Here is a 69,538-nt window from a genome sequence, read left to right as displayed (position 1 = left end):
CGAGAGAAGTACTTCTATGATCCGAGTGAACACAAAGTGTTGTCCACTAATTGTCAATCTCTTAGGAAGAAGATACATGAGGATCATAAGTCATGAAGTAAGCTCCGTTTTACCATGAGATCTAATGAAGACGAGAACTGCGAGGGTTCAACAACAAGAGTTTGTTGAACAAGGCGACAGATCAACAAGAGTTTGAGTCGAGATGTCTAGTCAACCGACTCGAGAGTTTGAGACTGCCTCGACGTAGTGAGTGGTTTATGAAACCCACCGGATCGCCTACATGGGTTTGACTGAAGGCCCAAAACGTCATTACGAATGATGGAGTCGAGGATTCGTTGTCTTTAAGAAAGCAGATGAGGATGTTGCAAATATGAATGGGTTTAAAGCCATGAACCAGGAAATGGAGTCTATGTCTTCAATAACATCTGGGAGCTTGTTGATGCCACCTAAGGTTGTAAGACCTATTGGTGTAAGTGGATCCTATAAGCGACAAGAAGAGGTGTTAGATGGAAATGGTGCAAACCTTTAACTAGACCTCGTGGCAAAAGGTTATACCCAGCTTAAGAGGATTAACTATAAGGAAAATTCTTCTCACCTATGTCATGCTAAAGTCTATCAGGGATTCTTCTGTCCATAACCACATTTATGATTATGAAATATGACAAAGGACGTCAAGACTGTCCTTTTGAATGGTTAATCTTGAGGGACCATCTACTATGACTCAACCAGAGGGTTCATAGTTATAAATCAAGAGCAAAGAGGTTTGCAAGGCTTAATAGTCCATTTATGGGCCTAAACAAGCATCTAGATCTTTGGAACATCAGAATTTGACACTACTATCAAGTCATTTGGCTTTTGACTGAGAACGTTGAATGAGCCTTGTGTTTATAGAAGATCATCAACGAACTCAGTAGATTTCCTGGTAACTGTATGTGGAGATATCCTACTCATTGGGAATGATGGTAGGGTATCTGACTGATATTAAGAGTTGGCTAGTTGCCCCAGTTCCAATGAAATATTTGGGTGAGGCATAATATGTTCTCGGGAATCAGATCTTTCGGGATCATAAGAACAAATGCTTAGCTCTATCTCAGCATCGTACATTGATCAATGTTGATCAGGTACAGGATACAGGATTCCAATAGGGGTTTATTACCCTTTCAGAACATGGAAATCATTCTATCTAAGGATCAATGTCCTAAACAAAAACCTCAAAGAGGTTGGTAGGAGATGAGACAGATTTCCCTATGACTTCTACTGTAGGAAGCTTAATGTATTGCAATGTTTATGTACTAGAACCCACATTTGCTAATGGAGTAAGGATTGTCAGTCGGTATCAGTCCAATCCAGGATTTGATTCACTAGACGGCGGTCAAGAACGATCCTCAAAGTATTTTGGAGAACGAGGGACTTAACATGCTTTGTGTATGGAAATAAAGGATCTGATCCTACAAGATACACTGACTCTAACTTTCAGGACCGATCGAGATTCTCGTAAATCGACATCGGAGGTCAGTGTTTACTTTGAATGGAGGCCCTGTAGTCCTGGCAAAGGCACAAGCAAAGGAATTATTGCGGACTTCACTATGGAATCCGAATACGTACCGGCTTATGAGCAGCTAAAGAGACTGTTTGGCTGAGGAAGTTCCTTTCAGATTTGGAAGTTATTCCAAATATTGGATTTACTGATCACCATATATTGTGATAATAGTGGGGCTGGTAGCAAATTCGAAGGAGCTTCGAATCATCGTGGGGTTAAGCATATAGAACGAAAATATCAACCTGAATCAGGGAGATTGTGCATTGCGGTGATGTGATTAGTCCACGAAGATCGCATCGGAGCAGCAACGTACAAAGGCTCTCACTGACTAAAAGTGTTCTGAGGTCACTGGAAAGTTGGGTCTGGGGTCAAACAATAAACAACAATAAGCCAGACTTTCCAGGTTGACCTCGAACACTTTAGTCGTGAGAACCTTTGTACGTTGTGCTCCGATGCGATCTTCGTGACATCACATCAACCGCCATGCACATTCTCCCTGATTCAAAGGATAATCGTCTTAACCACTGCGGCCGTGAAATGGAAAAAAAGACAAAAACAAGATAAAAAACAAACACACAGCAACAACGAAAAAAAGAAACAAAAAAAAAAAAAATAGTCTAGTGCAAAAACTTCCGAACGTGAAGAACAGAACACATAGACAGAAAAAGAAAACACCACAAAAATAACACTGATAAAAGTAAAAAAGAACACTGCCTCCATCAGCCTGAAAAGGAAAGAATAGAACAAAAGACAAAAACAAACAACAAAAGACATAAAAAGAAAATAAAAAAAGAAAAAAAAAAACATAATATAAAAAAAATACAAAAAAAACTGTCATACGATCAAAACAGACAACAATAATCAATAAACTACTAAAGGAAAACAAACTATGACAAAAAGTCAGAAATAACATACCCAAAAAAAACAAATAACGAAAAAAAAAACGACATGCAGCCATTCTTTTTCTAAGGCAAGTGGGACGATGGTTACTGGGTATGCCCTTAGTTTATTGTATATTGTACATTTTTATATTGTGGCTATTGTACTTAGTCTCTCGAGTCATTAGGACAAGTGGGAGATGTTTGTGTTGTGTTCATGCGGTGTTGCAATCGTGTAGATCGGACGTTCAAGGCTAATGTTGTTCAAGCGTTCATGCACAACAGAGCGTGGAGACACTTCTGCCATTGTGCGTAGAGTTTTATCTTTATGCATTCGAGTTTATTCACGCTGTAATTTCTCTGTATGAATTGTATAACCGTTTTTTTTTTTGAGTCAACTGCAAATATATGTTCATTCATGGTTGTAATTTGGAATAGTCTTGTTCCGCTACTCATGGAAATCTCAGCTTCCGATTTTCTTCAATTGGTATCAGAGCCAGGTTCTATGATATTCCAAATTACAGATCTGAATTGAACGCATTTTTCAATCACAGTGGGTTTCTGCATTTGTGGTTAACCGTTTTCTGCATTTGTGGATGAATTGATGAATGCTTCGAGTTTAAATTGCCTTTTTGTTAAAGCTTTAATTATTACAAAGTGTTAATTGTAAGGGCCACTGTATTTTTGGGCAAAATTAACATCGCAATCGAGTCTGTAATTCAAAAGGTTTGAGTTCGCAGAGTCGTTCGTGATGAAGCTTCGGTGCATGGCAATGCAGTTCTCAACGAAGAAGAAGACCAAGCGCTGGTCGGATCGTGTAGCCTCAAGTAAACGATCATTGGGATTTAACTAAGCGATCTTTTAGATATTTTTTCTAGACAAATGTGTAATATTTTCTAATCAATCGTTTAGCTAATGCTAAGCGATGGGGTAAATCGTTTACCATATCGCATAACATTAGTTACGTGATCACGTAGGCACTAGAGGTAGGCGATCGTAGTGGGAGCATGCGATGCTCAATAGAAGTCGCGTGCTAGACGATCATGTAGTTAGCAAGCTTCATTGCTTAGTTACTACCTATGCGATCGTGCGTATGTGATACGGAGACACTAGCTAAGCAATCGCTTAGGTGATGGTGCTTCGTGGCATCGTAGTCGCTTAAACGATCGCAGAAGGCGGGCGTTTTGCGGAGCGCGCTAAGCGATCATGTACTTCAAGCTTCATCGCTTAGTAAAGGTACACGATCGTGTAGTAATAATTAAATGATCGTTTGGATTTTTCTAGACGATCGTATAGTCAATGCTAAACGATAGTTTAACTCTAGAGCACTGGTAAGCGATAGAACGAAGTGTTTGTTTTATCGTGTAGACGACCACGGGGTGCTTATTACACGATGGTTGGAGAAGTGATGCTTTGCTGAGCGGTTCAAGACCCGGTTCGCCTGTTTGAACTGAAAACTCCTTGTCTTTGTAATAGTTAGCTTTCCTTTTTGTATTTTAAGGCAATTTTACCCGGTTCATCAATTTTTATTGCTTATACATGTGATGTATGGTGCTTATATGTCAAATTATTTGTCATATGGTTAAAAACCCACCTTAGGTTGTGCAATTATTCATGCATCATATATTATAAATGTTATAATATTGCATGAAGAAATTACTTGAAAACAGGCGCATGCATCATGAATATAAGAGTTATATTTTGCATGCAGTGAACATGCTCATGCATCATCCTTTTATTATAAATGTTATAGTCTAAGGGTGAATGGAAGCATATTTTGCTTGTTTTATTGCCGTTTTGTATATGTGTTATATAGAAGAAGTAGCAATGAATGGACAATGCATTGAGCATGACACTTAGGCTGTTTATAATCGTTATGAATGCCTTGCATGTGTTAGCTTAGCATTGTGGTTGTTTCTGTTTATAAGTGTTATAAAGGAAATTAGACCTAAAATCAATAATTCAGAGTTACATGCGAACTTAGGGTGAACTCAAGTTTTTTTTTAAAAAAAAGGATTTTAAAATTGGATTGAGATAGACCTAAGTTCAAGTGGTTCTAAAGAGTTTAGTAACCTAGATTAATCTTTTAAAATCGGTTTAATAGGATTAAATTGGTTGGAATAAAAGATTAAATTTGTTGTAAACCTATCTACAAGGGATCTTTTGTCTAAAGCGGGTTCTGGCTAGGCTGGGTTTTTAAGTGACGGAAACGTAACACCCCTACCTAGGAAGGTGAATTAGATAGATTTTCAAAAAGCATGCGACGTTTTGGTCAAAGACTCCGTTAAAGAGTTTAACGGATGATGATAAAAAATTGTTTCACTATCCAAGGTAAAAGTTAATCTTGGGAAAACCTAAAAGTCACTTCGTTAAAATCCTTAGCCGTGTTTTTTTAAGTAAGCTAAACCCTAGGTTATAAAATACTCAGTGGAAGGAAGAGGCGTATCAAATATGTCTACGATTCCACTCACGTTTCTCCCTATATGTTCACATCGTGAGATTCATGTTTGTCCTCGAGATGCCCAGGATGCATCTCCCTTCGGATGGTGTTTGCATGAGTCAATATTAAGGTGGACAGGGAGAATATTTATAGTGAGTGGGTGAAGGGTGTGTGTCAACACGTCTTATGGTCTCTGTCATTGGTTCACACCGTGAGATCATTCTGTATGCCCTCGTATCACCTACGGAGCGTCCCTCTTCGGATGGGTTTTGTGCAGTTGGTCAATATCAAGGTGAACTCCAGAAATGGATAGGGTCGCTTTAGATTTTGCCCCAATCAGATTTTTTTCCCTTCGGATTGGCCTTTTGGGACGGACCTCTAGGGCTTAAAATGGCGGGTCACACTTACGGGAGATTGTTAAGTAAGTTGATAATCTCTTGGCCAAATCAATGATGGCTTGTCGTTATAGGAACAAGAGTTGTTCTGGTATTAATGACTGGTTGAGAACTTCTCGATTCAAAGGAGGGATAACTGGCCTCCCTTCGGTGGCTTTTGTCCTAAATCTTTGAAGCATCATTGCGAACTATATGTCATACGAGGTTCTTGTTAGTTTTGCTAAAACCTTATTGGATGTTGTTTTGTTTTACAACGGGTATTTGTTTAAAACCTAACATAGGTCAATGTGTTTTTTCTTTTCAGCAACTTGTTAATATTTCTGTTTAAAGCTTTTAAAAATGACCGATTACTTATAGTGGAAAGAATCATGTGAAACGAATTTCGTGGCAAACGACCTCCATTCCACTACTCTCCAAAAGAAGAGCAAGACAGTAAATATGATTTATTGATCTTGGAGACTTGTCTGGTAGAGAATGATGATTCTTCCTAGATCCTTGATTCAAGTGCTACCAATCATGTCAATTCCTCTTACCAAGGATTCAGTTCCTGGCAAACGTTGTCACATAGGGAGAGATGACTCTTCGAGTCATTCTGGTGAGGTTGTTTCAGCTGTTGCTATAGGCAGGCTGAAGTTATTTGTTGACAAGAAACGTTATTTGTTATTGGATAATGTTTTTGTAGTTCCTCATCTTAAGAGGAACTTAATCTTGGTTTCTTGTCTCATTGAACAAGGCTATACCGTCTCTTTTTCTGAGAATAAAGTGTTTATTTTCAAGAATGGGATGGAGATTGGTTATGGTTCAATGGAAAATAACTTATATGTACTAAGATCGTTAGTCATAAAAGCCTTGTTTAACACTGAAATGTTCAGTATGGCAACAACAACTAAAAGACCAAAGGTTTCTCCAAAAGAAAATACCCATCTTTGGCATCTAATGTTAGGTCACATCAACCTCAATAGGATTGAGAAGCTGGTGAAAAGTGGACTTCTAAAGAGTTTAGAAGAAAACTCCTTGCCAATATGTGAATCATGTCTCGAAGGCAAGATGATCAAACAACCTTTTACTGGAAAAGGTTACAGAGCCAAGGAAGCCTTGGAGCTTATACATTCAGACCTCTATGGTCCGATGAATGTTAGAGCTCGAGGTGGGTATGAATATTTCATCTCTTTTATAGATGATTATTTAAGGTTTGGGTATCTCTTCCTAATGCAACGTAAGTCTGAAGCCCTTGACAAGTTCAAAGAGTATAAGGCTGAAGTTGAAAACTTGTCAGGTAAGAAGATAAAAACACTACGATCTGATTGTGGTGGAGAATATATAGACCTCCAATTTTATAACTATATGATAGAACATGGGATTGCGTCCCAACTCTCGGCCCCTGGTACAGCTCAGCAAAATGGTGTATCTTAAAGAAGAAACAGAATCTTGTTGGACATGGTTCGATCTATGATGAGTTATGCTCATCTTCCAGACTCATTTTGGGGTTATGCAGTGCAGACTACATGTTATATCCTGAACAATGTTCCCTCGAAAAGTGTTTCTGAAACACCTTTTGAGTTATGGAGAGGTCGTAAAGGTAGTTTATGCCACTTCAGGATTTGGGGCTGTCCGACACATGTGCTAGCGACTAATCCAAAGAAGTTGGAACTGTGTTTAAAGGTTTGCCTCTTTCTAGGCTACCTCAAGGAAACGAGAGAAGGGTACTTCTATGATCCGAGTGAGAACAAAGTGTTTGTTTCCACTAATGTCATCTTCTTGGAAGAAGATCACATGAGGGATCATAAGTCATGAAGTAAGCTCGTTTTACGTGAGATCTAGTGAGACTGAGACTGCTGAGGGTTCAACAAGAGTTGTTGAACAGGCCGACAGATCAACAAGAGTTGTTGAGGTCGAGATGTCTAGTCAACCGACTCAAGAGTTGAGACTGCCTCGACGTAGTGAGTGGTTTATGAACCCACCGGATCGCTACATGGGTTTGACTGAAGGCCAAAACGTCATTACGAATGATGGAGTCGAGGATTCGTTGTCTTTTAAGAAAGCAATGGAGGATGTTGACAAATATGAATGGGTTAAAGCCATGAACCAGGAAATGGAGTCTATGTACTTCAATAACATCTGGGAGCTTGTTGATCCACCTAATGGTGTAAGACCTATTGGGTGTAAGTGGATCTATAAGCGAAAGAGAGGTGTAGATGGAATGGTGCAAACCTTTAAGGCTAGACTCGTGGCAAAAGGTTATACCCAGCTTAAGGGAGTTAACTATAAGGAAAATTTCTCACCTATTGTCATGCTAAAGTCTATCAGGATTCTTCTGTCCATAACCACATTTTATGATTATGAAATATGACAAATGGACGTCAAGACTGTCTTTTTGAATGGTAATCTTGAGGAGACCATCTATATGACTCAACCAGAGGGGTTCATAGTTCTAAATCAAGAGCAAAGAGTTTGCAAGCTTAATAGGTCCATTTATGGGCTAAAACAAGCATCTAGATCTTGGAACATCAGATTTGACACTACTATCAAGTCATTTGGCTTTGACTAGAACGTTGATGAGCCTTGTGTTTATAAGAAGATCATCAACAACTCAGTAGATTTCCTGGTACTGTATGTGGATGATATCCTACTCATTGGGAATGATGTAGGGTATCTGACTGATATTAAGAGTTGGCTAGCTGCCCAGTTCCAAATGAAATATTTGGGTGAGGCATAATATGTTCTCGGGATCCAGATCTTTCGGGATCATAAGAACAAATGCTTAGCTCTATCTCAGGCATCGTACATTGATCAAATGTTGATCAGGTACAGGATACAGGATTCCAATAGGGGTTTATTACCCTTCAGACATGGAATCATTCTATCTAAGGATCAATGTCCTAAGACACCTCAAGAGGTTGAGGAGATGAGACAGATTCCCTATGCTTCTACTGTAGGAAGCTTAATGTATGCAATGTTATGTACTAGACCCGACATTTGCTATGGAGTAAGGATTGTCAGTCGGTATCAGTCCAATCCAGGATTTGATCACTAGACGGCGGTCAAAACGATCCTCAAGTATTTTTGGAGAACGAGGGACTACATGCTTGTGTATGGAAATAAGGATCTGATCCTTACAAGATACACTGACTCTAACTTTCAGACCGATCGAGATTCTCGTAAATCGACATCGAGGTCAGTGTTTACTTTGAATGGAGGGCCTGTAGTCTGGCAAAGCATCAAGCAAGGATGTATTGCGGACTTCACTATGGAATCCGAATACGTACCGGCTTATGAAGCAGCTAAAGAGACTGTTTGGCTGAGGAAGTTCCTTTCAGATTTGGAAGTTATTCCAAATATGGATTTACTGATCACACTATATTGTGATAATAGTGGGGCTGTAGCAAATTCGAAGGAGCTTCGAAGTCATCGTCGGGGTAAGCATATAGAACGAAAATATCACCTGATCAGGGAGATTGTGCATTGCGGTGATGTGATAGTCACGAAGATCGCATCGGAGCACAACGTACAAAGGCTCTCACGACTAAAGTGTTCGAGGGTCACCTGGAAAGTCTGGGTCTGCGGGACATGCAGCATCTTTTCTAAGGCAAGTGGGAGATGGTACTGGGGTATGCCTTAGTTTATTGTATATTGTACATTTTTATATTGTATTGTACATTAGTCTCTCGAGTCATTAGGACAAGTGGGAGATTGTTGGGATTGATGTCCTAATTCTCCTGGAGTTTTGTTGTTTTGTAAAGATATAAGTGTTATTTAATTCTGGCATTTACTCATATCCAATAAACAAAGCTCATTGGTTATCTTATGTGAACTTAAGCATGTATATGTGATATAAAAGTGGATCGGCCTTAAGTGATGACCTAAATAGGTCTGTAGTATAAAGACTAAAGTGGGATACCTGATCCTAGTGATACTACGAATATGGTCCGCTTTGTAGAGGTTTGCAAGTATTGTAAACTACTACAGATGGTAGATGCTGACCATTCATGTGGAGACGTGGAGCGGGGGTGTCCTATACAAAGAGTTTGTATAAGACCTGAACCATGAAAAGATTAGACTCTATATATAACGCCGTAAAGACTTACATCTCACCTAAACGACCATAGGTGACAGAACCTCAATCTTGAGTGTTTTGGGAACTCCTGCCTTTGAGGGCGGTCTTTTCATTAATTTGGGTGAGAGTGGCTAGATTGCCAACTCAACATACCTACCTTTTTGGGGACTTGTCTGATCTGGGAGCTGGGAACTCAATCCACAAGATGAAATTCACTCATTTCCGAAGCAGGGATAAGTAGAGAGATTGCTCCCTTAAGGGTTGATTCCGGGGCTTGAACATAGTGGCCACAACTTCTCTTTGGAAGAGAAGACTCAGTCATAGTAGGACTATGACTTATGTTCATTAGAGGGATCAGTGGTACTTAAGGAGATAGATGTAACTACAGGGGCATAACGGTTATTGGCCCAGCTGTACTTACGAGCGACCTGTGAAGGGTTGTTGCACTGCTGATTGGTTAAGATGGACACATAATATATCTGTAGTAAGGAGAGTTCAGCTGTTGGTCTTTAGTGGAATGCCTGGCAGTTAACAGATGGTGGATCCCGTGATTAAAGAGTTTAGTCAGTTATTCACGTACCGTTGGAGCTTCGATCTACAGGTACATGAGGTCCCCTTAGTAGCTCAATGGATTCAGTTGAGGATCAGTTCTTGGTGTTGATTTGAAATGTTCAAATTGACAATAGGTAATTTGATTATATATAATATAATCAGTATGATGTATGAGATACATCTAGTAGAGACAGTTGGTCTACTCTCACCGTTTGCAGATACATTAATTGGAGGAAATTGATATAAATATGATTTATATCTAGTGGAAAATAAAAGACTATGGTTAATGAATTGCATATGATGTGATATTAAACCATAGATTAATGAATATAATATAATTATATTTATTATTTTTTTAATTGGAGAATTATGGGATAATTGTGCCGACATTTCTCCGTAACTGTGTGATAGTGGGAGGTTGCTTTCAGTTTTCGTAACTGAAGAGTAAAATGAAAACCATTTTCATTTTGCATTGGATCGGTCATTCGCTCATGTTTGGTGTATACAGCCTATCGCATAGCAAACTGAGAGCCTATACGATAGCTCAACATTTCTACACGATCGTATACACACACGCAGCTTACTAAACGATCGCATAGGATTTGCTAAACGATCGTCTAACTTTTTCCTAAACGATCACGCGTCTGAGCATTTACTAAACGGTCGTCTATACGATCGCGGCCTATTTACTAAATGATCGTGTACCTTTTCCTAAACGATCAAACATCATCTATATGATAGACATCGGCCTTCTCCCACTTGTTTGGTCGTGGTATACGATTTTCTCTTCCTCCTTCCCTCTGCCAAATCCAACAAAGCCCACACCTCCTGGATTCTCACACCGAGAATACCGAGGGTTCTAAATGGTGGTGTCCTCCATGTTGTTGTGTTTGTTAGAAGTTCGTTCTTGGGTAGAAGACCATGATTTGGTGAACGACTGGCTTTGACGTTCTCAGCAAGAGCGAGAGGAGTAGTTCGTTTGGAGAGAACGAGTTTTCTATGAAGAAGGGTTCTTCAACTGGTACATTTCTTGTTCTCTTTATCATTTAAGTTTTAAAGCATGCTAGTAATTTGTTGTTTATTGCATAACTGTTCTATTTGATTGTGAATGCATTAATTTTGTCACAATGAGTTTGGAACGATCTTGCTTCCGCTCAGAGGTACTCTTGTATAAGAGTTTCTTCACTTCCTCTATGAAACACTGAGAGAATAATTCTCTCTAGAAAAAAATGAAAAGGGAAGAAATCTCCTCCTCTCCATCTCCTTCCCTCTTCCAAAATCCTAAGGCAGAGCCCACACCTCCTGCCATTCTCAATTCCTAAAGAGAAGTTTGGTGGTGTCCCTTTTGGAGAAGGAGATCCATTCATGACTTGTTCGAGGGATTCTTGAAGAATAGTCTTCAAAAGTAAGGGTTTTTAAAACCCTAAGTTTTCCTTTATTATTGCATGCTATAATTTATGTAAATGCATATCTTGTGTTTTTTTTTTTACTGTAAAACTTACATTCAATGAAAAATAGATTTGAGATGATCTTGCCTCCACTCAAGGTTCTCTCCTTATAGAATTTCTTCACGTTGTTCAAAATATAAACGGTAGTCTCTACTGCATATCCTCAAAACGAGTTAGAAAGATAAGCATAGCTCATCACATACCGAACCATGTCCAACAGGGTTCTGTTTCTCCTTTCCGATACACCATTCTATTGAGATGTACTTGGGGCTGAGAGTTGGGACGTGATTCCATGTTCTATCATATAGTTTTGGAATCTTAAGTCCATATACTGTCCATCACGATCAGATCGTAGTGTTTTTTATCTTTTTACCTAACAAGTTTTCAACTTCAGTCTTGTACTTCTTAAACTTTTTAAGAGCTTCAAACTTATGTTGCATTAGGTATAGACACCTAAATCTAGAATAACCATCTATGAAAAAGATTAAATGTTCATACCGACCTCGTGCTCTTACATTCATCGGACCACAGAGGTCTGCATGTATAAGCTTTAAGGTTTCTTTGGCTCTATAACCTTTTCCAGTAAAAGGTCGTTTGGTCATCTTGCCTTCAAGGCATGACTCACATATTGGTAAAGAGTTTTCTTCTAAACCATTTAGAAGTCCACTTTTCACCACCCTCTCAATCCTATTGAGATTGATGTGACCTAATCTTAGATGTCAAAGATGGGCATTTTCTTTAGGAGAAATTCTCGATTTTTTTACAATTGTTGCTATTTTGAACATTGCAGTATTGAGCACGACTTTTATGACTAACTACCTTAGTACATATAAGTTATTTTCCATTGAACCAAAACCTAACTCCATTCCATTCTTAAAAATAAAAACTTTATTCCCAGAGAAGGATATGGAATATTTTTGTTTAATTAGACAGGAAATAAAAATTAGGTTCTTCTTGATGTGAGGAACTATATATTCGTCATCTAATAACATATATAGTTTCTTATCCAAATATAACTTAAGCTTGCATACAACAACAGTTGAAATGGCCTCACTAGTATCGACTTTAAGAGTCATCTCTCTAGCTTCCAACTGTTTCCAGGAATTAAATTCTTGATGGGAAGAACACACGTGGTTAATAGCTCCTGAATCAACTATCCAGGCAGAATCATCATTCTCTATTGAGCACGTCTCCAAGACAAATAAATCAGATTTATTTTCTTTGGAGTTCTTCATTTTCTAGAGAGTAGAGGGATCAGTTCCACTACCAAAGTCATAAACTCCAAGTTTCATCTCAGAGGACAATCCTCGTCGATGAACTTCATCAGAGTTGGCAATGATTACTTTCTCTGTCAGTCCCTTGACATTCAATATGGTCTGGAGATTATCTTGGGAACTGACACTATTGGTTTCATTGTCATCAATCCCGTTTTTCTTAAATCATAAGAACTTTCATTCAAACAATTCTCACATTGATTGCATGATCCCATGTGCAATGACCATGTTCTCAAACTTTTTGGCCAACACATCAGGTATGCTTGCCAAAATGTGAACCGAGCATTAGAATAAGCCTTCATCCAAACTTTATATACATCACGAACGTTTCGTGGTACATCAGGGGTTGGGACTTGAGGACAATCCTCCGTCATGACAATTTCGAGGTTGTCTACCATAAAAAACGTTTTAATGGATTCTTTCCACGTCGTGTAATTAAAATCGGCAAAACTAGAAAAGGCAACTAATGAAAAAAATGCTATTTGACATATTTGCTGAAAAATAAACACATTTATCTACATTAAATTTTAGCATAACTCTTAAAAATCCAATAAAATCTAAATGAACCCTATTTAACATCTAATTTTGCAATGACGCTTCAGTGATTTAGTACAAAAGCCACAGAAGGGTAGCCAGTTGTCCCTTCACTGGCAAGACCCAGCCAGATGATGTCTACTGGTTGGTAGTGAATTGAGATACTCTCAATCAATCATTACACCAGAATAATTTTTATTCCTATAACAATTAGTCATCACTTATTTGGTCAAGAAATCATTAACTTGCTAAATAATTTTCCGTAAGTGTGACCCTTCATTTTAGACCCTAGAGCTCTGTCCCAATGAGCAAACCGAAGGAAAAAATCGATTGGGACAAAAAATAAAGCGACCCTATCCATATTTGGAGTTCACCTTGATATTGACCTACTGCACAAACCATAAGGGGAACACCCCCAAGGCACCTCGAGGCCGTGCAAGAAGGTCTCACGGTGCAAATCAATGAAAGAGACCGTAGGACATGTTGATACACATCTCTCTCCCACTTACTATAAATATTCTCTCCATTCACCTTGATTTTGACTCATGCAAACACCATCCGGAGGAGACGCTCCCAGAGCGCATCAAGGCAAGCATGAGTCTCATGGTGTGAATATTAAGGGAGAAACGTAAGTGGAAAAATTTACGTATCATATACATATTTTCCTCCCACTGAGTATTTTAACAATCTAAGGTTTAATTTATTTAGGAAAAATATGACTAATTATTTTTACTAAGTGATTATTTAAGTTTGCCCAAAAGTAACATTTACTGTTGAAAGTTAAACAATTTTGATTAATTCTCGTTAAACACTTTAACAAATGTTCATCAACAATTGCATGCTTGCAACAAATCTATCTAATTCACCTTTCCAAGTAGGTACCCAGGAGGGGTGCAACGTTTCCGTCATCTTAAGTACCTCAGTCTAGATAGAACCCGCCTTAGACAAAAGGTCCCTTATAGATATGTTTGCTACAAAGTTAATCTTTTATTGAAATCAATTTAATCCTATTAAACCGATTAAGAAAAGATTAATCTAATTTCTAATCTCATTAGAAATTTGTGAACTTAGGTCTATGCGAACCATATTTTAAAACTATTTAAAAAAATGATTTTACTTAAGTTTTCATGCAACTCTTAGTTATTTATTTTAATTTCTAATTCATTTATTTATAACTCTTATAACGTAAATGAAACAAATTAAAACCTACATTGTATTGATTGACATAATTTATAAAATTATAACGTCGATAAGATTACCTAAAGTAATGTCATGCATCATGTAATGTTCATTTCATTACTACATATATATAACACTTATATATAACAAAGTAATAAAATTGAATAACATACATTACATGCATACATTCAAATTATATATTATAACGATTATAGTATAAATGATGCATGGTTATGTTATTTATGCATGCAAGCATATAGTATAACACTTATATTATATGATGCATGAGCATACTATAAAATTAAATCATGCATATACGTATATTATGACACTTATAATATAAATTATGCATGAAATTAAATGCATAACCTATGGTGGGTTTTAATTCTATATGCAGACAATATGACATATAAATAGTTAAAATCATACATCATATGTATAATTAAATAAAAAAGTAATATTTGACCGAAATTGGCATCCTAAACATTAATTAAATTAATATAACAATGATATTAGTTTAATTAATGAAAAATACAATAAATAATTAATTATTACAAATAAATAATAAAAGAAAAAGAAAAAACTGCAAAAATCCACTAGAAATACTCAACTCCACAATCTAGTGGAATCAAGGCACATGCATTGACCATTCGAAGCATTGCAACGCTTTGATGCTAGTGTTGTGACGTTGGCTTTTCTGTTGCCGTAGCGTTGCAATGCTGGGACAGGGGCGTCGTGATGCTGCGCGACAAAAAGCCTGCTCTGCTTCGCCCGTTCATCTGATTTGCTCCATTCTTGTAAAATCAACGATTCGAAGCCGAAGCTCCATCACGAATGATACAAACAATTACAGGCTCAATTACATGAAATTAAACGCCCAACACACCAGGCAATTAAAACTTTAAACAACTTTAAGTAGTAAATTCTAGCCAATTTAAAAAAAATCCAATATGCAAAACCCCTTCTATAAAAACATTCATCGTATGAAAAATAATACAAAATGCACCCACCATTTCTGTAATTAAAATTCCAAAATTTAACAAAAAATTGGGATCCAAAACTGCGCTTTGATACCAGTTGAAGGGAAAACCATTGAAGGTTACCCCAACGGAATGCGGGGATCGTTCCCAATTTTCTTTTCTTTTTTTTTTTTTTTTTACAGAATTTCCAAGAATTACATAATTAAGAAAAAAGATTATGCATTCAAAAATAAGATTACAACATGCTTTTCTAATTAAAAAGGGAGGAAACAAATTTACCTTAAAAGAATCTATTTCTTCACGAAATCCCTCGAACAGATCACGATCTCTTTTCCAACAGGGACACCACCCAAAGTCGAACCCTCTGTATTCTCTAGAGTTGAGAATAGACATGAGTTGTGGGCTCTGCCCTAGGTTTGAAAAAGGGAAGAAGATGGAGAGGAGGAAAGGGGTTTTTCAAAGAACTTTTCTCTTCTATGTGATTTTTCCATAAAGAACTGTTCTCTCAGTAATCTAAGGAGGAAAGGGGTTTTTCAAAGAACTTTTCTCTTCTATGTGATTTTTCCATAAAGAACTGTTCTCTCAGCAATCTAAGGAGGAAAATGAATGATAGTCATTCATCTTACCCACTTCACGTATTAGATGAGAGATCAAAGGGGGAGTTAATTAAAATTGATTTAATTTTACTTAAATTCATAAAAACTACTTTATTATATATATACACTATATGTTATATCAAATTATAACAAATAGTCTATAGTTTTATATTGTATCAAATACAACATAACCTATAGTTTTATTTTTCTCTGAATAATACATGGCATTTAATATAAATCACATTTATATTAAATACAACTATATGAATCTCATCCATATAATTAATATTTGAATCATATTCAAATATTTAATTCCTCTCAACTACTTTAAGGTATTTAATATAAATCATATTTATATTAAATTTAATTATATGAATCTCATTCACATAATTAGTATTTGAATCATATTCAAATTCCTCTCAAATACTTTATACTACAATTTATCCAATACATTATATTAATTATATCACATATAATTAATTTAATTAATTTTATCATATATAATTAATTCTCTCAATTAATTTGAACGCTTCAAATTAATCTAAAATTAATTCTAAACTAAATCCCTGTTGAGCTATTGAGGGGACCTTATGGTCCAGTAGGTTGAAACTCCAATGGTACTTGAATAATTAATTAAACTCTCTAATTAAATTACTGAACTTCCATTAACTGTCGGTCATTCCACTAAAGACCGAGAGCTGCACTCTTCGCATTACAGATATATTTTTGTGTTCATTGGTTATAACCAATCAATAGTGTGATGACTCTTCACAAATTGCTCGTAAGTACAATTGGGCCAAATTACCATTTTGCCCCTGTAGTTACATCTAACTCCTTAAGTACCACTGATTCCTATAATGAACAACGAGTCATAGTCCAATTATGACCAAGTCCCTCTTGGGCCAGGAGAGGGTGTGGCCAGTATGTTCAAGCCCAAGAATCAGCCTTAAGGGAGCAATTAATCTACTTGCCCTGACATCGGGGAATGAGTGAATTATGTCTTTGTAGTTGATTCCCAACTTCCTAGTCAGACAAATTCCCAAAATGGTAGGCTTATTGAGTTGGCAATTTGGTCACTTTCACTCATACAAATCAAATAACCGCCTACATGAGCAGAAGTTCACAACTCACTCAGGATTCAGGCCATGTCACCTATGATCATCATAGTGAAATGTAAGTCTCTATTATTAACAGCGTTATATAAAGAGAATAATCATTTCGTGGTTCGATCTTATACAAACTCTTTTTATAGGATATCCCCGCTCACATGTCTCTACATGAATGATCAGGATCAGATCATTTGTAGCACTTTACAACACTTGTAACACCTACAAAGCGAGCCATATCCGTGGTGTCACCAGGATAAGGTACCCAACCTTATCCATTTACTACAAACCGTTTAGGTTATCATTTAAACAAGATCTACTTGTATGTCTCTACATACTTGTTTAAATTACATAAAATAACCTAGGATCTTAGTTTATTGGATTGAGTATATGCTTATATAATAACACTTATTTTATTAATAATAATATGTTTATACAAAGTTTACAAACTACAAAATTACAACGAGATTTAGGACACTAAAACCAACATTTAAAACTTAGAAGATTTCTCTTTGATTGACTAGAGAATAATGCATTGTCAATTGTAAATTTTGTTCCTCTAGGCAAAATAATATTTATTTTTCCAAAACCTTCGATCAAGTTTGCAGAACCTGATATTATATTTACTTTTGCTTTCAGCATTGTCAATTTGGAAAAGTATTTTTTATTTGTAAGTATTATGTGTGTAGTTGCACTGTCTGCCAGACATAGATCTTCTTTGCTCATTTATTAAACATCCAACATATGAAAATGATCCATGTTTCTTCATTAAAAGAAAATAATTACAATTACAAAAACAACACTTATAATATACAAAAGCTACTAAAAACATGAAGATAAAAGAAAACAATAACATTAAGTTTAGATATTCTCAAAATCAAAAGAAACACTTGATGTTCCATCAACTGCACCAATTTTCTCTTCAGCAGATTGAAAGAAGTTTGCCACATCCAAATTTGTCATATGGGATGGGTCAAATATGTCATTATCATGGTATGCAAAATTTGCTTCAACATTTTTCTATTTTTCCTTTAGGGAGACTTGATAAAGATCAACTAAGTGTTTTGACGTACGACAGGTACGTGACTAATGCCCAGTCATTCTGCATCGAAAGCATTTATTTTCAACACTTTTTGAACTCTTATCTTGTGGAGCTTTTCCTTGTGTGGTTCTTTTGAAATTTGAATGATTAAAACGATCACCACGAAAATAATAATTATTTCTTCCTCTGCCATGATCACGACTTCGACCTCGACCACGACCTCAACCACGATTATTATTAAAATTCACAACATTCACTTTAGGGAATGATGTCGTTCCGGTTGGTCGAGATTCATGATTTTTCATCATAACTCGTTATTTTGTTTGGTCACGAGAAGACATAAAATTAATTCAGAATACTGTTTAAAACCATTCTCTCAATATTGCTGCTGCAGGAGTATATTCGAGACATGAAATGTAGAAAATGTCTTCTCTAACATATCGACATCAGTAATTTTCTCTTCACATAATAACAATTTCAAACTGATTTTAAATAATGCGGAGTTGCAATCACTTACTGATTTGAAATTAATTCATAATGAGCTTTAGTAATTATAACCGTTTTTTTATGATCATACATCTTTTTAAAATTTTTCTACAAGATACAGGGATCTTTTATTATAAGATTCAATCCCTCGTGGAGATGATGACGAAGGAGAATAATAGTTTTTGCTTTGTCCTGATTAGATGTCGTATTTCCTTCTTTAATAGTCTCCCAAAGATTCATAGCATCCAGGTGGATTTCGACATCAAGTACTCATGACAAATAATTATTGTCGTTAATATCAAGGGCGAAAAATTCTAATTTTGTGAGATTTGTCATGACAACACTTATCATAAAACATTATACGTTAGAAATTTAATAGATATTGAATATGCAAAATAACATCAAATTTATTAATTATGACGAAGAGGGAAAAACAAAACCAACATATCTTTAGGACATACCTTTTGCGAGAAAAATCATAGGAGCTCGTGCTGATAACGTGTTGTGAATTTGAGGATCACAATTCACAATGGGAACACGGATATAGAGAAAATATAATATAATAATATATTTATATAGTAATATTAAATATTAAATATTAAATATTAAATATTAAATAAAATAATATAACTAAAAACATAAAATAACTAAAATTATAAAATTGGATAATATGAAAATTAGTGGAATTTTGAAGTAGAATTCTCACCAATGTATGTATGATTTTTAAGATCCACCAAATGTCATTATTTATAGGCAAAGTGACATATAGGATGTAGACTTACATAGACACCAAGCATGAATAATTACAAGATACATCTACAACATGAAGAATGACACATGACTTTTGAGACATTAAGCAATGGACATTTATTTATTATTACAATATTCATAATCCATTGAAGTATTTCTTTTATAAAAAAAATAAAGAAAAAATGGTAATTTCAAAACTAACCCATGCGAGTGGGTGGTTTGGGTAGTTTCTTATAAGATCAAAAAAATGGGTGATGAATTCGATTTCTCCTTTATTAATTTATTTTTTACAGAGCAAAAGATAAGGATAAATTGTAAAAAAAACAATCCCGAAATAGGATACTAACTGCAAGGGGTCTTTTTAAATATAAAAAAAATATATATTTAAAAATATTTAGCAAAAAGTTCAAAAATTAGCATTTTTTTTTTTTGTGAATATTTTTTGAATTTTTCTATTTATAAGAATTTTCCTAATTGGTAATTGCACTCTCAAATTTTTATTTGTAAAAATTAGGTCCTAAACTTTTATAAGTATCAAAATTGGACCCTCGAACTTATAATAATTGTAGAAATTAGATCCAAAATAATAAAAATTAAACTCTTATATTTATACAAATGTTATTATTCATAAGTTCGAAGGTTTAATTTGACTCAATTTTAACATTTATATAATATAGAAAGTTCAATATTTAAAATTGAAAGTACCATCATATATGAGGGTGGATTTTTCAAAAAAAAAAAAAAACCTATAAACAAATCCGCCATTAATTTTTCATTTTAAAAGTTTTTATACTTGTTTTTCAACAATTTTAAGTTTTTTTTAACAGTTAGATGATATAAGATTGTACTTTTAAGGATTGATGAATCGGTAATTTAAGATTTACCTTCGTTTACACTCATTTAAATTATAAACCAAATTTTTATAATAACATTAAAGTTAGTTAACTTTAATATTGCTGTAACTTTTAAAATAATTGTTAAATCTTACTCTGAGAACTTCCCTGCCGTTCCTGTAACCAATCACAAATTAGGCCCAAAAATCTCAAAAGACAATGGGCTGCAGGAACCAACACTTACCCCGAATAGAAGAATTAGGCGGAACAACCCACGAATCGGCGATAACCCAACTGCTCTGGTGTGCAATCGAACGAGGTGAGCGATCTGACGCGCATTGGGCTTCGGCTAACGACGGAACACTGACGTGCGGTGGATGAACAGAGGTGGAACGGAAGCTCTGCGCGATTGGAACGACGGAGAGGCTCGCGACTTCACACTCGGCAGCTTCGGACTCGGTTGACAGTGAAGACAAGGCCCTCGCGAACTCCGGCTTGAAAGGCTTCGTCTGCGTCGGGTCGAGCGGCGGTGCAGAGAAGAAGCACGATCGGCGACGGAAGGCGGAAGGCGAACTCGCGCAGAGACTGGCGGTGGAGATCGGCGACTGTAGAAAATAAAAAAGGAGGGGCCGCTGGAGGAGGAAGAAGAAGAAAAAGAAAAAAAAATTCTTTCTCCTTTTTTTCTTTTTCACGCATAGCTCCCTTAAAACCCTAATTCCTTCTTCCCAAAATAACCAACGATTTGCTTTTTTTTTTTCCTCTTTTTTTCCTTTTTAATTAAAAAAACTTTAGGACGTTACAAGTTTATTATAATATTTTTTTTAATAATTTTATATTATTTAAATTTTAACTAATTTTGTTTAATCTGGATTATTCGATAAATTTTTTAAAAAATAATTATTATAAAAATTTGAATCAACCAGAATTTTAAAATAGATATGAAAAAAATATATCAATACGAAAGGATATTATATTTATTCAAAATATTAGCAAAGTAATCTAAAAGTTGTTATCTATGAGCTTTTACACACTAGTTAAAATTTAAAAGTTATTTTGTTAGATTAATTAATTATTTGACTTACTCAACAAAAGATAGGTGGTTAAGACTTTTCAACAATCACTTTGTAGGATTGCAAACGCAATCCCAAACGAGCTCAAGTTATCTAAACTTAAGCATTGACATTATTAGAGATGTCCACAGGGCGGGGACGTCCCTATTCTATTCCTCGTCCTCGCGAATTTCTCTGTGGAGTTTTATCCCCACAGAGAAAAAGTTTCGCCGTTATTTTTTCTAACAATTTTTTTATTTCAATTAAATATATATATTTTTAACAATTCCTTAAACATTGTTGAATGAGAAATTTTGAACCAATCACAAGTTGTCACATCATTCACTGAATTAATGACGAAATTCCAAATCATTAAATTTAGGCACAATTAGGAGTTGACATTTGTCCTAAATTGAAGTTGAAGATAAATTCCGATGACGCCACGTGGTTTTATTATGACAATTTGGCCCAATTTGATATTATTATTTGGATCAAAGTCCAACTAAGCCCAAAAATAGGTTGAATTTGCCCAAATGTCAAATCAGGCCTAAATCCGATTAATTGGACCCAAAGGCCATACCCATGGACTAACCAAGCCCAAGTCCAACTAATTGGACCCAAAGGCCAGACTCATGGATCAACCAAGCCCAAGCCCACCTGTGAACTCTATAAATAGAGAAAATCTAATGAGGGGTCAGCATTTTCTACATTCAGAGAGTCTAGAGAGAATTCATCAATAAGCAGAAGACTCCCAAGACTCCTGAAGTTGCACTCCTAGAAGACAAAAGACCCTTGAAGACACAAATTTGGTGCTTTCCTTCTTCAAGTCAAGCGCATTCACCCAACCAAGAGAGAATCAAAGGATCAAGTATTAGAGATCGAACCACATCGCATCTCAACATCAACACCAACTCAAGTTCAACTCCACGAAACACGTTTCTTCGGAAACCTCGTGTGAATAAATTGGCACGCCCAGTGGGATACCTCTACCTCTCATATCTCTCCCAGCATCCAAACAAGGCAATGACACCTAAGAAGATAACATCCAAAGCTTCCTCCACAAACGGCTCGTACATGGGACTGTCATCCGCAACCGCTCAAGAGAAGTCATGTAAGAGCAAGAGCAGAGCTCCCTCATCGCCCACAACATCTTGAGGCAAATGATGGAATCCCCACAAGGCGAGGTTTTCATTAAGAAAAACCCCATGTTTGACAACTCTACTTCCGCCTCCAGCAAGATGTGATTTCTGTCATGATGGCAAACGTGACGGTGGAAGCGGCCATGACAGAAATGGAAAGGAAGATTAACTTTCTTATGAAAGCTGTCGAGGAGCGAGACCATGACATCGCTACCCTGAGAGAACTAATGCAGTCTCGAGAGGCTGGTGAATCAAGCCAAGCACCCACGGTCAAAGCAACTGACAAGAGGAAGACCATGCTGCAAGAAAACTAACTGCAACAGTAAGCCTCAGTGGCCTCTCTGACGGTCGACCAACTGTAAGACATGATCATGACCTCCATAAGAGCTCAATATATAGGGTCGGCTCAAACTTCCTTCATGTATTCCAAGCCGTACACTAGAGGATCAACAATCTGAGAATGCCTGTAGGGTATCAACCCCCAAAGTTCCAGCAATTCAACAGAAAGGGCAACCCAAAGCAACACATCGCCCACTTCGTGGAAACATGCGAGAATGNAGGGTATCAACCCCCAAAGTTCCAGCAATTCAACAGAAAGGGCAACCCAAAGCAACACATCGCCCACTTCGTGGAAACATGCGAGAATGCGGAAACAAGGGTAGATCTGCTAGTCAAGCAGTTCGTCAGAACCCTAAAAGGAAACGCTTTTGACTGGTACACGAACTTAGAGTCTGAGGTGATTGACAATTCAGAGCAGCTTGAAAGAGAATTCTTGAATCGCTTCTACATCACTAGACGCACCGTCAGCATGATGGAGCTGATGAACGCCAAACAATAGAAAGGGGAGCCGGTCATCGACTATATCAACTGATGGAGAGCTCTGAGTGTGGACTGCAAAGATCAACTCACTGAATTATTCGTTGTAGAAATGTGCACGCAGGGTATGTACTGGGAACTCCTCTATATCCAACAGGGAATAAAGCCCCGTACCTTTGAAGAATTGGCGACTCGCGCCCACGACATGGAGCTAAGTATCGCCAACAGGGGAACAAGGGACTTCTTGAGCCACAGACCGAAGAAAGACAAGAAGAAGGTGAAGGGCGCTGAGAAAATTTTGAAAGGTGCTACAAAAGAATCAATGGTCGTTAATACGATCCCGTTGAAGTTCTCCTCGAAAGGGAAAGAGAAGAAGATAGAAAAGAAAGACAAAGGAGGTGAAAGATGTCGCCTAATCCTGAAGAAGCGACAAGAAAAAGTCTACCCGTTCTCTGACTCTGACGTTGTAGATATGGTTGAGCAACTACTAGAGAACCACCTTATCCAGCTACCAGAATGTAAACGACCGGAACAAGCCAACAAAGTGGACGATTCCAACTACTGCAAGTATCACAGGGTCGTTAGCCACCCAGTCGAAAAATGTTTTGTACTGAAGGAATTGATCCTCAAATTGGCTCGTGAGAGGAAAATAGAGCTGGATCTAGACGAGGTGGTCCAAACGAATCATGTTGCGGTGATGGTAACTCCAAGCATGTCCGCACCAATTATATATTATAAAGAAAGGGAGAGCTCGGTCTAGTTTAGGACCTTTGAACCTGTGGTAGTGCGGTTTCAGTAAGAGGTCCAAGCCACAGATCCTCAAAACAGAGGAGAACGCGCTGACGATGACAATAACGAAAGCTGGATCTTTGTGGCGCGCTGTAAGAAGGAAAGACTAAACTCTACCCAAAAAGAGTTACACTCTCATAGAAGCTACAGGAGAGGGAGCAAGACACAAAAAAGGAAGGGTAGAAAGAAGGCCTGGAGGCCCAAGGCTATTGACAAGAGAGACGAGGATGTTCCTCATCCCAAACGACAAGTGACATTAGCAGATTTCCTCCTGAAGAACTTCTGCAATCGGGGTTCAGAGGAGATGCCAGAGGCTACTACATGTCATGTTGTCAGTACCATGGAAAAAGAAGATACCATTCCATGCCCATTAAAATCGACAGGACAACCAAAGGATTCGTCACCATTCAACATAGATGACCTACTCTCGCTCCCGCGAGAAGCTAAGATGACTCTCATTGAGGCACTGTTAGAATCCAACGCATCTGATGCATCGACCTCCGCAACACGTGCTTATGCCTCGTGTTTCACATCCATAGGCTTCTCAGACGAAGATCTACTACTGGGATCCAAATTGCATAATAGGCCTTTGTACGTCTCTGATACATTCGAAAACAGAGAGTGGGTCGAATCCTCATCGACAACGGATCCACCGTCAATATAATGCCTTAGACGACTATGAAACAGTTGGGCATACTCATGGAAGAGCTATCAAACAACAAATTAGTAATTCAGGGTTTCAATCAAGGTAGTCAAAGGGTGATAGGCATGATACGCTTGGAGCTCCTCATTGGCGATCTGAAGGCTGATGCGCTGTTTCATGTGATAAACTCAAAGACCACCTACAAGCTATTATTGGGATGCCCTTGGATTCATGGGAATGGTGTGATTACATCGACACTACATCAGTGTTTCAAGTTTTACCAAGATGGGATGAAGAAGGTTGAAGCAGATTCTAATCCGTTTTTCGAGGTCGAGTCTCACTTCGCAGATGCAAAGTTTTACCTAAAGAGCGAGAATTCTGGTGAGACTATGCCGACAGAGAACTTGCTGGCAAAGAAAGTAGGTGGATCCCGGTCGAGGTCGCCAATAGACACAGAGAAAGGGTGGGTAACAAGGTACAAGCCTCTAGCCCAAAAAAGAGTAGGACATCCCTCGGCGTTGGAGAAACACTCGTGGTGAAGGGCGAAAAAGCCTCAAAACCTTTGATTCTGTGCTATGTCCTTTTGTCGAGACGAAAAAAGGGTGAGTCACCTTTTACGGAATGCTCAAAAGTTTTGCAGGGCAGGGACATAGAAATCCTAAAGGAGAGTTTCGTCACACCCCTCACGCCGATAACGAAGCAGGAAGTCCACAAGCCGAAGGCGGAAGTGACGGGGTTAAAGCTACCCGAGAGGCAAACTGAAGATGGATTCGATCCCAAGGCTTACAAGCTGTTGGCGAAGGTGGGCTATGACTTCACAACTCACACTGAGTTCAAGATTTTGAAGATTTATGAGCAACCCCGACTCTCGCTAACCCAAAAGAAGCTTTTGCAAGAGGGACACGCTATACCCAGTCGAGGGCAGGACTCGGATATGAGCCGTCAGAGCCAGTCTGTATAATTAGAAAGGCGAAGGGGAAAGTGACCAACAACAATCATATCACTGTAGAAGAAGTTGATGATACAGGAGAATATGAGGGAAAAGATAAAAGAGCCTCAGCCTTTAACCGTATTAGACCGTCTGCCACACGCGCCTTGGCCTTTGAGAGGTTAAGCATGACAGAAGCAGAAGGGGGAAGCCCACATACTATTCCCAGAGCTACTCGACGCTCAGTCTTTCAAAGGTTGACTCTGTCAAATGAAGGAAATGAGGAAATCATCTGTCAATCGTCAGTGGTGGTGCAACCGCCAACCTTTGAGAGACTGGGTGCAGTTCCAAATGAGAGCGAAGGAAAACCCCGCGCTCCCATTTTTGATCGCCTGAAGCACGAAAGGGTTGAAGATCCCCTCAACCAATATGTCCCTAGTAAAACAAAAAGGAAGGGAAAAGCCTGCGCTGACACCCTTGAAATGACTATAAGAAAGAGGGAATCGATGCCTCAAGCGTCCATTTGACGACGAATCGACCTTAAAAGCGTTGAAGGGTCATCGAACCAGAAGCCATCAAAAGAGGCAAGAAGTGATGGAGAAATTTGTAGTACCGTCCCCTCACGCATGAAGAGAAAGACCTTCGTTACTCTAAATACAAGTGAGGGCTCCCTCAAAGTAAAGAGGCGCGACGTCGTTTTATCAATCCTCATAATGGAAATTTAGAGCAAGAATAAGGCAAAACTTTGTGCCACCACATCACCATCACAGAAGAATCCAAAGAAGGTATGACCGAAGAGGAAGTGGAGGACACTCCGCAAGGTCTAGAGGACAGTGGTCAATCCACGGTGGACGAGCTAAAAGAGGTGAATCTGGGCACAGTAGAAGAACCGCATCCGACTTTCATCAGTGCGTCCCTCTTGAAAGGGGAAGAGGACGAATACATGAGTTTGCTCACCAAATACAGGGTTGTTTTTGACTGGTCATACAAAGAGATGTCGGGACTAGATCCAAAAGTAGCAGNGGACGAATACATGAGTTTGCTCACCAAATACAGGGTTGTTTTTGACTGGTCATACAAAGAGATGTCGGGACTAGATCCAAAAGTAGCAGTCCACTATCTCGCGATCAAACAGGGGTGTCGACCCGTTAAGCAGGCTCAACGACACTTTCAGTCAGAACTTATTCCCCATATTGAGGTTGAGGTCAATAAGCTGATTGAAGCCGAGTTCATTCGCAAAGTTAAATATCCAACATGGATAGCCAACATTATCTCAGTTAGAAAAAAGAATGGATAGCTTCGTGTTCGCGTAGACTTTCGCGACCTAAACAGCGCATGCTCGAAAGACGATTTCCATTGCCCATCACAGAGATCATGGCCGATGCGACAATGGGACATGAAACCTTATCCTTCATGGACGGATCTTACAGGTATAACCAGATACGAATGGCCCTAGCAGACGAGGAAATGATGGCATTTCGAACCCTAAAAGGGATATATTACTACAAGGTAATGCCCATCGGGTTGAAGAATGTTGGCGCTACTTATCAACGTGCCATGCAGAAGGTGTTTGATGATATGTTACACAAACACGTGGAGTTCTATGTGGATGACCTTTTGGTCAAGACCAGACGACAACAGGACCATTTGAAAGATCTAAGAGCCATGTTCGATCGCCTGCGAAAGTACCAGTTAAAGATGAATCCCCTCAAATGCGCATTCGGCGTAACTTCAGGAAAGTTTCTGGGCTTCGTTGTGAGACATCGAGGGATAGAGATAGACCAATCCAAGATCGATGCCATCCAGAAGATGCCAAGACCAAGGAATCTACATGAATTGAGAAGTTTGAAAGGACGTCTGGCCTACATCCGGAGGTTTCTTTCTAACCTAGCAGGGCAGTGTCAACCCTTTCAAAGACTGATGAGAAAGGGAGAGAAGTTCGAATGGGATGAGGCCTGCCAGAATACTTTTGATAGCATAAAGAGGTACCTGATCAGCCTCCTGTCTTAGGAGCCTCAATAGCGAGGAATCGTTGATACTATACATCACAACACAAGAAAGATCACTGGGGACATTGTTGGCACAAGAAGGAGAAAAGGGAAAAGAACGTGCTCTCTATTACCTAAGTAGTACCCTAAACGGAGTAGAGATCAATTATTCCCCTATCGAGAAGACGTGCCTTGCGCTATTCTTCGCCATAGATAAGTTGAGGCACTACATGTAAGCCTTCACAGTCCACTTAATTGCGAAAGTCGGTCCCATCAAGTATGTCCTGTTCAGGCCGATCATCTCGGGACATTTAGCCAAGTGGGTAATCATGCTTCAATAGTACGACATTGTTTATGTACTGCAAAGGGCAGTTAAAGGGCAGACATTGGCCGACTTCCTGGCAGATCACCCAATTCCATCGGATTGGGAATTAAGTGAAGACTTACCTGATGATGAAGTTCTCTTCATAGAAACCTCAAAACTGTGGGTCATGTTCTTTGACGGTGCGACACGGAAAAGTGGTGCGGGGGCAAGTGTTGTCCTTATTTCACCAGAAAAGCACATGCTACCTTATAACTTCGCACTTACCGAGTTATGCTCAAACAACGACACTGAATACCAAGCCTTGATAATTTGTCTCCAAATGGCCTTAGAGATTGGAGTAGCTTGTATAGAGATCTTCAGTGATTCAAAGTTGATAATCAATCAACTCTTATGCCAGGACGAGGTGAGGCATGACGACTTGAAACCCTACTTCACTTACGCCTGTCTCTTATACACATCTAGATGTGTATAAGAGACAGCTACTTCACTTATGCTCGCCAGTTGATGGAAAAGTTTGAAAGCGTGACGTTGGAGCATGTCCCGAGGACGGAGAACAAGAAAGCGAATGCCTTGGCAAATGTAGCCACTGCCTTAACGGTCTTGGATAATGTGCCCCTTAATATATCGCTCTGGCAGAGATGGGTTGTACCTCCAGTCGGGACTGCATGTGGAGAAACGAACACGATATCAATCTACTTAACCGATGAGGAAGACTGACGGCAACTCATTATAGATTACCTTAAGCATAGAAGGCTCCTGGATGACCCCTGCCGTAAAACCGAGGTTCGAAGGAGGGCCGCTCATTTCATTTACTACAAAAGGGTTCTATACCGTCGATCCTTTGAAGGACTTTTCCTTCGATGCCTCAGTAAAGAAGAGTCAACAAAGGCTTTGGAGGAACTACACTCAAGCGTATGCGGCGCGCATCAAGCTGGATCAAAGCTACAATTCCAGCTGAAAAGAATGGGTACTATTGGCCGGGGATGATCTAGGGCTCGATGCATTATGCAAAGAAGTGCGAAGCCTGTCAATATCACGTGAATTTCATTCATCAACTGTCCGAGCCTCTGCATCCGACCATAGCCTCGTGACCTTTCGAAGCATGGGGGCTTGATCTGGTCGACCCTATAACACCTAAGTTGTCAGCAGGGCACTTTTATATTCTCGCAGCCACTGACTACTTTTCAAGATGGGCTGAGGCTGTCACTCTAAGGGAAGCTAAGAAAGAAAACGTGGTGGATTTTATCCGCACTCATATCATTTATCGGTACGGTATTTCCCATCAGATTGTGATGGATAACAAGAGACAATTCTCTAACAGTTTAATAGACAGATTGTGTGAAAAATTCAAATTCAAGCAGTATAAGTCATCCATGTATAACGCCGCTGCAAACGGGTTGGCAGAGGCATTTAACAAGACATTGTGCAACCTACTGAAGAAAATTGTTTCCAAGTCGAAAAGAGATTGGTAGAAGAAGATCGGTGAAGCGTTGTGGGCTTATCGCACCACCCACCATACCCCTACAGGAGTCACCTCGTACTCTCTCGTTTATGGGGTAGAAGTTGTCCTTTGGAAAGAGAAATTTCATCGCTAAGAATGGTAAGGCAAGAAGGGCTGACTACAGAGGACAACGTCAAACTGCGGCTCCAAGATTTGGAAGCACTGGATGAAAAATGATTAGAAGCTCAACAAGCGTTGGAATGTTACCAGGCGCGAATGTCTAAAGCCTTCGATAAACATGTAAAGCCTCGGTTCTTTCAAGTTGGTGATCTAGTGCTTGTCGTAAGGAGACCAATGATCACGACAAGACTTACAGGGAATAAGTTTACACCTAAATGGGATGGGCCCAACATCATCAAAGAAGTCTACACAAACAGAGCATACAAGATAGTTGATCAAGATGGGCTAAGAATTGGCCCAATCAACGGCAAGTTTCTCAAGAAATTTTACGCTTAACAAATGTGTATATATATATATATATATATATATATAATACCTTTGTACGAACTATGTTACTACTTGATTCCTGTCATTATAAAGGGTACGTAGGCAACTTAAAGAAATTTAAGTTCAGTCGCACATAAAAAAGAAAACATTATTTTCGAACTACATTATGACTTGATCCCTATCATTATGAAGGGTATGTAGGCAGCTTGAAAGAAACTTCAAGTTCAGTCCAGTTTAAAAAAAAAACTTGAACTATGTCATGATTTGATCCCTTTGTTTAAAGGTACGAAGGAAACATAAAGAAATTTAAGTTTAGTCCATTAGAAAAGGTACCACAACCACCTAATTATGATACTACAAGATTGATGTTGATCATCCCCGTTAAAGAATGACACTCCAGATTGAAGATGTTCATCCCTATTGGGGGCAACACAATGGATTGAAGTTGTTCATCCCTCGTAAGGAGCTAGCACAGTAAATAAAAGGCACACACATGGAATACGCTTCACTTCCTCTTTAAAATCAAACTTAGATGCTCTTCCATCTTCAAGTTCAAAGGCTTCGTCGATGCTCTTCAATCTTCAAGTTCAAAGGCTTCATCGATGCTCCTCCATCTTTAAGTTTAGAGGCTTCATCGATGCTTCATCTGGTGAAATTTGGCGTGGTTCACTTCATCTCCAAATTAATGACGTGGCTTCACTTCATCTTCAAAGTCGTGGTGTGGCTTCGCTTCATCTCTATAATGTTGATGCAGTTTTTCTTTATCTCCAAAGCATGGTATGGTTCGCTTCATCTCCAAAGTTGTGGCATGGCTTCGCTTCATCTCCAAAGTCGTGGTGTAGTTTTGTTTCCTCTCCAAAATGTTGGCGCGACTTCGATTCCTCTCCAAAGTCGTGGCATGGCTTCGTTTCATCTCCAAACTGATGGCACGATTTCACTTCATCTCCAAACTGATGACACGACTTCACTCCATCTCCAAAGTCGTCATGCGGTTTCGTTTCCTCTCAAAAATGTTGGTACAACTTCACCCTTTCTCCAAAATATTGGTGTAGCTTCGCTTTCTCTCCAAAAATGTGGGTGTGGTTCCACCTCATATGCGAGATCAAGTTTGGTTTGCCTAGCTCTACCTCATATACGAGGACAACTCTGGTCCATCCGGCTCCACCTTATATGCAGATCGACTTCGGCCAACCTAACTCTTCTCAAAAGCTTGATGGCATATTCTTCCTATCTTCAAAGTTTGATGGCATATCCGCCTCATCTTCAATACTCGATGGCATATTTCCCTTATCTTTAAATTTTGATCAAGGAGTAACATAACAAGGCAGACCTTTCCGGGATCCTCCCTAGGGTGATTGAATGTGAGAGTTATAAGCCTTTGCGGGGCCCCTCCCATGATGATCAGGATGCAAGAGCAGGCGAGACAAGACAGACCTTTCCGGGATCCTCTCTAGGGTGATCGAATGGGAGAGTTATAAGCCTTTGCGGGGCCCCTCCCACGACGATCAGGATGTACGAATGGTACTACAAGGTAGACCTTTTCGGGATCCACCTTAGGGTGATCGAATGAGAGAGTTGTAAGCTTGGCGAGACCTCTCCCATGACGATCAGGAAGCACAAACGACGCTACAAGATAGACCTTTCTGGGAACCTCCCTAGGGTGATCGAATGGGAGAGTTGTAAGCCTTTGCAGGGCCCCTCCCATGACGATCAGGATGTACAAATGGTGCTACAAGGTAGACTTTTCCAGGATCCTCCCTAAGGTGATCGAATGGGAAAGTTATAAGCCTTTGCAGGCCCCTCCCATGACAATCAGGATGCAAGAGCAAGCGAGACAAGGCAGACCTTTCCAGGATCCTCCTTAGGGTGATCGAATGGGAGAGTTATAAGTCTTTGCAGGGCCCCTCCCACGACGATCAGGATGTACGAATGGTGCTACAAGGTAGACCTTTCCAGGATCCACCTTAGGGTGATCGAATAAGAGAGTTGTAAGCCTTTGCAGGGCCCCTCCCATGACGATCAGGATACATGAACGACGCTATAAGACTAACCTTCCCAAGATCCTCCCTAGGGTGATCGAATGGGAGAGTTGTAAGCCTTTGCAGGGTCCCTCCCATGAGGATTAGGATGTACAAACGATGCTACAAGACATATATTTTCAGGATCTTCCCTAGGGTGATCGAATGGGAGAGTTGTAAGCCTTTACGGGGCCCCTCCCACGACGATCAAGATGTACAAACGGTGCTACAAGGTAGACCTTTTTGGGATCCATCCTAGGGTGATCGAATGGGAGAGCTGTAAGCCTTTGCGGGGCTTCTCCCATGACGATCAGGATGCACGAACGACGCTACAAGACAGAACTTTCCAGGATCCTCCCTAGGGCGATCGCATGAAAGAGTTGTAAGTCTTGGCGGGGTCCCTCCCATGACGCTCAGGATGCACAAACGGAGCTACAAGGTAGACGGTGATCAAATGAGGGGGTTGTAAACCTTTGCAAGCCCCCCATGACGATTAGAAAGCACGAGCACGAGCACGAACAGGGATATAGTAGATAGACCATGCCAAGTTCGTCCTTATGTGCACCAAAGACGGGTTAGTGAGATTAAAAAAATTGTTTTGTTGTACTCTTTTGGTTGCGCTGTAACTCTTACAAAAAAAAATAGTAAGGGGGCGAGTTAGTAAAAAAAATAATAAAAAAGAAAAAGAAAACAAAAAAATCTTCTTTTTTTTAAAAAAAAGAAGAAATAGAAAAAAAAACAAACAGAAAAGAAAAAGAAAGCTAAAAAAACTTTGCTAAAAAAAGGGGAAGGAAAAAGAAAGACAAAAAACAAAACAAAAGGAAGAAAACTTTGAAAGAAGAAGAGAAAAAGGAGAGAAAGGAAATATTAGAGAAGAAGATAAGGGATGAGGATAATGGAGGGGTTTGGGATCCTATTTATAGAGCTTCTTAGGTTCCATAACAAATTAGGAATTCCAAATTTGATTCAAAATATTAGATTTTCTAATTTGATTCTATCCTAATTTCAAATGAAAATTTTAAAAAAAAAACAAATTAAACAAATAATTTGATTTTATTAAATTTTGTCCCTAAATTTATCTTCAACTAAAATTTAGACATATTCCAAATTTTATTCAAAATTAAATTTAAATTATAGATAAAATCACAAATTAAAATTTGGCAATATTCCAAATTTTATTCAAAATCAAATTGTTCAACATTAAGATTAAATTGTAAATAAAATCTCAAATTAAAATTTGGGCATATTCCAATTTTTATCCCAAATCACCAAATCACAAGACATTTATCCTCAAGCCAAATTATAAGGATAAAATCTCAAATTAAAATTTGGATATATTCCAAATTTTATCCCAAATCTAAATCACCAAATCACAATACTTTTATCCTCAAGCCAAATTATTAAGGATAAAATCTCAAATTAAAATTTGGGCATTTTTCAAATTTTATCTCAAATTCAAGTTAAACTTATGTACTAAATTCATAGTTTGATTGACACATCAATTGCAGTCAAATTCAAGAACAAATATATTTGGATTTTAATTCCAACTTTATATTTTTCGATATTTATCCACCCATATATGTGCATAAATCTCGAAAGGAGCATTTGTTGAATAAGAAATTTTGAACCAATTAAAGTTGCCACGTCATTTACTAAATTAATGACGAAATTCCAAATCATTAAATTTGGGCTCAATTAGGGGTTGACATTTTTTTGAATTGACGTTGAAGACAAATTTCGATGACGTCATGTGGTTTTATTTGAATCAGATAAGATTAATTTGACTTAATTTGATATTATTATTTGCGTCAAAGTCCAACCAAGCCAAAAAAATAGGTTGAATTTGATCCAAATGTCAAATCAGGCTTAAATCTGATTAATTGGACCCAAAGACCAGACCCGTGGACCAACCAAGTCCAAGTCCAACTAATTGTGCTCAAAGGCCAGACCCATGAATCAACCAATATAGGTGGGCTCTTCTCATTTTGAGGGGTCAGCATTTTCTACATTCAGAGTCTAGAGATAATTCATCAACTCAAAGACTCCTGAAGCTGCACTCTTAGAAGACAGAAGACCCTTGCATTCACCCAACCGAGAGAATTAGAGGATCAAGTATTAGAGATCGAACCACATCACATCTCAACATCAACACCAACTCAAGTTCAACTCCACGAAACATGTTTATCTGGAAACCTTGTGTGAACAAGCATATCTATTAATAAAAACAATAATACATATGCAATTTAAAAATATATAATTAAAATGTTAAATTCTCATAATTGGTAAAAATTAAAATTTAACGAAGAACATCATATCTTAAATATTATGACATATAAAAAATTAAAGAAATAAAGTCTTAAACTTAAATAATGGGACACAAGGCAGGGTTGGTGAACTTCCCCGTCCCCGGCCCCGAATTGCAAATGAGGAAGAAAAATCCCCACTCCTTCCCCCTTCTCCATGTATTCGGGGATTCTCCACCCCGTTCAGGGCAAGTCCCCACGGACCCCTAACCCCATGAGTTGTTTGGACATCTCTAGGCATTATCCAACTATTTCGATTAAGAGAGTTTAAATAAAATGAAACAAGGTTTGGAGATTTATCCTCCGATTAGATTCAATAATATTTAAGAAATGATTTTAAATCTTGCCATTTGAAATTCGTGAAATGATTTATTTTATTTGAAAAAAGATTTGAATGAATGTATTTAAAATTTTATATTTGGATGGGAACCAAAAAAGAAAAAAAAGTTAATAGTTTACTAATATAAATTTTTAACTAACGATGTGTTACTTAAAAATTAGTAAATTAACAATTTATTTTGAAATTCTACGAAATCCAACCATTTTAGTCCGAAAAGTTTAGAACATAATTTGAAATAACTTTAAATTTCAAAATCATTCTAATTCTATTTTTTACATTAACAAAAAAGAAATTCATTTGAAATCACCCTCGAAATCATAAAGTTCCAAAAAGTTCCAGATGGTAATTAAATATTTAATTTTTTTTTTTATCTTTTTTTTAAGGTATTGTAATTAAAATGTGAGGTATGGAAATCTAACCTTTGACTTTGAAATCCATAGTACAAGTACTATGCAGTTATGCTTTTATAGTTCCTCCTTTAATTTTATTTGTCTTTTTCATTACTCGATTAGAAAGATTATTAATTCCTCCTTTGGTTTTGAAAAGATCTTTTGTTATTCAAAATATACCACTAGGACATTTATTCAATAAAGAATTCGAATAAATTTCCGTAACTTTTCTAAGATTTTATCTTTGAAAAGAGTTGGTACATTTGACAACCACTCGAAATAAAGTTTGGAAAACTAAATTTATGAAATTAGTTGGTTTAAGAAAACTACTTGAAATCAAACTTTTTTTTAAAAAAAATAATTTTTGAATATTTAATAGTTAATTTGTTCCCAACTTTTATAATAAATGTTGGCCACCTTGAACAAAAACCACCTCTGGTGAAGACCACCGGCCGCCAACTCCAACAATCCCTTGAACAACCAACTCTGACAATGGTTGTCAGCTCTAGTGACCTAACTCTAATGACCAATAAGATCGACCATATGCTCAAAAATAAATAAAAAAATAAAAAAAACTCAACCAAGAAAAGTGTTTTCAAATACAAATTTGAGACTATTAGTTTATAGTATTTAATATTTGACATTTATAATAGACAACAAAGCAAACCAAACAAATTTCAAAATAAAAATAGTTTAAAGAAAGTGAAATACATGAGTGTTTTTATTTAAATTGCTTTTATATAAACAAATTCTAAAAAAATGTTTAAATGAAAATGACTGTTTTTCAAACAGATCCTTCAATCACTCCTCTCGAGTCTAGACCAAGATTACTCCTTTTGAAAACACTCAAAGCTTTTCAAAGGAAAGAAAAAACCCCTCCATGGCATAACACAATAATCCTAATTTGAAATTTTGAATTTGCTTCAAAAAGTAGATATAAAATTCTCTCAGTGCAATACTTTTCAAAAGAAATCCTCCCAAACAAGCATCCCCTCAAGTCATTCTCCATCTATGCAACCTTTCATAATAATTCCAGTGACAAGAAAACACAGAATCCAACTCAGTCATAAAATCAATAGAACAGAAAAGAAAAGAACAAAAAAAACATACAAATCTTAAACCCTCAACGCTGCACAACCAAGAACAGTTCCATATCCTCGACTCATTGGAGCAGTATTAACCCAACATGTCCTCAGGTTGCTGCACAGTGTAAGAACATGCACGTCAGAAAGATATTCGTAATCGCGGTCGGTGTAAAGTGTTCCTCCAATCACATACAGTTCGCCCCTAAAACAAATCATCCCCATCCCATCATTGAGATTAAACTGATCTGCTGAAATAACAACTTTGCTGTTTTGTCCAACCTGCATGAAGATATATCCTTGGCTCATAATGTAGATTACATCTCGATCAGCAGTCATCAACCAGATGTGGGAAAACCAATTGTAATCCTCAACTGTCCACCTCCACTCCACACTGTCAAATGTTTGAACTATGGGCAATCCCTTGTATATGAAATGCAATTTTCTTCCAACTACTACTCCCATACAAATGCCTGAATCACAGGATTGAGGCAGATCAGGTAATTCAATCCAAACATCCTTCACAGGGTCATACATTTCTGCCTTAGAAGTTGATTCAAATTTTCTATTCATCCCACCTGCCACAATGATCTTTCCATCCAAAACGCCACAAGCAAACAATGCACGTGACTCGTGCATTGGTGCTTGTTGCTTCCATTTTCGAGTCATAGGGTTGAAGGACCATACCTCGGTGCATGAGAAATCTTCATCAATTGATGGATCAATAGTATTTATCAAGAGACCACCAAGAATAAACAGCTTTTGATAAGTGGAGACAACACCAAAATAATGCTTTCTTCCCCCTGGAAGTTCAGGAAGTGTGACCCAAAAGTCTTCAATTGGGTCATAAAACTGCCATTTATTTTCTTCATCATGACAGCATACAAATAGCAAATCCTCAACTGTACCACACTCCCATCGAACTCTGTAAATTTCGCCACTACAAATGACATCTCTCCAAGACCGGCAAACGAGCTCCAACGTGGGGTGGAGGTAAAATGGAACAAAAGCGAGGCATCTAAGGGCAACGTCGTGAGGAAGACCTTCAATCAGGCTAGACATGTTCTTCAATTCCAGAGTATCTTCTGTACGTACCGATCAGTCTCCACTCTCCACACAATAACTAGCTAGCCCAAAACATCAACAAAAATACAAGAATATGAAATGAATAAAAGTAAATCAGCACCCTCTTCTGGTCTCAAAAAGAATATATAAACTATGGAGGAACTAAGATTATATAAGATATCATAAAGAACCAGGGGAATCTTCATTGCTGAATGTTTAGAATGAAAATAAGTGAACTGTTGGGAGCCCTGTAACGTGATTGGTCATCTCTCTAGTTATAAAGCTTTCAAATATGAAAACTTAGGGCTTGTTTGGATTGATTTTCTAAGTGGTTACAAACGTAGTTTTTAGCGAAAAAAATGTTTATAAGCACTCAGAAAGTAAATTCATACAAGCCATTAATTTTGCATATGAGAAAAGATTCATGTGTTGATAGATAACCTTTGTCCATTTAATAAGTTCATTTTTTCATTCTTTTTTCATAACTTTTATTGAGAAAAAAATGAAAGAATACACAGGAATATGAAAAAAAGAAAAAAGCAGCACACAAAAACAAGAGCCCAACAATAGAATATATAAAATAGTTACAAAAAGTCTTGAAAAATATAAGTACTTTCAATGAATAGAGTGTTGCATGCAAGGACTTTCCAGGTGTCTTGAAAAAGTCTATTATGAGAAACCAACCAATGCAATGGGAAAAAAAAATGTAGACAGAATTTCTACCAAAACCTCCTCACAAATCTTTTTACTCCTTTTAACACTAAAACAGAAAATGGTTTCTACTTCTCAATGTGTTTAACAATTTGACAAGCGAAATAAGAAAACAATGTCAATCCAGGACATGCAGAATTTCAATACACAAACACCAACAGAAAAAAAGAAGTAAATAAATGATATAATTAAAACCCCACAATCCATTCAGGTCATAAAACAAAAGCAAACCTAGAAAAACGTACAAGTTGATGGGGGAAAGTCATGGGCATTCAAAATTCAAAGCAGAAAATGAGTAACAAGATTAAAGGTAAAAATAAGTTTAAACAGGAATGGTTTTGTTGGGAGGGCTGTAAATTAGATCAATATTGGGCTGCAATTCGGAAAAGAAATGAAGGAGAAATATAGAAACAGAGTGATTTTAAATTCACCTGAAATCTAAACCATGGAAGAGGAAATGATTCAGATTGTTGAGGAAGAAACAATTCTCTGAAGTCCAGTGATCCACAGAAAGACGATGATCGGCCTGCACAATCAGGCTAAGGAAAATTTTACAAATTACCATGTAATAAATACTTCATTCTTTTAGGGCAAATTTGTGAGATTTTTGACAGATATTTATTTTCATTTTTGTTTTTTTTAATTTAAAATATTATTATTCATACCATTTTAAAACTCATTTGATGACATTATTAATTAATTAACTATTAAATATAAATATGTTATTTAAAAGAAGATTTTCACCGACAGAAAAAAACTATCAAGCTATTTACAAAACTAACAAAATAATAATAATAATAATAATAATAATAATAATAATAATAATAAATACTTATAAAAGTTTATAATTGATGGAGACCGATAGAAGTTTATCAATATATATCCTTGATAAAAATTGATAGAAGTCTAAAATGACTAAATTTTGCTATTTGTAAATAGTTTCCTTATTTTTCTAATTTTTCTAATTTTCCTTATTTAAACATAATAAATTTCGACAAATGCATTTATCATTAATATTTTATGATATTTTAACTATTTAATATAAAATTTATTAATATTCTAATTAATTTAATATTTAATTCATTATTTTTAGCAATTAAACTAGATAATTTAGTTAAATGTTTAATAAAAAATCATTTATTTATACTTTAAGTGATTAAATAATAATTAATATAAATGTATTAAATAATACTAAATTTAATTTTGTTATTCATTCTCGGGTTTGGTTTAACTTTTCAAATATTTAATTTTGAAAATAGGTTATTTTAGAAAAAAAAATTACATGTTTGACAACAATTTAAAAATAGTTTTTGAAATACATTTAAAACCATTTTTATCAAAAAAATTTAAATAAAAATGACTTTTCTAACCAACATTATTTTTTCTAATTAATCCAAATATGTCCTTAATCATACTTCAGGACTAATTACATAATTTTATAAGTTTATAGACTAATTAAACCCAAATTACAATTTAAGACATTAAATTTGTAATCTTACCTGTAAAAAAAACCTGCCAAAAGAAACTGCTAAAATGGAAGCCGAAAGCCACGTTGACCAGTATCCACCCACTAGCAGGAGTTAGTTATCCCAATATTTTCGTCTTTTGCTTTTAAATGGAGAAAAAAAATATTTTTTATTTTTAAATTTTATTTTGATTTTGATGTACTTTACATATTTCAAAATGTGATATTTTTTTTTTTGAGATTTAAGTTTTGTTTTAATTTGATTTATAAGTCCAAAGTTTATATTTTTAATATCGATTTTTCATTAAATACTCGATTTAATTTTTTACGTTAATGTTTATTAATTAATTTAAAATAATTATGATGACATTTTAAAATGAATTTTAATAGTGATGAAAAAATAGTGAAACCTAATTAATTATATTTAATTAAATTATTTCATAAATAAATTTAAAATAAGATAATTGTTTTAAATGACCAGAAGAAGTTAAAAATATAGTGTTGTTTCAAACTATTGACAAAAATTGGGTATATGGGAAAGTATTTTTAAAACTATGTGGGAGTGGAAAGTATTGACAAAAGTAGGGTAGTGAAATCGTGTACGGGGTATACGATTACCATGTGGCAAAATCGTGTACGGGGTACACAATTAACATTTAATCCAGTCAGCACCACGTCGGCTGACTTGGTCGACCAGTCGCATGGAGAATTGTGGACCCGGTCCACGATGTGTTTTTCTTTTTTTTAAAAAAAAAATAGTTTGACTAATTTTTTTTTTAATTGAAGATGTACAACAATATTAAGACTTTAGGACCGGGTCCACAAATTTCTTTATTATTAAACTTAATTATATATTTAATCTACAATGAAAACATACGTATTCTGCACTCATATTAAAAAAAAAAAGATGTCATGATATTAAAAAAGATTTACAATTAGTTCTTTAATTTGAAAATAAAAGTTTACATGAAATTTAAAGACGACCCCCCGGCCCTTACCCCTCATGGGGGTTGTCTTCATATTCCTCTAAATTAGGTTCACCCCACTGTCGTTGTTGTCTACGAAGAATACGTTTTCGATCGGTGTCAGCAACATTAAGTTGTCTTGTTTGCTGAATAATACCTTATATGTTGACCAATGTTTGCTGACCCATTGAACCCAACTCTGGTAAGTTGTGCTGCACTGAATATTGTTGTACATTTTCAATAAAATCATTCTGTACAATGAAAAAAATAAATATTAAACAATATTCATATTATATATATGGAAAATGTCTGATTTTAAATCTTTTACCATGCAGTAATAGTAAGCGCTATCAGGTGTGATAAATCGCCTCGTGATTGAATCGTACCAAGAAAAGTAGTCATCTGATACAGTTGGCCCATTTGTTAATTATCTTTGTGCACAACAATCATGTCGTCCATGCCAGTAGGATATATATTTCGCATGGATTCGACGCCAGTCTTGGTTGTGCTTACCTCTCAAATCAATCTGGTATAGTGTTGGGAGTGTATAGGACAAAAAAGGTATCGTTTGTCACAGACCGAACGGTCTCAACACATGATTTGGATGATGCCACTCTACTATATGGAAGCATATAAGAGGGCTAACGGTCAACCAGATGTCTTCACCATCATGACAGTAATCAGGTAGTGATGACCAAATCTGTTGTGTGCATGGCGTCCAATTAATCTGACAAAAAAAAAAGAAGATAAGTATACATCCAAAATGTTTTAAATATTCATTTATATATACATTTGTTACCTGATTGTGCATCAGTTTGTCAAATATTTTTCGGTACACGAGCAATATATTTACTGATTATTCGGAGGCAGTTAATACACCACTTCATTTAAAATTATAAAAAATACAATTGATTTATATTCTTACATAAAATGGTAACAAAATAAATATATAAATGAAATAATACCTAGCACTAAGTGGACGATGATCTGGGGCCTGTAACTGGACTTGTGGTGCTATAATTGGAAATCTATCATAAGCCCATACCTGTAGTAATATCAGTGGCCCTGCTATTTCTAACGTTTGTGTATTGGTAGCCCGACAAAGTTCTCTATACAACCATGCAAGACATGCACCACCCCACGAATACGTACCAGCATGCTCGAAATCAGACAGTAGCGAGAGGAACATGAGATGCACTAGAGTATTTGACTTGTCAACGAACAAAAATCCTCCAATAAGTTGCATAATGTATGCTCATGCATACCTACGTATGCTGATGTCGTCAGCATCGAGAGGTAATTCTGGAAACTGGGACGCCAACCAGGGGATACTCAATCTTGAGCCTTTCAGATCATATGGTAAAACGCCTAGTAGCTCTTCACAAACATTCTTCCAATCATATTGTAGTGAACCTGTCAATTGTTGCCTGTCCATTTGTAACCCAAACTATATGGCAACATCCTGCAGCGTGATTGTACATTCCCCACAAGGCAGGTGAAATGTGTAGGTTTCTGGTCTCCGACGCTCAACTAAAACAGTAATGAGGTGCCAATCAAGCTGGATAAATACGATTTGTGCAATCTCAAGAAAACCTGCTTGTTCAACGTAGGGAATAAAGCAGTGATCAAATGGGATAGTATGTTGTGCAAATGCCTCCCTTCTCCGACAACTCAAAACTACTGTAGAAGAACTATCCCATACTGATTGTGAACGATGCGTATTTTATTGATATAGTTGTATAGGATTACAAGGACCAGGCTCCATTACCTAAGAAGTTCAAATTACATTACATAATAAAATTTACATAAAAAGTACTTAAAAAGATCAATTACATGAAAAATAAATTCATTACATAAAAAGTATAATTACATAAAATGAAACTATTACATACAAAATATAAGTATATAAAAGTTACAATTACATAAAAAATACAAGTACATCAAATATACAATTACATAAAAAATATAAGTACATAAAAGATACACCTAATGACCCAAAGATGAAGCACCAATGTACATTGTGGACAAGTACGTCTGTTATGTCATTCTCTCTTGCAAATTGTACATCGAACTTTTTGACTTCCCTCTCTCCAATTCATTTCATTATGAATGCACGTACTTTTTGGCCGACCCTGTTCTCTTAGTAAGTCGACATTTGGATGAACTTCTGTAAATGATAATTTTGGCCAATAATCTAGGTATTCTATTGGATGGAAGCGACCTTCATAACATCGCTTGAAATTGGATACTTTGTAGCATTCATCAATAAGTGGTATGTATGTCAAACGCATGTAATTACAAACTGCAATTACATGAGAGAATGGAATCTTGAATGACTGCCACTTATTACAAGAACATGTTCCTTCTTTCAAGCTCAAAATTGTGTGTGTTGTCCTTTATAGGGAGAAATATACTTATGCCAGTTTGTACTTCAAAAGTTTGATTTTCCCTGTCAATAGATGTCACCGTATGCGCATATACTCGTTTTTCCCACCTTTTAAGTTTTCTCAAGGCATATTTTGTATACATGTCCCCATGATCGAGTGCTTTACTGATTTCTTGTATTCGATGTTCAAAATACAATATTGTGCGATAAAATGTTAACCTAACCAAAGAAGTAATTGGTAACATTCTAGCACCTTTGAAAACACCATTAATGCATTTAGCTACATTGCTTGTCATCCACCCATAGCGGTACCCACCGTCATGTAATTGGGTCCATTTTTCAAGTCATTATCTGAAAAATATTCAAGGCATCCAAGGTTCAATTGTTTCAATTTTTTCATGCACCGAATGAGCTTGCGCCTTAGGTATTGATTTCCTATCTTAAACACCAAATCTTTTAATTGCTTTGATTTATATTTCGTATTGAAATTACTGGTAACATGGCAAAGACAATATCGATGGTACGCTCTAGGTTCACTCCAACCAATTTTCTCATTATTAATTGCAGCAAGAATGCCCTTATGTCTATCAGAAATCATGCAAATACCATCTCTTTGGGTAACATATTCATGCAATGCCCACAAAAACCATGACCAACTGGACGAATTTTCACATTCAACAATAGCAAAAGCAAGGGAAAATATATGCCCGTTTGCATCAATAGATAAGACGATCAATAATTTCCCCTTATACTTTCCGTAGAGATGAGTTTCATCGATCTGGATTAATGGCCGACAAAAAATAGTCGTACCTGGAAAACTAAGGAAATACCAATCTGTTCGTGTTCATGGATTGTAATGAACAAGAGCACTCAACCAATAAGGAAGCTCTGAATATGATTTCTCCCAATCACCAAACACAACAATCAACGCTTTTCTCTTGGCTTGCCACACCCGTCTATAATTAACATTATAGCCATATTGTTTTTAATTGCTTCTTGAAGTAGGGTCACAGGTACTCAGGATCAACTCTAAGCAAATTTTGGATTTCGATACTCATAAAATTTGAATCAAGCTGTGAATGATCCTGTGTCAATTCTGAAAACAAACATGAGTGTTCCCTTGAAGTTTGGTGATTTCGAACATCCCATGAGTTTTACACCAACATGCCCATAACCTCCAATCGCAACCATCCCTCTAAGATGTATACCAAATATCTTGATTTGATTCCGCTACAATAATCTCGTAGTGTTCTGTCACACAATATTTTTTTACAGCAAGCTGTAAATCTTCTTTAGTATTAAACAACATTCCTTTCTATATTAAACTATAATTATCTACACCTATACTCCTTTCCTCCAAACTAGACCCTAGTTCACATGTTGAATTTGTAATTTCTCCATCTATTTGGGTGAACATCTATTGACATGTCCCCACTACTATCGTTTCCAAATAATTCATCAACTTCAACATCAATGTCACTGTCTCCATCATTTTCAGGTTTAAGAATAACTAAATCTTCAGGACGCATCGACATATTTATTATGATTTTTTCAACTGTTATAGTCGGAAAAAAAAATGTTAATATATAACCCAACAAAATCCAATTTCTAAGTTTAACATATAAGATCTAAATATTATACATTTAAATCAACCTAAATCTAAGATCCATAAACTATACATTTAAATCAGCCCAAATCTAAGATCCATAAACTATACATTTAAATCGGCCCAAATAAAAACAAAATAATATATCATGAATCATACATTTAATTCAGCCAAAATGTAAACAAAATAATATATATATGAAGCAATCTTCATTTTTATAAATATATACATATATTTCTAGATTCAACCCAACAAATACATGATCATCCAACAAATTACTCATAAAAAAAATTACCCAACAAATAGGCCAACATAATCATCAGAAAAATAGCTCAATAAAATCTAATTTCTAAGTTCAACATATATCCAAAAATAAATCATGGATCCATAAACTACACATTAAGTTCAGCCCAAATGAAAACAAAATGATATATATATATATATGAAGATTATACATTTAATTTGGTAGATCCATAAATTATACATTTTCGAACTTGATCCTCATTTTTATAAAAAAATGCTTCAGATAAACTATAAACAAATACATATATTGAGAAAAATTAAAGAAAAAACTTTACCTTGGTCAAAGAAAATGCTTCGGATGAAGAAAATCCTTTGATAGATCGACTCATGGTGGCAGCAACAAGAGAAAATAAGGCAAAACGGAGGTTTTCGGACGATGTTTGGATGGAGGAAGATCGAAGTTTTCGGAGGAAGAAGAAGAGTCGCGGTGGTTTAATGGAGAAGGAAGTCGTGTACCCAATATACGACTTGAGGTAATCGTGTACCAGTCAATGCTGCATGACTTCCATATTAGCAGTCTGCGCATGCCAGATCAACAGACACTCGTGTACCGAGTACACGATTTAGGGCTAATCGTGTACTGGGTACTAGAGGTGTACATGAGTTGGGTTGGGTTGGGTTGAGGGTATTTTTAGGATCAACCCGAAAATTCGGGTTGGTTGGGTTGGCAACCCAAATAACCCAAATATGTAACAACCCGAGTTCAGGAGGGATACATGAATGAACCGATATCACATCCGAATGAGAGGGATCATAAGGACATGAAAGTATGGCTAAGAAAGGCTTAAAAGAATTGAAAGTTACTACCTATACCAACAAGGTACACCTTCCTTTTCGGTGGCTCAATTATAAGAACTCTAAAGTTAAGCGTGCTTAGCTTGGAGCAATCCTATGTGTTGGTTTATGAGGACAATTTTCACTTCTAAAGCATTCCCAAAAAACTGATCAACCCAACCCAATCCGTGCGGTTTGGGTTGGGTTGGGTTGGTTCATGGGTTCACCTAATATAACCCGAACCAATCCGAATTTATTATTAACTTTAAAATATATATTTTTATTACTTATAACACAATTATTTATACATATATTGATTTTAGTTTTATTTAATTCCAATATTTTGGGTTGGGTAGTCCGGGTTGTTTGAGTTACCGGGTTATTTGAACACCCCTACCGGGTACACGATTCAGGCGTAATTGTGTACCGGGTACACGATTAAAAAACCTATTTTTGTCAATATTTACAACTCTACCCTATTTTTGTTAATATATATTAAAATAACATTATTTTTTTTAAACATTCTAAATGACAAAACTGTTAAACTTATTTTTAAAGGTAGCAAAATGTCAATGTCTATAAGCGATAGAGAATTATAGACAGTGACATTTTACTATATTTATAAATAATTTGACTTATTTTATTATATTTGAAAATAACCCTTAAAAATAAAATTGTTACCGTGCAAAACCAACTCCATCATAAAATTCTCCAAGCTCTCGTTAAACACGATTTATTAAATTATTTTTTTATTTATTTTGTGAACCACGCATAAATCTTAAATGTTACTTTAATGGTAAGCAATGAACGAAGGTAATATGAAAATTTTTTCATATTACCATAACACTAGAGTACTATTTTCGAGCACATTTTTGTTGAAAATGGAAGCTTTGCAAATATNATAAATGAGTAAAAAATAAATTACAAATATAATTCACCGGCTTTCAATTTTATATCTTATAAATTATTGAACTTTTAAAATGTTTGATAGACCTCTCATTTTCAATTTCATATTTCTTAACATATACTATTAAAAAAAAGTTCTAATAGATATAAAATTAAATGTATGTATAATGAAATTTATACTTGCAATTTTTTGTTTAGTAGATGAATAATTTTTTTTTTTAATTTTTAAATATTGAATGTTTAATATACTGATCAGACCAGACATGATCTTGAATCCCAGAATATCGATATTGCTTACCAATAATTATTTTATTTAATATTCAGAATATGAATGTTAAAAAAACCTGATGACCCGAAAAACTTGATTAATCCACCCCAATCTCCAGATTATCGATATTGCTTACCACTAATTATTTTGTTCAATATTTAGAATAGGGGTGCTCAAAAAAACCTAATGACTCGAAAAACTCGATTAATCCATCACAATCCATATGGTTTCAGTTGGATTATTACTCGTTTGGGTTAGTTGGGTTCAAATAAATGAAAACTGTACGGGTTGGGTTAGTTCATGGGTTCACCTTAAATAACCCAAACCAACTAACCAAACCAACCCGAACTCATTACTAATTCAAAACAAAAAATATTTTTTCATTATGATTTAATTATATATACATAAATTAATTTTAATTTAATTTAATTTTATTAGTTATTTTGAATAATTTGTTCTCCAATAACTCCTAAAAATAATTTTTTTAAATAATTTGGAAAGAAAATCTTCACATAATATAAATTGAAATTGAATCGTTAATCTTAATTCAATATATAAAAATAATTAAATAAAATTTTTCATATTAACATTTTACTTATTTTTAGAACAAAAATTTTAATTAATAACTCGAGTAACCCAAATCTACCCAATCCAAATGTTTCATGGTTGGTTTGGTTTCGATTCATTATTTAATAACACGATTGTTTGGATTGAAAAAACTTGTAACTCGAACATCCAAATGCTTCAACTCAATCCAATCCAGTACACTCTAATTTAGAATGAAAATAAGTTAATTATTACGAGCCCTGTAACGGATTTGTCATCTCTTTAGGGCAATAGGAACTTATAACGGCAAGTGCTTCGGTCGATGAAACCTCCATTTAATGTTATTTCAATGAATAATAGAGTATAGCAAGAACTTTCCTGGAATAGTCTATTATGGAAACCAGCCGATAAAATAAGGAAAAAGTAGCAAAATTTTCTAAAAAGATGCATTGACACTGAAGAATTAACATTGAAGAATAAAAATGATAAACTTAAAAGACTAAAAAGATACGTTCACACATGACACAGTTTTTAAGGATAAACTTCAAATTCAGAAGTTTAGTAGGCACAAAGTTAAAAGTTGAATGATATATTAGACCGTTCTAAAATTTACAGTGAATTAGATACAAAATTTAAATTCATATTGTTTAGGACTAAATAGACACACAGACTCAAAGATGTAATTTAACCTAATATAAATTTACAGTGTTGGGTCTCTGAATTACTTTCTTTGTTAGGGGAGGAACGGTAGAGAAGGCAACATTCAAATCCTATATTCTCAACTCTGTGCATCCAAGAACAGTTCCCTGGCATCGACTCATTTGAGCAGCACAATGCCAAGTTGGTTTCTCATCCCTCAGGTTAAGAACACGCACGTCAGATAGTTTTATAAGATCTCCATTGCCGCGGTTCGAGTGAATTACGCCTCCAATCATGTATAATTCACCTCTAAAACCGATAACCGCCATCCCGATCCGTCGGAGAAATTGAGTTGCCAAAACAATAACCTGCCAATCTGGTCCATCTTGCTTGAAGACAAATCCTTGTGTTAGGCTCATGACATAGAGTGAATCTCCAACAACAGCCTTGAGGCCGTGAAGCCAACCATAATCCTCAACTCTCCATTTTATTTCCGAACTCTCAAAAACTTGCACTGTGGACTCCCCATTGTACACAATGTGCATTTTTCCTCCAATCACCAATCCAATGCAGGTTGAATCATGGGTGTGAGGTAGATCAGGTAATGGAATCCAAATATCCTTCTCAGAGTCATACATTTCTGCTTTAGAAGTTGATTTTGATATGCTGGTGAAGCCACCTGCAACTACAATTTTCCCATCCACAACACAGCAGGCAAACATAGCACGTGGCACGAGCATTGGTGCTCGCATAGACCACATTCGGGTTACAGCGTCAAAGGACCAGACCTCATTGGTTGAAAAGTTGTCATCACGGTCACCAGTCACTGGATCCACGGCATCACTGCGACCACCGAGAACAAACAGCTTTTGAGAAATGGAGACGGCACCAAAATTTGCAAGGTGCCTTCTCTTTGAGGGAAGTTCAGGGAGGGTCATCCAAAGGTTCTGAAGAGGGTCATAAAGCTGCCATGTATTATTTGGATGGTAAGAGGATACACATAGAAAATCCTCATATAGACCAACTTCGTGTCGAGCTCTAAACAGTTCGGCGCTACGAATAGCGGCTTTCCAAGAGCGAGAAACAAGTTCCAACTTAGGGAGGAGATAATATGGGATATACGCAAGACATCTAAGAGAAATTGCATCAGGGAGGCCTTCAATCAGAGAAGACATGATTTTCCTTCGTTTTGTTTAGTCTTTACTCAGAAAGCCAGCTAACTGAAACATCAAGAAATTTATAAGACCCTCATATAGTTTTTTCTTTTCTTTTTTTTTTTCTTGGTAAGAAACCGAGCTTTTATTGGGAGAATGAAATAATGTATAAGAGCTTACGAAAAAGAAACCAAGCCCAACAAAATGTAGAGACCCAAACAAACTACAAAAAGGACTCCAAGCCAAAAAGATTAAACAAAGATTAAAAAAAAACATGAGATAGTTAAAACAAAAATCATAAACGTACTTAAAACTAAAATCATAAACATTAGAGACTAATAGAGAAAGAATGAAGGAGCTTAGATTATATACGATATCGATAAAGATTAGTGGAATCAGTGAAATTGTTATTGTTGGCTGTGATTGTACAAAATTAGAATGAAAATAAATGGATTAAGAGGACATCAAAGATAGTTGTGTCTCTAGGTAATACTAATAGCCATTTTTATAACTGCAAGAAACAAATTTCCCAAACAGCAAAACTTAATTTGTATCTCAGAAAAACATCAAAGTTTTGATAAATGAAGCCTCTATTTCACAAGGATTTTCCCAAGTTAACTCTGAGAATTTAGCCAACAAAAATATAAGCACATCTCAACCAAATATTTTCTATTAAAAAAACATAATGCGCCAATTAACAATAAGATTTTTCTGGTTAAAGTCTGCTATGGAATTGAGAAGCTAAATCAAAAAATAAGTTCAAACTCTCCAAGAGTCAAGTCCTGTACTATTATTAAGTTGACGAGTATAAAATTAGAAATCCATTTCTTGAATCTGGGTACATGTTTTGCATTCATTTACCTTGAAATCAAGGTTTATTTTATGTTTTATCAGACGATTCAAGAAAATTCCAGTATATTCCAACATCCAAACACAAGAAATACGATGTAAGTAGTACTAACTAAAATCCCATAATCTATTCAAGCCATTAAACAATAAATCACACCAGAAAGCCATATCAATTGCAGATTCAAAGCTTAAATGAGTATTCCGTAAAATTAAAGGTAATTATATACTAAAAAATGGTTCGACAACTCTAAATTAGGTCAATATTAGAGAAATAGAAGGATTTCGATTTCACCTCAGAACAAAACCAAACAAGATGAAACGATTCTGGAGTCCATCGAGCTCTTTCAGTGAGTAGTTTCAAGATACGCCCCCCCTGAGAAAAAATATGAGGCCGTAATCGTTGATTTGGATAATGTAGGCTAAATTATTAAAAAAGATTCAATACTAACTTTCCTTTTAATCAATTTGTATAAAGGAACTTTAGTTGATTTTTGTTCTCTATTTTTTGAATATTCAATTATTCAAAAAATAATTATAAGAGTTAGGTGGGGAGAAAAAGTATTCACAAAAATAGGGTAACAACATGTGGCTGGAAATCTGATTCAATTTTTATTTTATCGTGGACCTTTAAAAATTTAAATTTCACAATAAAAAATTCTTCAAAAATATAAAAAAATAAAAAAATAAAAGAAGACAGAAGTTGAGGAAAATGTGAAAAAGAATAGATTTAGCCTTAATTCTTGGTTAGAAATTTGATTCAATTTTTATTTTATCGAGGTTTAAGAATTTGAATTTCACATTAAAAGATTCTTCGAAAATGAAAAAAAACTAAAAAATAAAAGAAGAAGATGGAAGTTGGGGAAAATGTGAAAAAAAAATTAGAAGTGGCTAGAAATTTGATTCAATTTTTATTTTAAACCCTTTAAGAATTTGAATTTCACAGTAAAAGATTCTCCGAAAATGCAAAAAAAAAAAAAAAAAAAACTAAAATATAAAAGAAGAAGACAAAAGTTGAGGGAAAATGTAAAAAAAAAAAAATTTAGAATTAATTCATGGCTGAAAATTTGATTCAATTTTTATTTTACCGTAACCTTTATGAGGCGTTTGGATTGAGGTTTTTTGCGAATTATATGTTTGGAAATAAAATTGCTTGGAATCAAGGATGATTATGTTTGGTTATGCATGGAAAACAATGGAAAACAATGTCACAGAATAGTATGTGTGGGAATTAAAGATAACTATGTTTGGTTGTATAAAAAATTTTATCAACTTTTCATGGGAATAAGTAATACATGTGTTCGGTGTTGTATGAGAATATTATTAGATTGCCTAAGTAAATGTTATTTTTGTTTAAATTGTGTGATCACTTTCAAAATTTTGTGCAATTATAAAACGTATAACTAATTAAAAAAAAAAATCAAATTCTAAATTTGATAATCCCCAAATAAAGGGCTGAAAAATCTCATCCCCTCACCACTCTAAATCCTTCCATACATGAATCTTCAAATAGAGACGTAGGTTGATGGACATAAGCTTGGTGGGTGGTACTTTCTAAGATTTGGCAGATAGAAAACAAGAAAAATTCAGCAGAGACCGAGGAGATATATGGTGATCAAATCCTCAGTTGAAAAACGTGTGCAATAAATCAAAGGGCATAACCATTCAAAAAGTCCCAATCTGCCCCACGACTGAATTCTTTTTCGTGGCTATTGTGCTATTGTTGTTAGAAAGAAAGAAAAACCAAATAATAAAAACAAGTTCTCGCTTATTTCACTAGACAAGCCCTAATTTGACTTTTGAAGTGAGAAAAAAGACATAAATGGAGATTGAAAGAATGCAAGTACCAACAGTGAAGCAGAAAATCAGCACAATGCAGTTGGAGGGAAGCGTCGATGAGGCGAGAGGAAGAGAGATGACAGTAGCAACACTGAACCAAAGAGAGAGGTGGCAACGCTGAGCTGGTGGAAGGAAGGAAAATGGTGGTAGGAAGGGGAAGAAGAAGTGAAAACCCACACTTCTCAAGGGATATGTAATTCATTCACTTTCGTGGCTAAAAGATATTTGGAAAATGTCTTTTTCAAGATAAATAAACAAAGTCTACCAACCAAACATGGGCTTTGTAAGCCCATTCCCATTCCCACCCTCTTTTCCCTCCAACCAAACAACCCATTAAGAATTTGAATTTCACATATTCTCCGAAAATATAAAAAAAACACTAAAAAAAATAAAAGAAGACAGAAAATGGAAAAAATGTGAAAAAAAATAGATTTAACATTAATTCGTGGCTAGAAATTTGATTCAATTTTTATTTTACCGTAGGCCTTTGAAAATTTGAATTTCATAGTAAAAGATTTTCCGAAGATGCAAAAACGCTAAAAAAAAATATAAGAAGAAGACCGAAGTTGGGAGAAAATGTGAAAAAAAAAAATTTAGCCTTAATTCGTGGCTGACCTTAAATCGGGTACACGATTTAGCCTTAAATCGTGAATCGTGGACGGGTATACGATTTGTGTTGACTCAAAACTCGTGGACCCCGTCCACGATTTCACAACCCTATTTTTGTCAATAGTTTCAAACCAATCCTATTTTTGTCAATAAATATTAAAATAACATTATTTTTTTAAAAAATTTCTAATTATTGTCATCTCAAATTTGGTTTAATATAGTTTTTGTAGTTTTAAAATATTTAGTTTGTTTTTGTATTTGATTATTTAAAAAATAAAATTATGGAAGCAAAATAGTTATTTCTGAAAATACAAAGATGAAAAGAAATAATTTTTTAAAGTACAATGACTAAATTAAACCAGACTAAAAATGTAAGTGGCAAAGTAGTATTTAAACTTTACTAAAAATATTCATAACTTTCCACTTTTTGTTTAAAAAATACTAAATGATAAATTTTGGACCAATCATAATTGCCACGTCAATTTGATATTATTATTTGGGTTAAAGTCTAACTAAACCCAAAAATAGGCTGAATTTAACCCTAATGTCAAATCAAGCCCAAATCCAATTAATTGGGCCTAAGGCCAGACCTATGAACCAACCAAGCCCAAGTCCAACTAATCAGGCCCAAGGGCTAGACTCATGGACCAATCAAGCCCAAGCCCACAAGCCCACCAGAGAACTCTATAAATAGAAGCTCTCTAATTTGTGGAGGTCAACAATTCTATATTCCAAAGAGCCTAGAGAGAATTAACTAACAACCAGAAAACTTCTAAACTCCTGAAGATGCACATTTCCTCGAAGACACAAGTCTCTAAAAGACACAAAGACTCTTCTAAGACTTTGACTTCAAGAACGTCACACGCTTCGCTTCTTCGAGTAAAACACATGCATCCAACTGAGAGAGAATCAGGGGGTCAAGTTTTAAAGATCGAACCATAATACATCAAATCAACATCTACACCAACACAAACTCAAGTTCAACTCCATGAAACAAGTTTCTCCGGAAACTTCGTACAAACAAATTGGCATGTCCAGTGGGACTTCTCTATCTCTAATCCCTCTCTCGACATTCAAGCAATCAATGACATCTAAGAAAGTCGCATCCAGATCATCCTCCGCAATTGACTCCTACATGGGACCTGTCACCTGCAGTCGTTTAAAGGAGGTGATGCAAGAGCAAAAGCAAGGTTCCCTCTATTGGGGTTTGTGTCCTAAAGTCCGGTGTCCTGTAGTTTATAAAAAATTTTGTACGAACACTTGTGATATATAATATATATGATATTTACTTCACTTATTGTCTTTGCACATTTAGATGTTTTTATTTTACCACAAATCAATAAACTTAATATCCCTTGTTGTCTTTATGTAACTTAAGCATGTATGTAGTAACTATAAGTGGATCATGTCTTAATTGACAACCAAAATAGTCTGTAACATATGGATATAGAAGGGAAATCTTATCCTGGTAATGCTACGGACGCGACCTACTTTGTGGAATAGTTACAAGTGTTGTGACTTGTCACAAATGGTCTGATCCTGATCATTATGTAGGGGACATGCGAAAGGAGGCGTCCTATACAAAGAGTTTGTATAAGACCTGACCACGGAGTGTTAACATCTCGTCATATAACTCCGTTCATGACAGAGACTTCACTTCACTAGGATGACCATAGGTAACATGACCTCAATCCTGAGTGAGTTGGGAACTCTTGCCATTGAGGGCGGTCCTTTGTTTTGCATGAGTGCGAGTGACCAGAGCACCAACTCAAACCTACCACTTTAGGGATTCGTCTGATTTAGGAGCTGGGAACTCAACTTCACAAGATGGAGTTCACTCCTTCCCTAAAGCAGACATAAGTAGATAGATTGCTCTCTTAAGGGCTGATCCCGGGGCTTGAATGATGTGGCACCACACACCTTCTCATGGCCCGAGAGGTGTTCAGACATAATAGGACTATGTTGTATTGTTCATTAGAGGGATCAATGGTACTTAAGAAGTAAGATGTAACTACAAGATAAAAACGGTAAATTGGTCCAACTGTACTTATGAGCATATATGAAGGGTCATCGTACTGATAATTGATTATATCCAATAGACATAGAAATATATCTATGGTAAGAATAGTTCAACTATCGATCTTTAGTGGAATGCCTGGCAGTTAACAGATGATGGATATCGTGGCTAAAGAGTTTAGTCAGTTATTCACATATCGTTGGAGCTTCGAGTCATAGGTCCATAAGGTCCCCTTGGTAGCTTGGATACAAGTTGAGAATAAATTTTTGGGTCAATTTGAAATGTTCAAATTGATAAAAGGGAGTTTGATTATATATGATATAATTGAACTAGTTAATTATATATGATATAATTGAACTAGTTAATTATATATGATATAATTAACTTTAAGTATGAGATACATTAATTTGGAGGAAATTGGATATAAATATGATTTATATCTAGTGGAGGAAAAATACTATGGTTAATATATGATATTAATCCATAGATTATGAATATAATGTGATTATATTTATTGTCTATTAATTGGACGGTTAAGGGATAATAGGTCGGCGTCTCTTCTATTTTTATAACGGATGAGTAAGTTGAAGAATCACTTTAAGATACTTAAATAGCTCATGGTGTGTTATGCATTGCATGTGTGACATAGTGTTGAAGTGTGTCATCGCTTAGTAAAATCAGTGCCTATACGATAGTGCTGAACGATCACTTACCTATATGATAGTGTTGAGTGATCGCTTAACGCTTACACCCGTGCACGCTATTTACTAAACGATCGTTTACCTTTTTCTAAGCAGTCGTTTAGCGCCTGATATTTACTAAACGATCGTATAGACGATCACTTAGCTTTTCCTACATGATCGTTTAGACGATCGCTTACCTTTTCCTACACGATCGTATACTTCACCTAAATGATCAAGCATTTTGTCTATACGATAGACGAGTCTTTCTCCCACTTTCTTGATCGTTGTATACGATCTCTTTACTTCCTCCCCTCTACCAAATCCGAACAAAGCCCACCCTTTGAATTCTCACTTCGAGAATACTGAGGGCTCTGAGTAGTGGTGTCGTCCCCGTTACCTTCTGTTCGTGTGGAGACTGTACGAGGTAGACGACTGGGATTTTCTGAACGATAGCTTTTCATTCCAGCGATAGCGAGATTTGATGTGAAGGAAAAGTCTTCAACTGGTATGATCTCTCATTCTCTTATTTAGTGTTCCTTTGAGCATGCTAGTGATTTAGCGTTATGAATGCATATTAGTATGTTTGAATATATATGTGAAAATTTTGTTACAATGAATTGGAAAAATCCACTTCCGCTTGTAGGTACTCTTGAATAAGAGTTCCTTCAATTGGTATCAGAGCACTCGATTTTTTGTATTACAATTCATTGTGCAAAAGAATTGCATTTACATTCTTGGTAGGTGCAACATATCTACTATCTGTTTTAATTGTTAATTCGTTTGTGGATGTGTGGATTAATGGAGTTTTCTAGGATGTAACCTCGGTTTGATGAATTCTTCAGTTAATTGTAAAGGCCCCTACATTTTTTGGCACAATTAATTGTTATCAAGTCTGTAATTTGATTTGAAAGTTAGTTTGAGTCTTGAGTCGTTCGTGAAGAAGTTCGGAGCAAGGTTTGCTATTCTTCGAGGAAAAAGACGATCAAGCATTGGTCCTGTTGTGTAGACGATGGGTAGACGATCGTTAAGTATTGGATGTTCGGCTGTCGTTTAACGCGCGCGTGCACTGGACGATCATATAGCTCAGCAAGCCTCATTGCTTAGTTACTGACTATACAATCACGGAGTAGATGCATGGTAAATTGTTTACCTTTCGCGTGCTAAGCGATCTTCTAAACGATCAGGCTTTGCGACCTTATTGTCGTCTATGCGATCGTTTAGCTTTCGCGTTATCGTCTAGTGTGCGCTACACGTTCGTTTATCTGGAGGCGTTTACTAAACGATGGGAGCTTCGTCCGGCGGTTCGAGACTCGGTTCTCTTGTGAACTAGTTTGCTCGATGGAATAATGTAATAGATAGTTTTTTTCATTCCGGTTTTATGTTGGTTCATCCTGGTCCATTAATCCATGGTTTTATACATGTGATGTATATTTCTTTTATGTCATATGGTATGCACATATAGATAAATCCCACCATAGGTCATGCATATTCTCTTTATTATAAGTGTTATGATTTAGTGAAGCATGATTTAAATTACGTAAGTGCATGCTCATGCATCATATAATATAAGGGTTATATTTATGTATGCATTATTTATTTAACGTAATATTTATAAGCGTTATAAATAATTCGTTATGTGGCATGTGTGTTTTAGTTGTTTATTTTATAATGGTTATAAAATGAATTTAGAACTAAAATAATTAATAAAAGGTTAAAGTGTAGCAAATTTATCTATAAGGGACCTTTTGTCTAAGGCAGGTTCTATCTAAGCTGGGGTATTTAAGGTGAAGACAATGGAACACCCCTACCTGGGAACCTACCTGAAAAGGTGAATTAGATAGATTTGATGCATGCATGCAAGTTAAGGACAATCCATTAAAGAGTTTTAATGTGACTATTGAATTTGTTTTATTTCAAAGACAAAAGTTGTTTTTGTGCAAACTTAATAAATGACTTAGATTATTATCAGTAGTCAGATTGTCTAGGTTAATAAACCCCTAGGTAGAACATTCAGTGGGAGGTACTTGAGGCATTTGATGCTTCATTTAAACATCTCACATTTTTCCCTCATAGTCCAAACTGTGAGATCTATCCTCAGCCTCGTGACACCCTGGGAGTGTCCCCTTAAAGGATGGTGCTTGGGTAGGTCAATATCAAGGTGGATGGAGAGAATGTTCGTAGTAAGTGGGAGTGGTAAATGCGACAATATATCCCACGATCTCTCTTGTTGGATTAAATAAAGTTTCTGCACATCGCCTCGAGGCACCCTGAGAGTGTCCCCCTATAGGATGGATGTTTTGCATGTTTCTTTATTTGATCTTCTGTAAGAGGATAAGATTACTTAGTCTCTTGTCCTAATCTGCTTTTTCCCTATGGTGGGTGCATTAGGGCAGGACTCTGGGGCAAAAAACGAGGGGTTACACTTACGCGAAATTGTTAAAGGTTAACAATTATGGACTGAACAAATGGTGGTTGTTAGGTTCAGTTCCAAAAGTTGGTTCTGCCTAATAGTTGAGAATATCTCATCCCAGTGAAGGGACATCTGATCACCCCACCGGTGACGTTTGTTCTGCCTCGTTAGGGCATCATTGCAAAATAGAAGTCTTATCACTTAGGATACTTGGAAACTGTTTTGCTAAAACTAATTGGTTAAAAATGTGGTTTTGCAAAGTCTTATAAAAGTTTATTCGTTTTTCAGCAATGGTTTTAAATGGCTACAACCACTATTAGTTTACTTAGCGCCGAAAAACTGAATGGCCAAAACTATTCGAGTTGGAAACATATGCTCACGATGATACTCATCATCAAGGATCTGAAGTTTGTCTTTACGGAGGACTATCCTCCTATTCCACCTCAGGATGCTACTCGAAATGTTCATGTGGCATACAAGCATTAAACACGGGCAAATTAGAAGCCCCGAGCCTATATCTTGGTCAGTCTAGTGACGTGTTGGCCAAGAACCATGAGCCCATGGTCTCAGCACGTGAGATCATGGAGTCCTTGCAGGGAATGTTCAGACAGCCGTCTGGACAACTCAAACATGAGGCTCTGAAACACATCTTCAACTCCAAAATGGAGGAAGACACCTCTATTCGTGAACACGTGCTGAATATGATGGTCCACTTTAACGTGGCAGAGATCAATGGGTCTAAAATCGATGAAGGGCAGTTAGGTTAGTATTATCCTGCATTCATTACCGGAGAGCTTCCTCCACTTTTTTAGTAATATGATTCTTAACAAAGTGGACTATACCCTTACTACTCTCCTCAACAAGTTGCAGACTTAACAATACTTGCTAAAAAGTAAGGAGAAAAAAGGAGGTGAGACAAATGTTGTCTCGTCTTCTAAAAGATTCCATCGAGGTTTGACCTTAGGAACAAAGTTTGCACCTTCAATTTCTAACTCTAGAAAGGGAAGAAGAAGAAGGGTGGTAAAGGGAAAGGGAAAGCACCTTCTAACCCGCCACCTGTCGCCCAGAAGAAGCGTCACCGCTAATTGAAAAGGAAATGTTTCCACTGCAACCAGGACGGACACTGGAAGAGGAACTGTCCTCGTTATCTAAAGGAAAAGAAGGCGGCCAAGGCAGAGAAAGGTAAATGTGATTTACTTGAGTTAAAAACTTGTTTAGTGGAGAATGATGATTCTGCTTGGATAATTGATTGGGCGCCACTAATCATGTTTGTTCTTCTTTTCTAAGGGATTAGATCCCGACGACAGCTAGAGGCTGGTGAGATGACGTTGCGAGTAGGTACCAGGCACGTCGTCTCAACTGTGGCAGTGGGAGGCATCCAGTTAACTTTACAAATAGGTTTCTTGTATTAAAAGATGTCTTTGTAGTTCCTGAACTAAAAAGGAACCTTATTTCTGTAAAGTCTCTGTTACAATGCAATTACACACTTTCTTTTAAATTGAATAAAGTGTTTATTCATAAGGATAGTGTTGAAATTTGTACAGCTAAACTGGAAAATAACTTGTATGTGCTAAGACCATTAGCTTTAAGTTCCCTCCATAACATAGAGATGTTTAAATCTGTTGTAACTCAATCTAAACGCCAACAAGTTTCTCCAAAAGAAAATGCTCAACTTTGGCACCTTCGATTAGGGCACATCAATCTTAATAGGATTGAGAGGTTGGTGAATGACCTTCTAAGCGAGTTAGAAGAAAATTCTTTACCAGTGTATGAATCTTGCCTTGAGGGTAAGATGACTAAAAGACCTTTTACTGGAAAAGGTTATCAAGCCAAAGAGCCTTTAGAATTAGTTCATTCTGACCTTTGCAGTCCTATGAATGTGCGAGCTCGAGGAGGCTATGAGTACTTTATCAGTTTTACTAATGATTACTCGACATATGGGTATGTTTATCCGATGCAACGAAAGTCTGAATCTTTTGAAAAGTTCAAATTATTTAAGGCTGAAGTTGAGAATGCTTTGACCGGATTAAAACACTTCGATCAGATCGAGGTGGAGAGTTTTTGGATTATGATTTCTAGGAATATTTATTAGAAAATGGAATAATTTCCTAACTCTCAGCGCCAGGTACACCTCAGTAGAATGGTGTAGTGGAGAGGAGAAACAGAACCTTGTTGAACATTGTTTGTTCGATGATGAGTTATGCTTCCTAATGCTTTATTTTATGAAGTGGAAATGTGGACGATATGCATTGATGAAATTGCGTTGTGCACTCAAGTTTCCTCAGCAAAATCCAAGTTAAATTCCACTGAGTTTCCTGGTAAGTCCAGGGTCTAACACAGGGACTCGTGAAAACAGGTTGCATTGGTAATTTTTAGGAAAACTTTGCGGTAACTAAATAAATAAATTGTTGGTTTGTTGTTGATTGCGTTAATGAGAAAATAAACAAAATGCGGTGGATTTGAGAAAAGTAAGTTGTATGATAGATGCACTGAGTATGCGATGAACGGGTTGAGAAGATCTTTAGCTAGTGTTACTTGGGAATGCGTCAGACTATGCGATCATACTACCACCAGCACAACAAGTCATTTTCCAATGCAAATGCGATGCTCCTAAGTCTAGGACGCATGTGTTGAATGCAAAAGTGTTCATAGAGCTTATCCCTAAGTCTCTACTCTTGTCCTATGCGATGATGCAGAATGCATAAAAGCAAGGTGACTGCATACAAACATATCCTGTCTCTAGAATGCATGCGATGCATTGATAACAAATAGTGTTCATTCCTATCTCTTGTTTATGCATTCTAATCTGACTCTCCCAAGCCTAGATTCTAACCTGACCTTCCCAAGCCTAGATCCTGTCCTTAGACTACCCTCCCGAGTATCTCTAATGGACGAATGAAGCATACATAATACAAGATAATCGCATAACATGAAGATTCCCTAGTTGTGCTAGGTAAATGTTTCTCAACCCATTCAACTAATTTAGCTACTCATGTGTAAATAACAGAGGGTGAACAGATATAGAGAAATAGATTCCATTTCGATAAATGAGTGGAGTACAAAATTACAATGGAAGTTAAAGATAGAGAGCCTGGTAGCAATTCCTTGCTGACCGAGGCTTTTACACTGTAATCTCTATTCAGTTCTAAAGATGTTCTCGTTTCCAAAGGCGTCGGCCCTCTCTTTGTCCTTGAAGCTTTCGGTGCTCTCCCAAGCTTACTAGAACGATCTATCGGCACAACCTCCTCTCTCACATTCGCCTTAAAACGAAAGAAAACTATGAACAAAGACGTGTGAACTGAAGTATGAAATCTCTAACTGTTGAACCCCTTTTCCAAAGGATACCTCTGGTATTTATAGAACATCCAAGGTGAACGGCGACTTTTCTCTCATAATTGTACAGATGGGACGGCTTTAATTCCTGATTGATGTGTCGAATATTTTTCACCGAAAAGCTGAATGTACTTGTGATCGTTATCGGCTGTCAACTTAATTCGGATTCAACTGTCATCAATGTTCTGTCCCATCGCGATTAATTAGCCTTTCATCCAGATGCGCCACCATGTTGCGCTGACCAAGTTGCGACAATCCTTCTCGGGTGAATATTTGCAAACACAATTATCGCAAAGCCTTGCGGGGGAGTTGCACTTGACCAATGATTTTCTATGATTGCAATTTTTGCATTGCGGCAACGCATATTCTGCATAAAAACACTAAAATCAACTGTTTCTATGTGATGAATGCATGCGATCATAATATTATGAAATTGATGCTTGATGGACGCAATTTAACATGTTTTATCAATGCAATCCAACATTGTTTAAGAACTTATGTCACACTCCACTCCAGATTACCCTCTTAACTTGGATGGAATGGTGACTGCAACAGTTACTAACCCTTTTGCTGGCACTTACTGCCTATCTAACCTGTTAACTTTTGCTCAAACCCTGAATATATACACATCATCAATATACCAACATATTAACTCAGAACTAAACACAGTTACATTACAGGGTTTCGCAGCATTGTTCATACATGAATATTACAACTTAGTGAGCCCCATCTAGAATACTAGTCACTAGACAGACACATGTGTACTAACTAATACAGGTCTTCAGTTACACTTCCTTCGACCTGTTTCTTTGAGTGGCAGAGTAACAGCAGAAAAGTCTTTTGGGAACTGACCGCTACCTGAAAAAGAAAAACATTTGAAAACGCGAGCTAGAAGCCCGGTGAGTGACTTAATAAAAACATAAATCTCATGCTTAAACTGAGAGCTTAAAAACATAATACTGGAACTAAAATATACCAAGCAAACGTGTACATAAAACCTTTAAAACCACTATTAAACATCATTATTCCTTAGTTGAGAACGAGCATACATCACTCTAGCTCCCAACATCTATTACCGACCAAGAGACCCATACTTTAGCCTCCTTTTGCTGGTATATAGCCTAGGGGACCCATACTTTGGCCTCCCATTTAGAACTACCTACGACACGTGGAGTTTTCTATGTACCATCAACACCTTAGGTATATTTATTCAGATACCTTCCTTACCTTTAGTATCCGGCTCACTTAAGCTATCAAGTTCTCGAAGAGCATTAAAAGAATAGCTCTCAAATATAGCATAGAAAACTCTTTAGAATACCTTCCCTACCTTCAGTATCCCTTCTCATTATGTTTAGGAATACCAACGTATGTATTTTGACAATCTTAGGTATTTAAAACATAGTACATTAAGCTTCATTCACTTAGCTTCAACCCTAACGCATGCTTCATACTTTGTAAAATAAGTTGGCTTAAATCATGTTGAACTAGCTTGTAAAAACTATTAGCATGCGTTAGATATGGAAAACATACTTGGAAAACTCATACATTAGTAAACATCGTGTGTTGATAAACATTCATAAGCATTCGCAATTCCAAACTATCCTTCTAGCCTAGGAGAAGATATGACTGCCTTTATCCTTAGTTGAGAGTGAACTACTAGATCTAACCCTTAACGTCAACCTTAGTCGGGAAGAACCCTTTTGCTCAATCCTTCGACATTGTATTACCTACGTGCACGTAGTTATAACTGAGTACCGTCATATCTTAGGTACTTGGCGAGGATACCTTCTCATTGTCCTTCAGTATCCGTCATATAACTAGCCATAAACATTTAGTTGAACACTAAAGCTTAGTACTCAAATCATCATACTAGTTCATCCATCATACTAGTTCATCATTAAAATGAAGTTACTTAAACATGTGAAAGTATTTGAACAAGATAACATATTTAAATCATGTCAATTCCATGGAAAACATGCTTTACTTAGCATGAGAAATAACTTCAAACATATATTGCTTGGCACTTCATATAAACATTTAGCATGAGAATTAACTTCAAGGAAATCATGGTTTCTAAATCATTAAAACATTATACCATCACATAGCCACTCATAGCTCGTTGGCCTCTTAACGGGTTATACGCCTCTTCTAGCTCTTCTTAGCTTGAAAGGTCATAATTCCCAGTTAAACTACTTAGAATTCTTAGAAACATACCTCAAATAGTTCATTTACTAATGGAACTTTCATCATTAAAGACAGCTTTACTAGCAAGATACTCATCATGAGTGAATTCATTCTCACGAGCGAGATCCTCATGAGCGAGATTAAGCTTTTCCTGGAAAACTTTCATCCTAGCGATACTCACCTTACTAGCGAGATTCAGCCCAATTTCTAGTGAGATTTCCTTCTAGAGCGAGATCCTTATTCTCCATATCTTGCTATAACTCTCCACGGTGAGTTGTTTGCTTGTTCTTCCCAAGCAGTTGTTTGCTTATGCACAGATTCTCTGTTACAACTTCAAAAATTCATAACTCAAAATTCAGACCTCTTTTGAAGAAACTTTCTTCTACAAACATGTTTAGAATTGAGTTAATTTCCTACCTTAAAATTTCAGCCCAAAATTTCTTATAGTTTGGACTAGAGCTTCCAATCTTCACCTCGGGCCCTGATTAACCTGAGATTCTGCCTCTTCTACCATTTCCTTACTTTTTGTTCTCTTTCTCCTGCAATCTTTCTCCAGCAAGACAACCTCGAAAACTAGATTCTCCCAGCTTTCAAATGGCACTAATTTCACTAAATTTGCTTATGTAGATTGCCGAAACCAAACTTTTGAAATTCCTTTGCCTTTTAATCTTCCTGCCGACTTTCGAGTTCAAGGATTAACCACCACATCACCCCATATTTAATGCCTCCAACCAAACCAATAAATGAACTTTCCCATTTAATATGTTTTTCTTTTCTTTTCTCCACAACTCCTATAGATAACATGGTTTTTCACTTATTAGATATTTAATATTTCATTTCTTTGGCTAAACATACTTGTTTAGGGAATTTAGAATCTGGGGTTTACACTTAGCTACACAGGAGATTATTTCTTCTTGCTTCCATCCTCTATCCCTCCTAAAACATGGCTCCATTTAACTCATTAGAAGACATCACATTACTTACTCTTACTCAAGGTAATTAGGGTTCAAGTTTTACAACTTAGCACTAGGATAACGTGCATTTCTGCCCATTATCACACCCCCAAATTTAAACAATGCTTGTCCTCAAGCATAAGCTAAAGATTCCTTTAGCAAGTCAATGCAATGTTCTTTTCCTAGATTTCTCAAGGATACTTCGTTCAAATCCTATATACCAAAGTTTCCAAGCCTCCTCTCAAAATATTTATAAGACCTAGGGAATGCAAGCTTAACCTTCAAAAAAACTTTACTAACTTCCGGAACATCACATGATTTATTTCAAAAAGAAAAATTTTCACTGGGGTGTCAAATGATTTTATCCTTGCATATTTCTTGACATTATTATTATTATTATTATTATTTTTTTCTGACCTTGCACTGATGTGAATGTTTTGCCTTCATTTTGGCTTGCCCCCACGGGTGTCATGCGGACATCCAACTACAAGCAATGCACTCTTTCTCAGACTAAACTCATACCTACTTGGTAGTGGAGTTGCAGTCATTTATTTATCCGTTGATCCTGGTGACTTACTTTCGTTTTGGCTTGCCCCCACGTGTGTCATGCGAACATTTGATGACATGCAGAAATGCATGCCATTTTAGTCCTTTTACTTAGAATTATGAAGGTTATTAGGCAGAAATTGTGTCGATCATGATAGGAATTCACGAGAATATGAGTTTGCGTCGATCAACATGACTTATCTCAAACCCATTACTTTGTGTTAATTATGTGTTCAATGTTCTATTTTTGTAGGTAATGCAGGAAATGAACGCAAACGTGAAAACCAGACCATCGCATAGACGACCGCATGCGGAGAGACACTTCATCACAAAGGTAAACGCATCAATCAATGCATGGATGTTGCGGTAATCAGCCGTATGCGTCCATCGTATGGAAGTTGCGTTCGTCAATCGATTGCGGTCATCATGTAGAGTTGCGGTGTTAGGAGAATGCGGCCATTGAATGATTGCGACTACGCAATAATGCATTCTAATGGGATCAATGCAAGGTTGGTGGAATGAAAGCATTAATGCATCTATCTTGAGAAAATCCAAAGCTAATGCTGACATTTCACCTATCGTGCCGTTGGTGGCAGAGGTTCAAAAAGAACTGACACGCCGAACGTCAGACTCAGAGCAGCCCAATTAATGCTGCCGACAGTCTAAGCTCTATAAATAGAAGCCGATGAGCAAAATTTCAAGTTATCCGGGGGGAGGATCCTTGTGAATCGAGGACTTTCCCCGCGATCCAAAAAAATTGCGTGAGAAGATGACTGAGAGTTCTTCACCTTCTTCATCCATTTCGAGTGACGACCAGGGCCTTCGACCGAAGCTAGATCTCGAGAGAGTCAGCTCCTCCACCCATCCATGGCACCACCGACACCTTTGACGCACATTCGCTGGAAGCAAAGTTTTGCTTTCAGCCGGTCATTTCCTTTTCCTTTCTTTTCCTATATTGTATTGTATGATATTTTGAATTAAGAAATTAATACAATGTGTTTTCAATGCATTTCTCTATTTCTTCGACTCCATCTTCATCTTCTTGCTTATCATCTTTACTTTCATTGCAACACTTAGTGGGATTGTTTGGGTATTGTATACTTAGTCATGTGGATTAGGGATATGAAGCATGTAGCAACCTACCGAGAGGTGTGCGTTGCGTGGGTGTGTGAGTAACCTTATTTGCTTAGTGTGAAGTTGTGGCAACGCCTGTCTATAGGCTAACGCATTGCTTGTCTATGAGTAAGGTCAGGAATAACCAACTGCCCGAGAGGGTAAGTGGTTGATTGCATTAAGCAATGTATGCGTTGTTCACTAGGGATAGTAACAACCTTGCATCAACCAAGTTCATGCGGTTACCTTGTCCTATGAGCGCATCATTCATCATTTAGGCATACTTGAGATAGTAGTCTAAAAACCAAATCTAAGACTCGAGAGAGTGGATTGGAACGCATAGGCAAGAATGGGGATCTTAGAGATAAGCTCTGTTTGTCAACACTGCATCGCATGCACCCTAGGAATAGGAATGATATTATGTGGTTGCATATTTGTGTGGATGTCATTTTGTCATTGGATAAATAGGAATAGAGGCTTATGTGTAGGCCCTGTAGACTTAGAGCATATATCGCATGCATTCTAGCAATAGAAGCCGTAGCATTCGCACCCAGTGGTGGTTTACTATTGTATGTGGGTTGTATGATTGCATGGATTGCGTTGACTAGGGTTGCCCTTGTGATCACTCTTAAGTTTTGCAATGAAAACATCTCCGCATTTTATCTATTTTCCTATACATTTATTTCATGTCAAGGTTTGTCGCATCTCTACCTTTCATGCATATTCTCATTGCGTTGTCTGTTAGATAGGAGTAGGAGTAGGAGTAGGATTAACTTAGCAACATCCCCTTCATTCTTTTATTTAAACTACCGCATGCACATCACCGCAAATATATAGTTACAAGTCCCTGTGTTCGACCTCAGATTATCCGAGAAACTTGCATTCATGTTATACTTGGCGTGAAGGCAAGAAAACTTGTGTCAGGACGCATGGTCATCGCATACATTCGTTAACACATTTTTCATTCCAACGCATGACTATCAGCACATATCTTAGAAACATGCATCGCATACCGCATCCACGGGATTTGGTTGTCGAGTAAAAATTGACTTCCAATCCACGCGCACCAAGTTTTTGGTGCTGTTGCCGGGGACTTGGAAATTAAATGTTTGTTAAGTTTTGTGTCTCTGCGAGCAAACTTTTTATCTTGGGTGTATTGCAGCTTGTGCGACCAAGTTGCAAACAATATTGAAGTGTAGGCAATGCGCTGAAAGTCAGTATTGACCCCAAGGTAGAAGGGCAATCAGTAGCAAAAGAGCTGAAGGCAGTTCTAAGCTCATGGTGGCCAACATGCGCCCAACAATTGTCGGAAGTTCCAATGGTCAGGGCAACTTGACCCAAGCAGTTGAGAGCCATCTCCTGCATGAAAGACTCTTTGCGTTGACAACACTCTTATTTTTCCAGGGACGTCTTCTACTCTATCTTTACATTGCTTTCTTAGTATAGGTTTATTTTATTTTATTTTCATTGTTATTTTGGATATATGGTTGCTTCCTTAGTTTTGGGTACGTTTGCTCTTGTAGGTGCAACAATAAGTCTCCTCGGTTCATAGTTCAACGGAAGAATTCCTTTTACCCTTCAATGCAAGGCTTCAATCACGTGGATTCTAACACATGAGTGCATGCGTTGTTCCGCCTAAGGTCTTTTCTTGTTATCTTGTATGCCTTATCCTTTTGAAATTCTCTTTTGCGATGTTTCTTTGAAAGTCTTAAGTTTTATTTTGCGCAAACCTGTGTTCAAACATTTATTATCGTATTCTTGTAATTTTGTTTTTAGCTTTGCGGTGAGAACGCTGCCAACCTCTAAGTTTGGGGGTGTGGTGCGTTAATTTTATTAAGTGGAAATATGAATGATATGCATTGATGGATTGCGTTGTGCACTCAAGTTTCCTCAACGGAATTCAAGTGTAAATTCCCTTGAGTTTCCTGGTAAGTCCAGGGCTGAACACAGGGACTTATGAAAATAGTTGCGTTGGTAATGTTTATGAAAGCTTTGTGGTAACCAAGTAAATAAATAAAGTGTGGGCGTGTTGTTGCATGGATGAAAAAAAAGTAAATAAAGGCGGTGAATTTGAGAAAGATAGTTGCGTTGATAGATGCAATGAGTATGCGATGAATGATTTGAGAAGGTCTTTTAGCTAGCGTTACTCGGGAATGCATCAAACCTTGCAATCATGTTACAACCATGCACAACAAGTCATTTTCCAATGTAAAGCGATGCTTCTAAGTCTAGGACGCATGTGTTGAATGCAAAATGTCCATAGAGCTTATCCCTAAGTCTCTACTCTTGTCCTATGCGTTGATGCAAATGCATGAAAGCAAGGTGACCGCATACAATCATACCTTATTGCTAAGATGAATGCGATGCGTTAATAACAAATAGTGCTCATTCATAAGCTCCTATCTCCCGTTTTTGCATTCTAATCTGGCCTGTCTCTTATACACATCTAGATGTGTATAAGAGACAGACCATACACAGCAAATCATTTTCCAATGTAAATGCAATGCTCCTAAGTTTAGGATGCATTTGTTGAATGCAAAATGTCCATAGAGCTTATCCCTAAGTCTCTACTCTTGTCCTATGCATTGATGCAAATGCATGAAAGCAAGGTGACCGCATACAATCATACCTTATTGCTAAGATGAATGCGATGCGTTAATAACAAATAGTGCTCATTCATAAGCTCCTATCTCCCGTTTTTGCATTCTAATCTGGTTCTTCCAAACTTAGATTCTGACCTGACCTTCCCAAGTCTAGATCCTATCTTTAGACTACCCTCCCGAGTATCTCTAATAGACGAATGAAGCATACATAAACAAGATAATCGCAAAGATGAAGATTCCCTCGTTATGCTAGCTAACTACTTCTCAACCCATTCAACTAATTTAGCTACTCATGCTTAAATAACAGAGAGTAAACAGATAGAGAAAGACATTCCATTCTTATAATGAGTTGAGTACAAAATGATAATGGAAAATAAAGGCAGAGAGCCTGGTAGCAATTCCTTGCTGACCGCGGCTTTTTACACTAAATCTCTATTTTGATCTACAAATGTTCCCGCTTCCGCAGGCGTCGGCCCTCTCTTTGTCTTGGAGCTTCCGATGCTTTCCCAAGCTTGCCAGAATGATTTATCGACACACCTTCTTCTTCGCATCCGCCTTAAAATGGAAGAAAACTATGGACAGAGGCGTGAACTTATAACGTGATGAATTAATCGACTGCTTAACCCCTCTCTGAAGAATGCATTTGGTATTTATAGAGTTTCCATGGTGAAAGGCGGCTTCTCTCTCCCGGTTGTACGATGGGACAACTTTAATTCCTGACTGATGCGCCAAATAATTGTCATCGATAAAGTTGAATGTACTTTGTGACCGTTATCGGCTGTCAACTTAATTTGGATCCGACTGCCGTCAACTTTCTGTCCCATCGATCTTAATTATCCTTTCACCCAGATGCACCCACCATGTTGCACCGACCAAGTTGCGGTGATTCTTCTTGGGCGAATGTTTGTGAGCACGATCAACGCAAAGTCTTGCGGTGAAGTTGCGCTTAACCAATGTATTCCTATGATCGCAATCTCTGCATTGCATTAACGCATATTTTGCACAAAAATATAAAGATCAACTGCTCTAATGCTTTGGACACATGCGACTGCAATATTATAGAATTTATGCTTAATGGATGCAATTTAACATATTTCATCAATGCAATCCAACATTGTTTAAGAACTTAGTACTATGATAACGTGCATTTCTGGCCGTTATCACACCCCCAAATTTAAACAATGTTTGTCCTCAAGCATAAGCTAAAGATTCCTTTAACAAGTTAACCGCAAAGTTCTTTCCCTAGATTTCTCAAGGATACTTCGTTCAAATCCTATATGTCAGAATTTCCTTAAGTCTTATTCAAGTCACTTCCTAAGATATTTCTAAGACTTAGGGATTGCAAGCTTAACTTTCAAAAGGACTTTACTAAATTTCAAAACATCGCATGATTTATTTCGGGTGTCAAATGATTTATCCTTGCACAAAAATTTTCTTCATTGCTATTTTTTTTCTGACCTTGCGCTGATCCGAGTGCTTTGCCTTCGTTTTGGCTTGCCCCCACATGTGTCATGCAGACATCCAACTACGAGCAATGCACTCTTTCTCAGACTAAACACATACCAATTTGGTAGTGGAGTTGCGGTCATTGATTTATGCGTTGATCCTGGTGATTTACTTTCGTTTTGGCTTGACTTCACGTGTGTCATGCAGATATCCAACTACGAGTAAGTATCTTTCACAACTCTTATCAACATGGGTTTCCCATTGCGTTGACAGTGGAGTTGTTATTCTCAAAATTTTTCTCTTTTTCTCTCTCCCCTCGTTTTT

At 36.7% G+C, this 69,538-nt stretch overlaps 2 protein-coding genes across 3 annotated transcripts; both read right to left on the bottom strand.

Moving 5' to 3' along the window:
* Window positions 1-35,668: 35,668 nt before the first annotated feature.
* On the bottom strand, window positions 35,669-38,209 carry LOC120085072 (F-box/kelch-repeat protein SKIP30-like). 2 transcript variants are annotated; one of them, XM_039040921.1, is made up of 2 exons: window positions 38,052-38,200; window positions 35,669-36,971 (listed from the first exon to the last, which is right to left on the bottom strand). In XM_039040921.1, exon 2 carries the CDS (start codon window positions 36,904-36,906, stop codon window positions 35,878-35,880), a length of 1,029 nt encoding a protein of 342 aa, XP_038896849.1. In that variant the 5' UTR covers window positions 36,907-36,971; window positions 38,052-38,200; the 3' UTR covers window positions 35,669-35,877. The 2 variants fall into 2 exon arrangements, with proteins under 2 accessions (XP_038896849.1, XP_038896848.1); XM_039040920.1 differs by having other exon boundaries at window positions 35,670-36,967; window positions 38,052-38,209.
* A 9,192-nt stretch (window positions 38,210-47,401) lies between these two features.
* On the bottom strand, window positions 47,402-49,929 carry LOC120087284 (F-box/kelch-repeat protein SKIP30-like). The gene is made up of 2 exons (XM_039044230.1): window positions 49,774-49,929; window positions 47,402-48,698 (listed from the first exon to the last, which is right to left on the bottom strand). The coding sequence occupies exon 2, from the start codon at window positions 48,651-48,653 to the stop codon at window positions 47,610-47,612; it is 1,044 nt and encodes a 347-aa protein (XP_038900158.1). The 5' UTR covers window positions 48,654-48,698; window positions 49,774-49,929; the 3' UTR covers window positions 47,402-47,609.
* Window positions 49,930-69,538: the final 19,609 nt, after the last annotated feature.

Source organism: Benincasa hispida, chromosome 9 (assembly GCF_009727055.1).
Source record: "Benincasa hispida cultivar B227 chromosome 9, ASM972705v1, whole genome shotgun sequence".
NCBI lineage: Eukaryota > Viridiplantae > Streptophyta > Magnoliopsida > Cucurbitales > Cucurbitaceae > Benincasa > Benincasa hispida.
The sequence above is the reverse complement of the archived record's forward strand: the minus strand, read 5'-3'. Positions and strand labels throughout refer to the sequence as shown.

What these genes read in the sequence shown, in the direction of transcription:
- LOC120085072 (XM_039040920.1), bottom strand. Translation starts at nt 36,906, where the DNA reads ATGTCTAGCCTGATTGAAGGTCTTCCTCACGACGTTGCCCTTAGATGC.
- LOC120087284 (XM_039044230.1), bottom strand. Translation starts at nt 48,653, where the DNA reads ATGTCTTCTCTGATTGAAGGCCTCCCTGATGCAATTTCTCTTAGATGT.